This window comes from Eumetopias jubatus, unplaced genomic scaffold (assembly GCF_037043125.1).
Source record: "Eumetopias jubatus isolate StellerSeaLion01/CBP00866 unplaced genomic scaffold, mEumJub1_p1.0 scaffold_10, whole genome shotgun sequence".
Taxonomy (NCBI): Eukaryota; Metazoa; Chordata; class Mammalia; order Carnivora; family Otariidae; genus Eumetopias; species Eumetopias jubatus.
The window spans coordinates 46,644,073-46,716,161 of record NW_028274816.1 but is presented as its reverse complement, the minus strand read 5'-3'; positions in this window follow the sequence as shown (position 1 = coordinate 46,716,161).

Here is a 72,089-nt window from a genome sequence, read left to right as displayed (position 1 = left end):
GTGTGTTAAAATCTACCATGATTGTCAATTTGTCTATTTCCCCTTAGAGTCCCTTCAAATTCTGTGTTATATATTCTGAGTCTATTATTAGTTTCATGCAAATTTAGAATGATTTCCTCTGCCCCATTAATTGAACTGTGTATCATTATGAATTTTTCATATTTATCTATGGTAATGCTTTTGTATCCTTTGTTGATCTATTAATATTAACATAGCCATAGAGCTTTCTTTTTGTTAGTGTTTGCAAGGTATATCTTTTTCCATCCTTTCATTTTCAACTTTCTTGTATCCTTACATTTTAGGTATAGCTCTTGTAAATAATATACAGTTGATTAAAAAAATTCAGTACTTCTTTGTCTTTTAGTCTTTATCTTTTAAATTTTGGAGCATTTAATCTATTTATATTATTTCCATTACTGATATATCAGGGGTTAAGTCTGCCACCTTACTCAATACTTTCTATTTGTCCTGCATGGTCTATATTCTTCTTCTCTCATTTCGGGCTTTCTTTTGGGTTAATCAAGTGTTTTCTTTGATTCCATTTCCTCATCTGTTAGTCTAAATGTTATACACTTTTAAACAATTTTAAGGTGCTTATCCTTTACTGTTTATAACATATGTATACATATTAACTTATAATATGTATACTTATATAATTCTAATTTAATTAGTACCTTTATCTCCTCCCAGAAAAATGCAAGAATCAGAATTCTTTCACTCCTTTTACCTTTTTACTGGCTTACATGGCACTGTTGCCTAATATTTTAATTATTTATAAAAAATGCAATCCCCACAATATATTATTATTATTATGTCTAATACAGCCAATATTCATTTTGATTTAACCACATATTTATTGCTCTTTCTTCCTTTCTGTACCTTCAAACCTTCATTTGGGACTATTTTCCTATTGTCTGAAAAATATTTTTAAATATTTCCTTTAGTGTAACTCTACTGATGTTGAATTCTTTTTGTCTGTATGAAAATGTTCTTATTTCGCCTTTATTTTTGAAGACCAATTTGCCAAATATAGACTTCTAGCCTGATAGTCATTTTCTTTTAGCTTTTTAAAGATATATTTCTCTGTCTTTTGGATTCATTGTTTTTGTTGAGAAGTCATCTATCAGTCTAACTGTTGTTTCATTAAAAGCAATCTCTCTTTTATTCTTTGCCTAGTTTAACATTTTTTCTTTGTCTTTGGATTAGTAGTCTTATTATGATTGGTTTAGGTATAGATTTCCTCATACTTATCCTCATTGGTGTTCTTAAGGCTTCTTGAGTTGATGGGTTGATGTTTTAAAATTTTTTAAAGAGGTCTTAGTCATTGTTATCATTCTGTTTTCTTCTTGGTCTTAAGTTACTGGTATGTTAGATCTCCTTTCTGTGTCTTCTATATTTCTTACCTTCTCTTCAAAACTTTCCAAACAGTTCTCTCTCCATGCTTAAGTTTGAATACTTTCTTCTGCTTTATGTCCCAGTTCATTAATTCTTTCCTTATCTGTTCATAGACTGCTGCATAATACACCTATTGAGTTCTTAATTCATGTCATTTTATTTTTCAATTCTTGAATTTCCTTTTTATTTTTGTTTCTAGATCCCTGCTGAAATTCTCAAATCTTATCTTTAACCTGCTTGCGCATAGGAAGTATAGTTATTTTAACATTTGTGTTTGATAGCTTCAGTGTCTGGAACTTCTGTGTCTGCTTCTATTGACTTTTATTTCTGTTAATTTTCATATTGCTTGTTTTCTTATGGTCTGGTTATTTTTATTGTGTTTTGGACATTGTATTGCAATATTATTTATAGAAAGTTTTGAGGCCTAGGATCATGTTAGTTTACTCTAGAATAGATTTGTTTTTGCTTCTGTGAGACAGATGGGTACACTAGCCATTCAGGATTACTTTAATAAAATTTCAGGGCTTGACAGGATTTATAGCTGAATAGAAGTCCTTGCCAGGGTTCTACCTATGGCTCATACTTATGCCTAGGGTATGGATTTTTGTGGTCTCAAGCCAAATTGGTGGGACCTTACTAGTCTTTTATTTACTTGCCAGGTCGGAACACCAATCCCTCTTATCCTCAAGTCTATCAAATTTATAGCTTCACCTCTTGGCCTCTTAGTTTTCCCACTTCAGAATTGACAAATGTCTCCTGGAGGAAAGTGACCGCAAATGCTGTGCTTTACCCCGAGGGTCTTCATTCTTTCCCAGATCCTATTCTGGCAATTCTTTATGATCATGGTGGAGCTCTTTGGTGCTTTCAAGCAGATTTTATTTTATTTTTCTAGATTCCCTAATTGTCTTTTGTGGTAGGCTTAGTGGGAGCTAGTCCACCATTACTTGAAATGGAAGTGTTTTGCGTAGTTCTTTTCCTTTAAAATTGACTTGTCTTGAAAAAAGAAAAGTGAACCTCTACTTTACTTCATATACAATATTCTACATGAACAAAAAGCCAAAATAAGAAGAGTAAAACTTGAAGATTTTTAGTAGAAAATAGTGGGCCCTATCTTAATATTCTTAAGACAGGAGTACCCAGAAATTGTTATCTAAAGGAAATAACTAATAAATTAAACCGGAAGAAAATATAAAGTTTATAAGAACAAAAGTCACCAAAACTAAGGTTAAAATTCAAGCCCATTTCAGAAATTATTTTTAAACTTTCATAATGGGCCGAAGATTTGTATCCAGAATAAATTTTTAAAAACCCAATAGGAAAAAAATGGCAGAAGATACAATGATCCAAAGAGGGTGGTTTAGTGACCAATGAGCATATGAAAAGATGCTTAACTCACCAGTAATCAGAAAACTCAGAATTAAAGCAATGAAATGTTTCATGTCCATCATAGTATCAAAATAAAAAAAAAAATCTGACAAGTGTTTGAAACCTATTGGAGAGACAGGAAGTCACCCTGAAAGCCAGAGTACAAATGAGACCAGCCTATTGTATTTCAGATAGCAATATCTATTGAAAATTGGTTAATACTCCTTGGGGTGCCTGGGTGGCTCAGCCGGTTAAGCATCAGTTGGTTAAGCCTCAGTCAGTTAAGACTTATCTGGCTCCCTGCTCAGCAGAGAGCCTGCTTCTCCCTCTCCCTCTGCTGCTCCCCCTGCTTGTGTGCTCTCTCTCTCCATCAAATAAATAATAAATAAAATCTTAAAAAAAAAAGAAAATTGAATAATACTCCTTTTTTAAAAAGAAGCTACAGGCTTTTTATTTTTTATTTTATTTTTTTTTAGATTTTATTTATTTGAGAGAGAAAACAGAGCTGGGGAGTCAGGAGGGAAGGCAAGGGTAGGGCAGAGGGAGAGGGAGAAGCAGGCTCCCCTTGAGCAGGGAGCCCAATGTGGGGCTCGATCCCAGGACTCTGGGATCATGACCTGAACTCAAGGCAGATGCTTAACCAACTGAGCCACCCTGGTGCCCTGAATAATACTCCTTTTGACTCAGCTATTCCAAACCTAGTTATAAACCCTTGAGGTATTGAACAGTGCCTAAGGAGATTTCTGTCAGGGTCTTTATTGTGTACCATTAGCAGTGATAAAAAATGGGAAATAAGCTGTGTGTCCATCAATAGGAAAATGGGCTTAAAACTGAGATATTTTATACACTAGATTAATATAAAACAGTTAAAGTTATTGAACTAGCTCTATGTGCATCAACATTGATAAATTTTGAGAATGTATTGATGAAGGGAAGAACATGTTGAATGACAGTGTGTATGATAGGACAAAATGCAAAGTTTAAAAGTAAGTAAAATAGTACTATAAATTCCTCAAAGATATATACCAGAAGTTGTAAAGATATAACAATGTGAACAGAAAAGATACACACCGGGGTGCCTGGGTGGCTCACTTGGTTAAGTGTCTGACTCTTGATTTCAACTCAGTTCATGATCTCAGGGTCCTTGAGTTCAAACCTCACTAGGCATGGAGCCCACTTTAAAAAAAAAAAAAAAGATACACACCAACTTCCAGTTACCTCTGGAGGGAGAAGTAGAGGTTGGGATGGAGGAAGAAAATGTGGACTTGACCTCTAGTGGTAATGTTTTATTTCTTACACAATAAAAACAAAAGATGAAGAAGTTGAAACAAATATGGCATAATGTTAAGATTTTCAAAGTTAAGAATTAATGAAATAAGGCATATAACCATTCCTAGCACATAAAAATGCACTGAAGAAAAACAGGGAGAGGGGATTGAGAGAGGGAGGGAAGGAAGGAATTAGACTGAGTGAATGTCCCTACATACCATATGCAGCTGCAGGGTTCAAGATGGAGTCTTTGACAATACTTCATGTGGACGATGTTTTTAAAAAATTCATTCCAATGAGAGTGGGGGATGTTGTCTTGGCATGTGTAGAAAGATAGCTGAGAAGATCATGAGTATAGAGATGAACAATTTGGAGCCTTACTGATGTCACGAGAGTCACCTTGGCTTAACATCTTTATTCATAATCTGGAGGTCACAGAACACAGGAAACTCTGGGCTAGGAAAGGGCACCAAGCCCTTCCGAGACATGAGATTTCAGGCTAGTTTCACTGAGCTATGGAGTGGACCAAGAAGGGGTATGTAAGATGGGGTCATCTAAACTCTCCAGAGTAGGCACTGGGTCATCCTAACCCATAGAAGGGATGCAGGCCCAGCTGTCATCAGGTGTCCTGGGCCAGGGTGACGTCAAGCTGAGAACATTAGCTGGAGGTGACTTGCATTTGACAGATACCCCAGGAGGAAAGTGTGTATGGCAGGTCCAGAACGGGCAAGACAAGGACAGAGGGGCATTTGATAAGTTTCCTGAAGTTGTGGCACAAATATTCTTGTTCACCAAAACCTAGAATGTAGAATATGAGTATTTAAGAGAGGAAAATCTACAATAAAGGAAAAGAAACTCTACTTTGTACAAGACCTTTCAAGCTTCTGTCTCTAAGTTGGTGGTTCCCACTGAAAGATAAAAATTGATCAAAAAGATTTTGTTTAAATTGAGAAGACTTTTGGATCCAGTCTTGGCCTTGAGCTTGTTTGGACAAGCAATGTCTGGATAAAACCAAGTGTGATGATGACCCCAGTTTGGACCTTCCTTTGGGGTTGAGGCTGATGTTGGTCCCTCCCTTCCTTCTGGGCAGGGCACCCAGCAAGCTCACATCTGGGGCACCTTTTCCCTCCATGTAGCCAGTTGCCCAAAGATATAAAAACTCCAATTTTCCCCAAAGTATTAAAAAACCCAATTCTAAGCAAGATACAGTCATACTCCCCAAACTCATCTTATGTGTGAAATTAAGCAGTATGTCACTAATTGGTGTTGAGATGACTAAAGAAGCTTTGTTTGAATATCGATTTTTAATTTCTTATTTGCGTGGGAAATACCTTATCTTTCAGCCTGTTAAAGAGCTTTCTGATGATTTATAAGGGTATCATCATAATTGAATAATGAGATGCTGCTTAGCATGTTGTTCAAAAACGCTTCCCCTTCCAGTTACATTTTTTAAAAGTAAATAAGCGCAATTATTTCCATTCTTAATGTAAACGGCATGGTCAATTTTCTCCTAAATCTGTCTCTCTTATAGTGAATGAGTTTGTAATTTAAGAGAGTTGAAAAGGGAATTTTTTTTTTTTTATGTATTTAGGCGGGTCTGCTAAAATAAAAGAGTCTGTCTGTGAGACTTATAAAAGTGGTAAAAATATAAATCTTCCTATTGACCAGTTACTGAACTGATAAATTTAAATTTTTGTTGAATATCATCCTAAAAGTCGTTGATAGTTATAGATTGTTTATCTTAACTCTGGCTTAAAGATAATTATTGATTAACAAATGTCCATTAATTGTATTTTCCTGATTCTATATACATGTAAAGAATAAATATGTTGGTTGTCAGGATAATATAGATTTATTTTAGCACACAAAGGTTGGCTGGCATTAAAAGGGGAAATGACATCCCCCATTCCTGCTCTACCACCTTTTCTCTTTTTGGCTCAGTGGAAGCAAATGGTTCATGAGAGGTTTGCATCTGAGAGATGGTAGCAGCAGACAAAAAAATATTCACCCTTTAAGACAGAAGCAAATGAAAATCTCAACTGAATATTCATAAATCTCTGGAGAAGGGAGGCCTTTCTAAGTGAAGAAGTGGTAGAATGAAACATTTTTGTCAGATTTGACTGTGTACTTCCCCCCCCTTTCCTTGTTTATCATTCTTGTGTACCCGGTCTTCTCTATTTCTACCACTGTCATTTCCCATAGGCTACAGTCAGCCCCCCTCCAAAACCTAGCAGGGTACTAAACACAACAACAATATAACAAAACAGATAAATCTAAGACTTCAACATAAACAGATTTTCCTCCAGTGGAGATGGGGAGCCCACTGCAGAGTTTGACCAGCAGAAGGGTTATGATCTGACTTAATCGATCACAAGTCCAATCAAGCTGTGTTGAGAATAACCATGAGGAGTCTGGGCAGAAGTTGACTGGGGTCATTGCAGTCATTCTGGGAGAGGGCGGTGTTTGAGGTGAAGAGAGAGGTGGTTGGACTCTGAATGTATTTTGAAGACTGAGCTGACAAAATGCACTGATGAACCGGATGTGGAGTTTGAGATAAAGAAGAATTAAGAATGATTCCAAGTTTTTCCACTTGTGCACTGGAACTAAGAGCTGCCTGTAACTGAGATGGGGAATGTTGTGGGTAGAGCAGGTTAAGGGGGAGAATTTCAGGAGCTTGGCTTCAGACGTGTTAATTTTGACTTGACTATAGACATACGAGTGGAGATGTTGAATAAACGCATAGCGTTTATATAACAGGAAGAAGGAATATGTGCAAAGTCAGAGAAGCAGTAAATACAGTGAAGGTTTAAAATGTTCACACAGAGGGGCACCTGGTGGCTCAGTCAGTTAAGCCTCTGGCTCTTGGTTTCAGTTCAGGTATTGAGCTCAGGGTTGTGAGATCGAGCCCCACCATGGGCTGTGTGGCTGGGCGCGGAGCCTGCTAAAGAATCTCTCTCTCCCTCTGCTCCTCCCCCCCATCAAAAAAAAAAAAAAAAATGTTCGCACAGAGATAAGGCCCTCCTGACCTGAATCTTGGGTCCCATAGCCATAATGTAGAGCAGAGGCCAGTGCCCCTGGATTTCAGCCACTGTAGTTGACTTTGGCCATTACAGCCCAGTGGAACATACCTTTCATGGTGCAGTTGATGATGGCTAAGGAATTTTGAACGTTTTTTCTAGGTTTTTTTAAAAGATATAATTGACATATAACATTGTATAAGTTTAAGGTGTATAACATAATGATTTCATATCTGTATATATTGCAAAAGTCCCACAATAAATTTAGTTAACATCTATCACCTCACATAGTTATAATTTTAGCAGAACTTTTAAGATCTGCTTTCTTAGCACCTTTCAAATATACAATGCATTATTGTTAATTGTAGTAGCCGTGCTGTGTATTACATCCCCAGAATTTATTTATCTTATGAGGAAGTCTGTACCCTTTGACTACCTTCACCCATTTTCCCACCTTCTACCCCCTGCCTCTGGCAACCACCATCTATTCTCTCTTTTGATGGGTTCAATTTTTTTTTTTAAGATTACGCATATAAGTGAGATCGTACAGTATTCGTTTTCTTTGTCTGATTTATTTCACTTAGCATAATGCCTGCAAGGCCCATTTATGTTGCTGCAAATGGCAGGATTTCCTTCCTTTTTATGGTTGAATAATATTTTATTATATACACCATATCTATCCATTTATCCACTGTTGGACACTTAGGTTGTTTCCATATCTTGACCCCTGGAAATAGTGCCACTATGTACATGGGGTATAGCTCGCTCTTTAGGAGAGATTTCATTTCCTTTGGATATATACCTAGCGGTGCAATTGCTGGATCCTACAGTAGTTCAATTTTTTAATTTTTTGAGGAACCTCCTTATTGTTTTCCACATATGGTTCACCAATTCATATTTGCCACAGCAGGGCACAAGTGCTACTGTTTCTCTACATCCTTGCCGACACTTGTTATCTCTCTTCTTTTTTTTTTTTAAGATTTTATTTATTTGACAGAGAGAGACACAGTGGGAGAGGGAACACAAGCAGGGGGAGTGGGAGAGGGAGAAGCAGGCTTCCCGCGGAGCAGGGAGCCGGATGTGGGGCTCGATCCCAGGACCCTGGGATCATGACCCGAGCCGAAGGCAGACGCCTAATGACTGAGCCACCCAGGAGCCCCTATCTCTCTTATTTTTAACAACCAGTTTAACAGGTGTGAGGTAATACCTCGCTGAGGTTTTGACTTGCACCTCCCTTGTGACCAACTTTTCATGTACCTGTTGGTCATCTACATATCTTCTTTGGAAAAATGTTTGTTCAGATCCTCTTTGCATTTAAAAATTTGATTATTTGGTTGTTTTTGTTTTTGCTTTGCTATTGAGTTGAATGAGTTCCTTATATATTTGGATATTAAACCCATTATCAGATATATGGTCTGCAAAGCATTTTCTTTCATTCTGTAGATTGCTTTCTCATTTTATTGATCATTTATTTTGCTGTGCAGGAGCTTTTTATTTCAACAAAGTCCAGTTGTTTTTTTGTTTTGTTTTGTTTTCCCTTCTTGTGCTTTTGGTGTCATATCCAAAAAATCATGGCCAAGACCAATGTCAAGGAGCTTCCCCCTATGCTTTCTTGTAGGAATTTTATGGTTTCCAGTCTTACATGTAACTCTTTAATTTATTTTGGGTTTATTTTTGTGAAGAGTGCAAGTTAAGGGTACAGTTTCCTTCTTTTGCTTGTGAATGTCTAGTTTTTCCAGTGCCACTTATTGAATAGACTATCTTCCTCTCACTGAGTATTCTTGGCTCCCTTATCTGACATTAGTTGACTAAATATGCACGGGTTTATTTATAGGCTCTCAGTTCTGCTCCATTGGTCTATGGGTTTGTTTTTATGCCAGCACCATACTGTTTTCATTATTAGAGCTGTGTAATATAGTTTGAAATCATGATATGTGATACCACCAGTGTTGTTCTTCTTTCTCAAGATTGCTTTGACTCTTTGGGATCTTTTTTTTTTTTAAGATTTTATTTTTTTATTTTAGAGAGAGAGAGAACATGAGCAGGGGGAGGAGCAGAGGATGAGGGAGAGGGAGGGGTAAAGAATCTCAAGCAGACTCCACACTGAGTATGGAGCCTGACCTGGGGCTCAATCTCACCACCCTGAGATCAGGACCTGAGCTGAAACCAAGAGTTGGATGCCCAAATGACTGAGTCACCTAGGCACCCCTCTTTGGGATCTTTCATAGTTCCAAATAAGTTTTAATATTTTTTTTATTCCTGTAAAAAATGCCATTGGAATCTTAATAGAGATTTCACTGAATCTATAGATGGGTAGTATGGACATTTTAACAATATTCTTTCAGTCTATAAACACAAAATATATTTCCATTTATTTGTGTCTTCCTCAGTTTCTTTCTTCAATGTATTACAGTTTTCAGTATAGAGATCCTTCATTTCCTTGATTAAGTTTATTCCTAAGTGGGGCACCTGGGTGGCCCAGTCGTTAAGCGTCTGCCTTCGGCTCAGGTCATGATTCCAGGGTCCTGGGACCGAGCCCCACATCCGGCTCCCTGCTCAGCGGGAGACCTGCTTCTCCCTCCCCCACTCCCCCTGCCTGTGTTTCCCCTCCCGCTGTCTCTGTCAAATAAATAAATAAATTCTTGGAAAAAAAAAGTTTATTCCTAAGTGTTTTATTGTTTTTAATGCTATTGTAAATGGGATTGTTTTGGGCGCCTGGGTGGCTCAGTTGGTTGAGCGACTGCCTTCGGCTCAGGTCATGATCCTGGAGTCCCGGGATCGAGTCCCACATCGGGCTCCCTGCTCAGTGGGGAGTCTGCTTCTCCCTCTGACCCTCTTCCCTCTCGTGCTCTCTATCCCTCATTCTCTCTCTCTCAAATAAGTAAATGGGACTGTTTTCTTTATTTCTTTTTCAGGTAATTTATTAGTGTGTAGAAATGCTATTGATTTTTGTATGTTGATTTTATATTCTACAACTGTACTAAATTTGTTGATTAGTTCTAACAGTGTGTGTGTGTGTGTGTGTGTGTGTGTGTGTGTGTGTGTGTGTGTGTGTGGAGTGTTTATTATATATAAAATCATGTCATCTGCAAACAGAGACAATTTTACTTTTTCCTTTCTGATTTGAATGCCTTTTCTTTCTTTCTTTCTTTCTTTCTTTCTTTCTCTTTCTTTCTTTCTTTCTTTCTTTCTTTCTTTCTTTCTTTCTTTCTTTCTTTCTTCCTTCCTTCCTTCCTTCCTTCCTTCCTTCCTTCCTTCCTTCCTTCCTTCCTTCCTTCCTTCCTTTCTTTCTTTCTTTCTTTCTTTCTTTCTTTCTTTCTTTCTTTCTTTCTTTCTTTCTTTCTTTCTCCTTCCTTCCTTCCTTTCTTCCTTTCTTCCTTTCTTCCTTTCTTCCTTTCTTCCTTTCTTCCTTCCTTTCTTCCTTCCTTCCTTTCTTCCTTTCTTCCTTTCTTCCTTTCTTCCCTTTCTTCCTTTCTTTCCTTTCTTCCTTTCTTTCCTTTCTTTCCTTTCTTTCCCTGATTGCTATGGCTTTGAATTCCAGTATTGTGCTGAATAAGGGTGGTGAGAGTGGGCACATTGTCTTGTTCCTGATTCTTAGAGCGAAAGTTTTCAGTCTTTCACCATGAGTATGATGTTGGTTGTGGACTTGTCATATATGGCCTTTTTATGTTGCAATACATTCCTTCTATATTCAATTTGTTGAGTTTTTTTTACGAAAGTGTGTTGTATTTTGTCAGATGCTTTTCTACGTCTGTTGAGATGATCCTATGATTTTTATCTTTCATTCTATTAATGTGATGTATCACATTATTGATTTGCCTATGTTGAACCATTATTACAGAGTAAGGATAAGTCTCACTTAATCACAGTGTATGATCCTTTTAATGTGGTATTGAGTTCCAGTTTGCTGGGATTTTGTTGAGAATTTTTTATCTATATTTGTCAGGGATATTGGCCTGTAGTTTTCTTTTCTGTAGTATCCTTCTCTGGCTTTGGTATCAGGGTAATGCTGGCCTCTTAAACTGAGTTTGGGAGTATTCCCTCCTCTCTGATTTTTTTTTGAAGAGTTTGAGAAGGATTGGTGTTAATTCTTCTTTAAATGTTTGGTAACATTCAACAGTGAAACCATCTGGTCCTGGGCTTTTTATTGGGAGGTTTTTGATTACTAGTTCAGTCCTTTGTTATTATTGGTTTGTTCAGATTTTCTATTTCTTCATGATTCAGTCTTGGTAGGTTATATGTTTCTAGGAATTTATCCATTTCTTCTGGGTTGTCCAATATGTTTCCATATAATTATTCATAGTAGTCTCTTATGATCCTTTTTATTTCTATGGTATCAGGTTTAATGTCTCCTCTTTCACTTAAAACTTTATTTATTTGGGCTCTCTATCTTCTTGGTTAGTCTAGCTGAATGTTTGTCAATTTTGTTTATCTTTTTCAAGAAATAACTCTTGGTTTTATCAATCTTTTCTATTGTTTTCCTGTTCTCTATTTCATTTATTTCTGTTCTAATCTTTATTATTTCTTTCCTTCTGTTAATTTTAACCTTAGTTTGTTCTTTCTCTAGTTCCTTGAAGTGTGAAGTTAGGTTGTTTATTTGAGATTTTTTTTCTTGATGTATGCATTTTTTCACAATAAACTTCCCTCTTAGAACTGCTTTTACTGTATCTCACAGGTTGGGTTTGTTTTGTTTCCATTTTCATTCATCTCAAGGTATTTCTTTAATTTCCCTTTTGATTTCTTCTTTGATCCATTGGTTGTTCAGGAGTCTGTGGTTTAATTTCCATGTATATGTGAATTTTCCAGCTTTCCTCCAGTTATTGATTTCTGGTTTCATACCATTGTGGTTAGAAAAGATAGTTGGAGGGATTTCAGTTTTCTTAAATTTGCTGACTCATTTTGTGACCTAACATGTGATCTATCCTAGAAAATGTTCCATGTGTACTTGAGAATTATGTGTATTCTGCTGTTGCTAGAAGGTATGTTTTGTATATGTCTGTTATGTTTGTTTGGTCTATAGTGTTGTTAAAATCTGTTATTTCTTATTTATTATCTGTATGGATGATCTATTCATTTTGAGACTGGGTTTTTAGAGTCCCCAACTATAATTATATTGCTGTTTCTTTCTCTCCTTAGTTCTGTTAATATTTGCTTTATATATTTAGGTGCTCTGATGTTGGGTGCATAGATATTTAAGTTGTTATATCATCTTGATGAATTGACCTCTCATTATATAATAATTTTCTTTGTCTCTCTTGACAATTTTTAGTTTAAAATCTATTTTGTCTGGTATAAGCAAGCTACCCCTGCTTTCTCTTGTTTACTCTTTGCTTGAAATATCTTTTTTTAATCTATTCTGTTTTTGTGTGCCATTAAAGCTAGAATCCCTTATAGGCAGCATATAGTTAGATCTAGTATTTTTATACATTCAGCCATTCTATGTCTTTTGATTGGAGAATTTTATCCATTTACATTTATAGTAATTATTGATAAGTAAGGACTTACTCTTGCCATTTTGTTAATGTTTTTTCTGTGTTGTAGGTTTATTGTTTCTTGCTTATGTTGCTGTCTTATTTTGTGATTTGATGGCTTTTTGTAGCGGTATACTTTGGCTTCTTTATCATAATCTTTTGTGTATCTACTACAGGTTTTTCTTTTGTGAAAAAACCATGAGACTTACATAAAATATATAACAAAGTCCTATTTTAAGCAGATAATAAATTCAATAGCATACATAAACTTTATACATTTACTTCCCCCCTCTCATATTTTAGGTTATTGATATTACAATTCACATATTTTTTGATATTATGTATCCTATAACAAATTATTGTAGTTATGGTTATTTTTAATACATTTGTTTTTTGACTTTTAAAAAATTTCCGTATAATTAACATATAGTGTTATATTAGTTTTAGGTATAAAATATACTGATTCAGCAATTCTATATATTATTCAGTGCTCATTGCGGTAAGTGTACTCCTAATCCCCTTCACCTATTTCCACCTACAGACCGCCCCTCTGGGAACCACTGGTTTGTTCTGTATGTTTAAGAGTCTGCTTTTTAACTTTAAACTGGAGTTGTAAGTGAATTATGCACCACCATTACAATATTCGAAAATCTGCCTTTGGCTGCATATTTACCATTGCCAGTGAGTTATATACATACATTCATATGTTTATGACATTAATCAGCACCCTTTTATTACCACTTGAAGAACATCATTTAGCATTTCTTGTAAAGCAAGTGTTATGGTGATGAACTCCTTCAGCTTTTGTTTGTTCAAGAAAGTCTTTCTGTCCTTCATTTCCAGAGGAAGGTTTGGCTGCAGTTGTATTCTTGGTTGACAGGTTCTTTTTTCTTTCAATATTTTGAATATATCATCCCACTCTCTTCTGGCCTGTGAAGTTTCTGTTGATAAATCTGCCTACCATTTTATTGGCGTTCCCTTGTATGTGATGAGCTGCTTTTCTCTTGCTGCTTTCAAGATTCTTTCTTTGTCTTTGTTGACAATTTATTTGTAATGTATTTTGGTATTATTCTTTTCAAGTTCAACCTATTTGGGGTCATTTGGGCCTCATGAATCCAGATGTCCATTTATTTCTCCAAGTTTGGAGTTTTTCAGCCATTATTGCTTTAAGTATACTTTCTGTCCCTTTCTTCTCTCCTTCTGTGATTCCTATAATATGTATGTTGTTCCTTTTGATGGTGGTATTCCATTAGTCCCATGGGATGTAGGCTTTCCTCACTCTTTTCATTCTTTTTCTTTTTTCTTCTCAGACTGGATGCTTTCAGATGAATCTATCTTCTTGTTTACTGCTTCTTTCTTCTGGTTGGTTAAGTCTGATACTGAATTCTCTGTTAAATTCTTTAGTTCAGTCATTGTATTCTTCAGCTCTGGGATTTCTGTTTGGTATTTTGGGGGGTTTCTATTTCTTTTTTGAAGTTCTCATTTTGTTTATATTTTCTCATTTGATCATTGTTTTCTTAATTTTTAGTTGTTTGTTCTTGTAGTTCACTAAACTTCTTTAAGAGGATCATTCTGGATTCTTCATCAGAAAGTTTATAGATATCCATTTCTTTAGGGTCAGTTACTGGAGCATTATTAGTTTCCTTTGGTGATTTCATATTTTCCTGATTCTTCCTGATTCTTGATTCCTTGAGTTGGTATCTGCACATTTGAGTAAGCTCTCTCCTCTTCCAGACTTTATAGGTTTGCTTTGGCAGAGATAATCCTTCTGCATTCAGCTCAGTTTGGGGTTTTGGATGGGTCAAGTGGTAGCATCCTTGGTCAGATGGGGCTTGCTATCACAGGTCTCTATTTGGGCAAGGCTGCTGCCCAAGCTCTGAGGTCAGGGGGATGCTGCCGGTTGGGAGCAGTCAAATAGGACTACTGGCTTGGTTCCCTGCCAGGTGTAGCTACAGGATGCCCAGATTCTCTGGTCAAGCTTCCTGGTCAGGTGGGATTGAATGCTATACTCAGCAGTTGGGCAGGGTTGCAAATTTGTTTCCTGCTCCAGATGGGCCCATAAAATGGGCTCCATAGCCATTACAGCTTGATGGCTAGGGACCCAACTTGGGAAGAACTGCCCACCAAGCTCCCTAGCCAGATGGGGACACTGGCTTGGCCCCACAGATGGGCAGGGCCACTGGCTAGGCTCGCAGCTTGGGTGACTTTGTAAGTGGGGCTGTAGGATGGACTACACATCATCCCAGGTGTTATGGTTAGTTGGATAGGGTTGAAGGCTATATTCAGGCATAGGAGGGGCTTCCAATTTGATTCCCAGGCCAGCCAGGATTATAGAGCAGGCTCCATGGCTGGCATGGATCATCGGCTGGGTACCCAAATCAGAAAAACTGTCCACTGAGCTCCCTGGCCAGACAGGACCATTGGCTCAGCTCTGTAGATGGGCAGAGCCACTGGCTGAGCTCTCTGCTTGGGTGCCACCGCAAGCTGGGTTGTAAGGTGGGCCACACAGCCTCCTGGGTGTTCTGGTTAGGCTTCCTGGGCAGGTGGGACTGAAGGCTCTACTCAGCAGTAGGTAGGGCCATGAACCTGCTTCCCTGCCTGGGTAAGTGGCAGAACAGGCTCAAAAGCTGGCATGGTTCATTGGCTGGGGGCCTGAATCAGGCAGAACTGCCCAGCAGGTTCTTAGTCAGAGAGGGCCACTGGCTTGACTCTGCATGTGGACAGAATTTCTGGCTGGGCTCTCTGCTGAGTTGCTGATGTAAGTGGACTATAGGAGGGGCTGAGTAGCCACCACCTGGCTGGGCTAGCAGGGGGACTATCTTCAATAGTAGATAGGGCTTCACATCTGCTTCCTTGCTTGGACAGGGCTGCAGAACAAGCTCTGCAGTTGGTAAAACTTATTGGCTGGAGGGGCGCCTGGGTGGCTCAGTTGATTGGGCATCTGAATTCGGCTTGGGTCATGGTCTTGGGGTCTTGGGATTGGGCACTGTGTTGGGCTCTCCCCTCGGTGGAGGGTGTGCTTCTTCTCCCTCTGCCCCTCCCCACCATTACACTCTTTCTCACTCTCTCTGTCTCTCAAATAAATAAGTAAAAATATTACAAAAAAAGAAACCTTGTTGGCTGGGGACTCAATCAGTCAGAACTTTGCCCACTGAGCTCCCTGGGCAGACTGGTTCACCGGCTTGGCTCTGCTGATGGGTAGAGCTATTGGCTGGGCTAAGAATTTAGAGCATTTTACCGTGTGCTAGGCACTGTACCAAGCACTCTGGAGACATTACCTTATTGAATTATTTTAACAACACTGTAATTAGTCCCATTCTGCAGATGAGAAAACTGAAGTTGATAGTAATTAGGGAGCAGGAGTGAGAGGAAAGGAGGGATGCTGGGATTCAAATCCAGGGCTATATGATTCGAAAGCCCCATGTTCTTAGTCTCCATGCCTTTCTGTTTTGTTATTTCAGAGACCTCTGTCAGTCTCTTCACAGGTGAGATCATACAGATTCTTAGTTCTAATGGCTTCTCCTTAGCTTGGCATCCTTTGTCTTGGTCATAGAATTTACCATTTCTATGGGGCAGGTTAAAGGGGACATATCTGCTGTGCAGTTTCTGCTGTTACATACAAACATCACAGAATCACAGACACACTGTTACAAAAAAATCTTTAAATATGCCAGTATCTGGGGGAATCTTCTTTGAAGTATTCCTATTTTAAAAACTAGTGATAATTCTATTTTAATGAATTTTTCACTCTTTTTTTTTTAAATTTTGCCAGAGATTCTATCTACATGTCAAGCCTCCCAAAAGTCTATTAATGTCCCCAAATTGTAAGGGCAAGAAATCTCTCTTCTGCTCAAAGCCCTAGTATCTGGCAAATGTGTCAGACAAGTCAAGTAGGCTGTAGGGAGGTGTCAGAGATATAAATGAGAAATGAGTCTGAACTTAAAAAGCAGGGATCAGGTGCTAATTGTATTTAACAAGGCAGGAAAGATCGAGATGTTCCCTCCTAGACGTGGATGAAAGGGGAGCTAGATTAAAGGGATCACCTCCTATTTAGTAAGAAATTATTTAGTTATTTATTTCCATGATTGCAACTCCTCATTTCAAATGTTGATTTTAATTGGTTTCTAAGTCAGAGCATAATTCATATTGCTAATACTTGTTTGTCCCCAAATAATTATATTTTACTAGGCATATGTTACTGATCTTGGAATACGATTTGTTTTTTTTAAATTGTGTGTCTCGCCTTGTCATTCGGAAAAATCGGTGATTTTTTTTTTAATATCTCAAGTTTCTCTTTATTTTCTCCAGCTTTATTGAAGTATAATTGACATCGGTGATCTATTTGAACCTTTCACATAGCATAAGAGGAATGATCTTGTTGAAGACCTTTTTTTCAGGAGCTGTCAATGTCCCAGTCCAAAAGAGAGAACTCTTACAGTGCTTCCTTAAGTCTTGTCCTATCTGTTTCTCCCCCAACCTCATGTACACTGCACTGAAGACCCGTTCCCAGGGCCGAATGCGTGGGTCTGGTTGACCTTGTCTGGTCGGCTTCTATTTGTGGGGAAGAAAGAACAGACCTTGTCCAGAAGGGGAACTGAATAGGAAACCTCAGTTAGAAGGTTGGGTTTTATCTATTTGTTTGTTTATTTATTTATAATAACTGGTCTTTTGTTTGTTTATTTAAAGTAATCTTTAGGGGTGCCTGGGTGGTGCAGTCGATTAAACATCCGACTCTTAGTTTCGGCCTCAGGTCATGATCTGACAGTTGTGGGATCGAGACCCACATCGGGCTCTGTGCTCAGTGCGGAGTCTGCTTCAGATTCTCTCTACTTCTCCCTCTCACTTGCTCTCTCAAATAAATAAATAAATTCTTAAAAAAAAAAGTAAAAGTAATCTCTATGCCCAACGTGGGGCTCAAACTCATGACCCTGAGATCAAGAGTCAACCAGTCAGGTGCTGTGGGTTTTATTTATTTTTTTTTAAGAGAGAATTAATTAAGGCAAACGTGTTTTGGAAAGGCTGTGGGTGTATCATTGGGGACCATAGTGAAGTACCCCAAGAACTTGGAAATGATGGAGAGAATGACCTCAGGGCTAGGTGGTGAAATCTACAGGAATTGGATTAAAAGCTGAGTTCTTCAGAGGCAGCTTGTCAATAGGGAGGGTTCCTGGGACTAGCTCAAAAAAGACATGTCTCTTAGAAGCATGTCTGGTCCCCTCAAGGTTGTCAGGGATTGACTGTGAGAGACCCCTGGAGGCCCCTCATCCTCTGAGCAGGGCTGCCCCTGCTATGGAGATGGGGACCAAACTGAGTTGTCCTGAAACACGTGAATCCACACTCTCCCCACAGCTGCGTGTCCACCTCGGGGAGGGCAAGGCAATATGCAGGTCATGTAGACCCAAGCATCATTCTCTCATTCTCGCGGTGAGCGGTCTCTATCAATAAATGGGCACGCTGATTGTTTACAGTGGTCCTCAGAGCTTGCCTCACAGAACTGAGCTGCTGAGAGATGGATGTACTCTCCACATGCCAGCCACACCCAGTTTCCAAGCCTGCAGGGCCAACAGGCAGACGGTGGCAGTGGTTGTTCTGCCAGCAGCCTCCCGGGAGGCCTGGCAGCAGGAGTCCAGCCCCACACTTCAGCTCCCTGCCCAACCTCACCCTTGGAGACTTTACTTCAAAACCAGTGACTCTTGACAGTTTGTGTCCCAAAAAAGATGTTGAAGTCTTAACCCCCAGTACCTGTGAATGTTCACCCTATTTGGAAATAAGGTCTTTGCAGATGATCAAGATGAAGTCATCAAGGTGGACCCTAATCCAATTTGGTGTCTTTATAAATACGGGCAATTTGGACTTCACAGATGTCAAGGTACAGAGACAACACCATCAATAAGCCAAGGAATGGCTGAGACCACTGGATCTCGGAGAGAGGTGTGGGATAGGCTCACAGCCCTCCCAAGGAGCCAATCCTGTTGACACCTTGATTTAGAACTTCTAGCCTCAGAACTGGGAGATGATAAATTTCTGTTGTTCGAAGTACCCAGTTGGTGGTACTTTAGGCAGCCCTAGGAAAGTAATATACCCCATGCTAGCCATTTCACCAGGGAATTCAGAATTAAGGCCGTTCATTAGGACTCCCCATTCAACCCCCATCCCTGACATTACCTGTTGCTGGAAAAGCGATGCCCTAAGAATATGAACTAACCATAGGCACGGTTGGTGTGGCCCCAGGAGAATCTCTGGCCATGGGGAATTTATTAGCAGGGATGGGTGTTCTACTGGGCTGGATGAGTGCTTTTTTATTTCTAAGTTCTTTTCAGATCAAATAAGTATTTCAGGCTATGCATCTAGAAGGCTTGAACACCAAAAGACATTCCTAAAGACAAATTGTAATTTACTTAATGCATCTTTACCATTCTGCCCCAAACATAGGTAAACTTACTCTGTTGATTTCATTGCCTTGCAATCCTTAAAAATTTACTTTGGAATTTTTACTTTTTAACTACATACTGACTTTCCAGACAGTTAAAACTATTTGCACAAAAATTATAATTTTTTAAATGAAATGTAAAAATTTGCATGTTTAATGTAAAAACAGCTTTCATGGGTTCCCTCAGGTGGCTTGCTTACCTCCACAGGTTAAAAAGACAAATACATTTGGTATCAAGCGAAAAAGTAACCATCAAATTTTGACCAAGTGAAAAAACATGGCTTATAATGAATGTCATATATATATTTTATCTATAATGGTCACTCCAATTGAATTTTGACCAAGTGAAAACACGACTCATAATGAATGTCATATATATTTTTTATCTGTAATGGTCACTCCAGTTGAAATAATTACCTAAGTTTCTGAAATAGTCCTTGTTTCATATTTTGGCATTACATTTGTGCTTACATTCGGCTAGGCTTTCATTTTTTATGGATTAATTCTGGAAGAAATCCAATGAGGTTGACAGATTTTCTCCCATTTTGTAGGTTGAAAATGCTGGGACCTGGGAAAGGCCTCTTGTCCAAACCCATAAAGAATACAAGCTGTAAAAGGAACACATATCACGCTTTTTGGCTTCTCATTCCTTCCACAAATGTTCATTGACTGAGAGCAACATTCATGTTCAGATTCTTCGTCAGGTTTGGGCTCATGCAGATGAAAGAGACGAAATTCTTGCTTCTGGCTAACGTTTATCGGGTGACCCCTGTGCTGGGAGCCCCAACACCCACTACTTCATTAAACCACACCTGTGAGCCACGTATGGTTAACCCCCTATTATGGAGGAAACCGAGGCTCAGAGGGGCTTGGTGTCCTGCTCAAGGTCACATAGCTAGTTTGTGACTGCTTGGGGTTGGGACCATACATAAGCAAAGCTCAAATACATCATTAAAAAAAAAATTATACTAGGCAGTCCCCAAAATTAAAAGAATTTTTGTTAAATTACTCCCTAGCACCCACAATATGCCAGATACCACATGGAGCCAGTTCATAGCTTTATCTCATTTCCCCCTCTGCAAGGTAGGAGGTTATTTCTACTTTCTCCAGCTGAGAAAACAGACATTGAAGGATGTAAATATAAATAAAGTGGTGTGGCCGGAAGTTGGTAGAGGCAGAATTTGAGCCCAGGTCTGACTCAGCTGGAAGGATCATTTTGTTCTGCTGCATGGATAGCAGTATAGTCTGAAGCCAAATATGACAAGTCTCAAGAAAGTGCCTTCAAGAAAGTGCCATCAGGGACGCCTGGATGGCTCCGTCATTTAAGCGTCAGCCTTCTGCTTGGGTCATGATCCCAGGGTCCTGGGATTGAGTCCCACATCGGGCTCCTTGTTCAGTGGGCAGCCTGCTTCTCCTTCTCCCTCTGCTTGCCATTCCCTCTGCTTGTGCTGTCACTCTCTCTCTGACAAACAAATAAATAAATAAAATCTTTTTTTTTTTTTTTTTTAAAGAAAGTGCCATCAGATCCCCTTGGGATTCAGAGTTGGTGATGAGGGTGATCAGGAAAGCTTTGTGGAAGAGTGGGTCCAGGGAGGTGGGCTATAATGGCCTCTATGGGCAGAGCTGGGGGGGCAGTCTGGGAAGGCAGGGGAGAAAGGTTTGCCTTCCTATCCCCTTGGGCACTGCTGTCCTTGTGGGCCAGTCTGTGCTGGAAACTCCTCAGTGCTGGCTTTGTGCTTAGGATGAGAGACTACATAGATAAACCTGACGGTGAATGAAGAGTTGAAGCAGGAAAAGGGGGCATGTGGAGAGGGGTGTTTGCTTGGATGTGGAGAGAAGCCAGTAGAAAAGTTAAACTGGGAGCCACCATGACACATGGCAGGAAGGGAGCCCCAAACCGCAGTGGAGTGAAGCAGGTGCATCCTCCCAATTGGCCATGGTGTCCCTTTACCTTCTTTTGCCTGGCCCCCTTCTCCTTACTGCTATGCAGATCTTTTTCATATCTGCCCTGAAAGACTCTTTCACGAGGTTCAGTCTTTCAGGGCAAGTGATGGTGTGGAGGAGGAAGGGCTGCCCTTACGAGGGTCCCCACATTGGCAAACCCACCATTCTTATTTCTCTCTAGAGAGGGGCAGAACGATTGTCCATTGCAAAGACCTGGTGGCTTGCTCAGCGGTCTTAGAGTTTACTGTTGTGACTGGCCTTCGTTTGAGAAATGCAGGGAATTTTACAAAGGGACATCTTTTGGCCTGCCAGTCAAGACCCAGGGAACATGAATCTGAGGGAGGAGAGGGAAGAGAAGTGCAGGTTGGGGTATAAACCCAGAGTCCACTGTCTGCTTCTAGAGGCATTTTCTGAAGGACCCATGGCACCTTTTTTCACCCTCCTGATTGCCCTGTTTCTATGACTTTAAAACAATAGTAACCTCAGCACCTGCTCTGGAGGAAATGCCCCCCACGGTCTTTGGCACAGAGCTGGGGTCTGGTAGGTGTGGCATACAAATCAGAGTCAGTCAGTTCTCCACCTGCAAGACAACTTAACCCTGAAGCTAAAGAAAGTACCTTTCAAGCTACACTGTGGATGCTGTTAGAATAGAAAGAACACAAGCTCATTCACCATCCTCAGTGAGGTCAAACCCACCAGGCTGCCAGGTGCCATCGGTTAGGAGGTGAATGTGAATGGTGGTGTCCCCACTGACCCACAGTCACACTGTACCCATGAAGCTTGACTTGAGGCAGCAGGAAGCTCCTCCGGCGGCTGCCCTCCAGACCCCTCCCCAGTTGCTGGGCACCCTCAGAAGGACTAGCTAACAATCGTTGGCCATTAAGTAAAGACAGGTAAAACCAGGGCAAGGGGCTAGGGTGCCACCTGCAGCCGAGGCTCCCCTTGAGGCTTGAGCCAGTAACCAGGTGTGGCCCTGCGTGGGCTCCGCCCCTCTGTGGAGAGCGGGAGTTTCCATGTATTTCTGTCCCTTGGGGGCTCCTTGCTACGGGTCTTGCGGGACTGAGCAGCTCTGCGTACGTCTCCAGAGATGGTTTCCCATCAGCCATCTCCAATTTTGGGAAGAATCAGGAATGAGAAGTGGCAGGTACTACCTACTGGGCTAAAACACACACAAATTGATCATAAATACCAAACAAAGATGTTGATTCTTATTTCAAGCAAAACAAAACAAAACAAAACAAAACAAAAACAAAAAAACCTGCCCGCTTTGCCTGGAAAGGTTGCACAAAGAGCTGAGGGGAACCCTGTCTAACCAAGGAGCTAGTAATCCCTGAGAATGAGCAAGGAGTACACATGAAACATGAGAATGAAAATGAGGTGTTCTTCCCCTCTACCCGCCGCCCCACCATCTTACTTTTAATAGTTATTTAGCAGAAATCTGCATTTTTTTCCCTTGGAATGTGCTGTGCCTTTGTTGACCAGCGATGTGTACCAGTCTGCCTGCCTGTTTCCGCCAGCTTGTCATGCTCACTAATTAGAGAGCTGCCGCCTGATTCACCTTGTTAATTAGAGGGACTTGCACACGGAGCCCTTCGGGCAGTGCGTGCGAGAGCCTCGCACCAGTGCCCCGAGAACGATGCGTCTGTGAAGTCATTCTTCTCATCTACCTTCTATTTTTCATTTGAAATGAATAAATCATCGAGATTTTCCTTGTGGAGCCAGAATACAAGAACTCACATCTTTGTAAGATGTAAATTACATGTGATCAATAGGAAGGCATGACTCATGTATTGTACGTACATGATTTCCTAATTTACTTCTTGTCAGTGTATGAAAAATGGCCTGGGATGTGTGTGTCTCCTCTCCGTGAATCAGTGTCCTTCATCTGGCGAAAGAGGGTGTTGAGTGAGAAATGCAGCTGCTTTATCTGAGCTGTCGGGAGTCTGGTCTGAAGGTTTGTTGTTCGCTCGCACAGAGGGAGGGAGGCCTCTGAAATCCAGGCCTCCGAGGAGGGTGTTTGACCAGAAACTTCTCCCCAGCCTCCCCCAGGGCCCCCCCCTGCTCGGGAAGAAACAGGGCACAGCAGGTAATTATGACCGAGACATTCTTTTGTAAGAGAGAGCCCACTTATTAGGATGGGGGAGTTTAGATGTAGCATGTGTCTTTAAAATTTTTTTTAAACTGTAAATAATATTTTGGCTGGACTAGACCATGGACCCAATGACAGAAGCAGCAGTGTCTTTAAACAGCATGTTGCCTCCTTGTCCTACCTGCATAGGGTACGTCAGAAAGTAGTTTCAGTGGCTTCCTCTCCAGCTACTTGGTGAAAATGAAGTGTTCTAGTTAAAGGAGAGTAGAAAGAGGCAAGAACCCTCGTTGGTTGAAAGGCAGGTGGTAAACGGATAGCTTTCCCCTAGGTAAAGAAAGGGATGGGGCTCAGCCCAACCCAAACCTGAGTGTCTCTGCTGAGGAGCCTGATTAAATAACCCCGTTATCAGTTTTTGTGGTTAATTACTATCTTAAACACAGTTAACCTTTTTACTCATCTACAGCATTTGCATGAATCCTATATGCTCAGTTGCAGAGATTTAGGCAAAAGATTTTCAAATATTTCTTAGGAAAAGAAAAGACTTGTATACTAGCTCCTCCTGGGAAGGGCACGGACCATGGTGGCTGTTTTCTAGAATGTTCTTCCCTCCGTTACGAATACCCAATTTTGTGCCCACAAGCACACATTGAGCACTTGCTGCATGCAAAATGCTGCCCCGGCCCCGAGGGAAACCCCAACACACAGAGACCATCCCTGTCCTCAGGACACCATGTGCAGATGGAGGAAGGAACCAGAGAAGAAGCAAATCATTACCACCCAGAGTTGGGGTGATCTGGAGCCTGCACAGAGGAAGGGAGGGGGGGCTGAGGTCACAGAGGGAGGGACGTGTGGAGGACAAGGCCGTGAGGGCTGCTGGGGAACCAGCAGAGCTTGCCAGGTGGAGAAGGCCTTGCAGGCAGGGAGCACAGCCCGCACAAAGGCATGGAAATGCACAGCCCGTTGCAGGGGTGCGAGTCGCTCCCAGGGCTGGAGAAGGAGTGAGTGAAAGAAGAGACTGCTGCAGGGGCACGGGGGGCACCAGTCAGGTCCCAAAGGCCAACATTCTACTCTGTTACTGGGGGTGTAGTATTACTGTTCACACTGTTCACCCAAAGTGTGGCTGCCCCACACTCACGTTCTGGCTCTGCAGGAGCCCAGGCAGGTCTGTAGGGCTCCAGAGGAGGATGCAGAACTGGGCTTGGCTTCTTGGGCACGTTTGCCCTCCACACAGCTCCAGCCCTCAGTGCAGGAACCAGCAGGTGTAGGGAGTCAGGAGGGAGGCAATGGTGGTTACAAGTCTGCCAGGAACTTCACAGGCAAAACCAGCCACCTCTCTTAAGAGCCTCAACCTGCTTGACCTTGAGAATTCTACTGAAGGTTTAGGTTGCCCGCAGCAAATGCTTAGTTCAGTTCCTCAAACATGATTTGAGCACCCGCCTTTTGCTAGGTCGGTGCAAATAACCAGAGAGGAAAAAGACACCATCTCCTGCCTTTAAGAAGCTTCCAAGAGACAAGCCAAGTGACGCATGTTTGCAGAGACTAAGTTTCAAAGCCGCAGTCAGCAGAGGGTGACATCACAGGGGAGGGGACACTGGCACGGAGATTTCTGGGATGAAGGGACTGAAGTGGCGCGGCGGGGTTTTCTAGACAAGGAGCAGCAAGTGCAGAGCCAGGAGATGCGAATGTGCACCGTGTGTACGGGGGCTGTGAGGATTCGTCCGGGTTCCAACTCAAGGCATGAGCCTGGGGGGTTTGCAGCAGGGCCCAGGGTGAAGAGGATGGAAGGATTTGGGGCAGGTTTGGATTTACAAAGAAGGCTTTTGCCACCCAGTTGTACACCGAGGGGCGCTTCTCACAATGCTTTCCAAGGTTTCGTGCCATGAGATGGCAGGGGCTCCTTTACCATCCAGGCAAGAGCCAGTTAGTGTCCGAACCAGCACAGACTGGGAGGAGGTTCTGAGGTTGAACAGTCGGGGCCTGGGTGATGGGCGGGCGAGGGCTGGCCAGGGGGGAGGCTGCCAACTGGGGGACAAAGCATCAGCGTGAATTGATCCCTGCTATTCAGAGATCTAGGAGTTGCAGCTCGTAACTGTGGGAGACTTCCTGCTTCACAGTTACAGGGTTCCAGCCATGGGACGGTAATTCCAGCCACGTGCGCACCCACCATCCAGGTGGTGTTGGACACGATAAATTCATCACCACCAGAATACACTGCTGCTTCTAAATTGGTTGTAAAATGACAGTTGCAAGCTGTCCCATCCCTAACAACTTCATATGGTGCGCCCCTCTATTTTTTAGATAAAATCCCTCTTCCATATGTTGGGTGGTCAGGCTTGCGCCAGGCAGGAGACAGAACCAGGGGATCCGGACACCTTTCTAACTCAGGAATCCCCAGGCACCACCTCATCTCCATGGATGAAATCACCTTCTTCTCCTCCTCCTGTCTATGAAGTGAGCATTTCAGATCCTTGTACGAGGCTGAGGTTTACGGAGATGTCTAAATATTGACTTAGTGGAGTCCAGCAACCCCCATTGCTCAGTCCTCTCTAGCAAGTCCTCAAGAGGCACGACTCTGCTCCGTCTCCAGGATGCTCACAACTGCCATTAGGCTTTGCCGTTTCCAGGGTTAGAGTGGATGCTTGGATGAATCTGTGATCCATCAAGATTTAATCAGTGCCACTTATGTACGCCAGGAACTGAAATGGTCCTGCACAGAGCCAGGGCACTTGGGAGACAAGGCTTCTCTGGAGGGGCCCTGCGGTTGGGGTCTCTCACAAGCCCTCAGTGCTCCGATGGAAACCTGGGTCTCCCTGCATTTAAAGAACACACTCGTGCCAAATTTTGTTCCTTTAGCAAGTCATTTGCTTCAGTAACATGAGTGATAAGGAAATGAAGATGTGAAACACACACACACAGACACACACACACAGAGTGAAATGAAAGCAGTATTAAAATAGCAGCTGAAGGGGCGCCTGGCTGGCTCAGTTGGTTATGCGTCAGACTCTTGGTTTCGGCTCAGGTCATGATCTCAGGGCCGTGAGATCGAGCCCCATGTCGGGCTCCACACTTGGTGCAGAGTCTGCTTGAGAATTCTCTCTCTCCCTCTGCCCCTCTCCCTGCTGGCCTGCGTGCTCTCTCTCTCTCTAAAATAAGCAAATAAATCTTTAATAAAATAAAATAGCACCTGAAAGTGCCATAAGGTTTTCTCCTGGGACAGGAGACCCTCTCAGCCCACCCCACCCCCACTGGCCTCACCCTGTTGACTGCCCACTCACCATGGCCCCCACCGTGGCCTGAGCCCCACACTTGGTGCTCCTATTTTCCAAGTGTGTGACAAATCCCTGCAGGGTCGTCCTGCCCACCTCCTATTGTCCCCCCACCCTTGCCACCCCCTCCCAACCCGAGTCCGACAGCATTGTGGGCTCTTGGGAAGCCTCTGCTCATTGAGTTAACAGTTCCTCCCCACACTTAAAAATTTCATCCTCTTTGCTGGATTCTAAGGGTAATGTGTGCTGATGGCAGACAATTTGGACCATGCAAAGCTGCTCAATTCTGTTTCAGGAGCGACTGTTCCAGCTTTTTTAGGCCAAATATATGCTGCCACCCCTCCCCAAAACCCACCTAGAACAATGCTCTGATTGATTTCACAATTTAATTTCTGGACTTGGGCTTCATTACTTGGTATTGGTTGTTGTAAAATGAACTCTTTTAATGGGCTTTTTGGGGGGATGAGGGAAACCTCTGCTTTGTGGTGTTCCTTTACAGTAATCATTAATACAAGAGTACCAACTCCCAGCAGCCTGATTTTCCTAAAGTGGTGATACCTACCTCCTTCCTTGTAGGGGTCTGGGATGCTATGATGTTAAGTAAGGTCAAGTTAGTATACACAAAGCAGCAAAGTGATTGCCATTCACACTCATAAGAAGTGGTGCACTTAGGGACGCTTGGGTGGCTCAGTTGTTAAGCGTCTGCCTTCGGCTTGGGTCATGATCCCAGAGTCCTGGGATCGAGCCCCGCATTGGGATCCGTGCTTGGCGGGAAGCCTGCTTCTCCCTCTCCCACTCCCCCTGCTTGTGTTCCCTCTCTTGCTGTGTCTCTCTGTCAAATAAATAAAATATTAAAAAAAAAAGAATTGGTGCACTTGGAAAAAGGGGTGTGCATACCTGTGTGCAGATGGGTGCAGGTGGTGTCCTGCCTGCTGAAGGCAGAATGGCCTGCTGAGTGCCCACAGCAAACCATGTACAAATCAGTGAATAGTGAATCAGCCGAGAAAATGCAGGCAGCATCTTTTTTTTCCCCCCTGTCTGTCCTTTGCTGGAGTAGACCAAACAATCCTTAAGTCTAAATTTAAGAGTTCATTTTGGAATGACTTTAACCCATATTTATACTTCCAAATTTGGTGACTTCGTGGCTATGTTCTGAAAATAAAACAGTGGATATTTTCTTAAGGGCGAAGACATAGTCCTAATACTCAAATATCCGCTGAGCCCCCCGTTGGGCCAGATTTTCTGCCACTAGAGGATTCATCCTCATCTTTGAGGCGCTCATAGTCTGGAGGAAGACAGAGCCCCACAGGCGGGCACCATCCCTGCAGGGGGATGTGAGCTGGGGCAGGAGTTGGTCCACCAGAAGCACAAACTAAGAACAAAAGAGAGCGGGGGTTAGTCAGACTGGGAGCATCCTGGGGCTGGAGCAGGATGGTCAGGGAAGTGTTTCCAGCAAAGGGGTGAGAGCAGGCAAAGGCTTGGGGCCAGAAAGGAGCCACATGACCCAGCTGTGGGGCAGAGGTTGCAAAGGGGCAGCTTGCAGACTGCTTTGGATAGCCTGTGCTGTTACATTTTTCTTTTTAAATTAGCTGCCAACGTTTAAATCTGCAAGGTTTTACATTCAAAACCAAACCAAAAAAACCCTGGATTTTTGGGGTTTTCTTAAAAATCTGACATCTGCATTCCTGCCTATCAGCTGGGCTACTGAGCCTCCCTGGCCCCCAAGGCATCTGGGGCTGGAGCTGGGGAGCAAGGGGCCACGCAGGGGGCCTTGGCCTTGGCTAGGCCATCGGCACCATGTCCACAAGCAGCAGAAAGCCATCCGCGGTCTGTGAGCATGGGGATACCTGAGCAGGTTTGCCTTCCAGAAGGGCATCTCCGGTTACTGCCTGGAGAATGGATTTGATGGATCCAGAAAGGAGGTCATTTGCAATAGTCGTGGGAGGGGTAACGGTAATATTGTGATGGTGGAATAATGCCCCCCTCAAAAGATATCAGATTCTAATCCCTGGAATCTGTGAGTGAATGTGACCTTCTACAGCAAAAAAGGCTTTACGGCTATGATTATTCAGAGATGAGAGGATTATCCGGGATTATCCAGATGGGTCCTAAATACCATCACATCTATCCTTATAAGAGGGAGGCAGGGGGAGATTTGACACACACAGTAGGGGAGGAGGTGATGTGACCAAGGAAACAAAGAGAGGAGTGATGTGGCCACAAGCCAAGGAACGCCAGCAACCACAAAAACTGGAAGAGGCACGGGCCAGATGCTTCCCTGGAGCCTCTGGAAGGAGTGTAGGCCCGCTGACCCCTCGATGTCAGCCCAGGGACCCTGCTTCCTAACCTCTGACCTCCAGGAGTAGAGAGAATACCTTTCTGTTGTTTCAACCCAGCGAGTTACAGTAGCCACAGGAAACCAGTACAGACAGTCAGACAGATCTAGGGGTGGAATCCGCTAGTCTAGGGGCTGAATGGATGTGTCTGTTGGGGGAATTGGCAGCACCTGGGAGGTCTCCAGGTTGGGTCTTGCCGCCAGCAAGCCTGAGACTCAGCTATGGGAGCAGGAGTGAGTCCAGGAAGCAGAGGCTGAGCCCGGCGGCGGCAAAGCAGAGAAGGGAGAGACTCCCAGACAGGTGCATGACTGAGCTGGTGACTTTGGCAGGCTGAGAAACCATGTGGGGTACTCCTCATATTGTCCCTCGGAAGGAACAGGAAGCGGAGGTGTTTATCCGCTGGCTCCCATTTCCCACTGGTTGATGGTTGCCTATATGAGTCAGGTTCTCCCGAGAAACAAAACCAATAGGATGGATATATATAAAATAATGAATTGGCTCGTGTGATTATGAAGATTGACTATGTGAAATTCCAAAAATCTGTGGCCAACAAGCTGGGGACCCAGAAAAAAGCCAATGTTTCAGCTCAATTCTGAAGGCAGGAAAAAACTGAGGTTCCAGCTCAGATGGCCAAGCAGGAGGAATTCCTTCTTACTCACGACAGGATCAGGCTTTTTGTTCTATTCAGACTTTCAACTGATTGGATGAAGCCCACCCAAGTGAGGGAGGGCAATCTTCTTTATTCAGTCAATCAATGCATGTGTTAATTTCATCGGGGAAACACACTTACACAGACGTTCAGAAGTACTTTGACCAAACGTCTGGGTACCCCGTGGCTCAGTCAGGTTGACACATAGAATTAACCATCACATTGGCCCAAGGGCATTATCCCTCCACTTCCCCCTAATGGCCTCCTGGGGCCACTGCAGTGTAACAACGTTGTGCAGTGACAGAAGGTAGCTACACTCGTGAGCACAGCATAACAACAGCAATGTGGAATCACTGTGTTGTACACCTGAAGCTAATGTAACATTATGCGTCAGCTACACTCAAGTAAGACAATGTTTTTAAAAAGGACTTTTTAAAAACAAGATTATTCCATCCGTCAGTCAGCAAACATTACCGAGTGCCTAATGTGTGATAGTCCCTGAGGATATAGCAGAGATCAACACAAACTAAGCTTCTGACCTTGGAGAGTAAACAAGTAATAAAAAATAATTGTAGATATGGATGAGATGCATGAAGAAATACATCAGGACGATGTGATAGAGAGTGACAGGGCTACTTTAGCTGGACTGGTCAGGGAAAGCCTCTCTAAGGAGGTGACAACAGCACTGACTGTGGGTGATGAGAAGGACCCAGCTGGGCAGAGGACTGGGAGAGGATGTGTCAGTGCAAAGGTCCTGGGGCAGGTGCTCAAGGGAGAGGGAATAAGCCAGGTGCCTGTAGCAGTGAGAGAGAGGGCTGGTGGGAGGGATGAGATGAGGACGCTGCTGAGGCACATCCTGCAGGGCATGGGAAACCATGGAAGCTTCGAGGTGAGTCTGACAGTCGCCATGTGAAGCTTTTGGAGCTTTTGAAGCAGGGAATGACCTGATCTGATCTAATTTACATTCTTAAAAGGTCACCCTGGCTTTCATGGGGGAGAATGAACTCAAGGAGGGCGGGGAGGCTAGTGAAGAGGCCCCCTGGTTGTTCAAGCGGGGGGTAGGAGGAGAGATCTAAGCAAAGTCAGGTTCCTGGGGCAGGCCTGTCTGGATTTTCTGTTATAATCATTTAGGATTCAAGTGATGCACAGAAGGACGAAATTGCCACTTGTAAGATGATTGTGCCATGGTAGTGATGTAAGGTGTTGTATTAAATGGAGTAGGAACTTGCTAATTGCCTAGCACCAGTTCACAGGTAATGTATTATATCAGATGTGTGTTGTTAGCGGGTATTATACCTGTTTATGAGGACTCCATCAACTAATGAGCTCTTGTGACTGGGTCATGGAAAACATGCCTTTAACAGAGGTTGACTGTCCACAGATTCACCGGGGATGGAGGTGGAGTGTTTAGAGGGGGAGTGCTTCCCTGGGCAGGGGTCAAAAGCCGGGGCTAGTGGGGGCAGGCCGGCTCCTGGGACAGTGAGTCCTGGCTGTCCTGACCCTCACCCAGTGCCCCTGGAGGACTGATTTGAAGGGAGACTATAAACTGGCTCTTCTGGTGGCCTGGAGGGCAAGGCTGTCTGCTCACCTTATGTCCTCCAGTTGGGGGAGGAAGGTGTCAAGGCCGTGGTGCCAAAGAGCCGTGCCTGGGGAAAGGGCTGGCTGGAGGCCAGCTCCCCAGCAGGGTGGGAGTCTTGTATAAGCCCCTGGCCACCTGAGGCAAGCTTTTGGAATGTGCCATTTCTTCTCTGGATTTGGCGGTGTGTGTGTGCACACTGGGTCAGCTGTAGGTAACTCAGTATGAAGAGGCCAGATCGCTGCTCCTCACCTGACTCTGGACCTCTTAGGGCAGGTCTCCGGCTGCCCTCGGCGAGGGATGGTCTCCGTCAAACCTAAGAAAGGTCCCTGCTCTACCTTCGTGAGCCTCAGTTTCTTCTTCTGCTAAATGGGAACGACCGCTGATGTGCAGTTCAAAGAGGCTTCCATGGAGGGATCTCACGGTCCTAGGATTGAGACCAGACAGGGTCGGTGCTCAGCAGGGAGTCTGCCTCAGGACCCTCCCTCTACCCCTCCCCTGTGCTTGCATGCACGCATGCGCTCTCAAATAAATAAATCTTAGAAAAAAAAAAGTAAAATAAAAAGACAGAATAGCACCTTCTGATGAAACTGAAGTGGGGTCCCTGGGGCTGCTGTGGGCGTGGGGAGGAGGTAAACTCAGTGCAGACAATTTTGAAAAAAAACTGACGGAGATGAAAGCAGAACCATATTCCCCGTAATCCTAAATTATCTAAACATTTTTTAAAAGATTATTTATTTATTTATTTATTTGACAGAGCACAAGCAGGGGGAGCAGCAGAGGGAGAGGGAGAAGCAGGCTTCCCGCCAAGCAGGGAGCCCGATGCGGGGCTCGATCCCAGGAGCCTGGGATCATGAATGGAGTTGAAGGGAGATGCTTAACTGACTGAGCCACCCAGGTGTCCCTCAGCCACATTTCTGAACCTCAGTGTGCCTGTTTCCCCATCAGTAATGGGGGCTAATAACGCTGATTTCCAGGGGTTGTGGTGAGGATTGAGCTCATGGATGTCAAGGCTCCAGGCCTAGCCCCGCATGACTGAGCAGCACCGAATAATGGGCCAGCCTCGCGCTCTCCCTCTGCCACTCACAGGACAAGCAGACCTTCCTCCTCCAGCAGGGGTGGGGAGGACCCTTGTCCCCAGTCCTCAGCACGGTGGACATAGGATGGTGTTTGCAGTGCCCACAGCAGGGAGGGCCTCTTGGAAATGAGAGCTGATGCTCTGGGGAACTCTGCCTCCACCCTCTTCCCTGTCCCTCAGCAACAGGCTCTTCCTTTGTGCTTGTGGCCTGTGGAGCGCACCCAGCCCCCACATGTCAGCTCTGCAGAGTTCCCCACTGCGTTGGAGGCCTTTGCTTTCTTGGTGAGCCTTTTTAGCAAGTTAGACCCTCACCTTAATATATTCAGCAGACATCTGATAATTGTGATAACCCTGATGGGTGGTGAGCAGGGCAAATTAGCTAAAAGATGATTGATTTTTTTTATGCGCAATTTTATCTTCAACCTTTCCTAGCAACGTGCAATACCAGAGTAATAATTTCTTCTCCCAGGTATTTGCCAGTATCGAGACTGCACATCTATTTACAGTTGCCTGGAAGCCTCATAATTACAATACAGTCCAAGTGCCCATTTTCTTTCCTTGACTACAAATAGGGATCAATCGAATTTTAAATGACTGCTCCGGGGCTCGCTCCGATCGTGACCTTTGTAAATGATTAGAGCTCACCACTGTTGCTGTCTGCCCAGAAAGAGCATGTGGGTAGAGCTTTCTAACTGGCATTTAATCTGGATGTGGGCCAAAGATATTCCAGGTGAAAACCAGCCTGTAGAGAAAGGTCGTGGGGACTTTCTCTCTGCCCCCCCACCCCGGGGACACTTCCTGTGTGTCCCCCACACCCCTCTCCTTTGTCTGAGTCCCTGGTTTCTGCGGCTGGCTCTTTGCTACAGAGCCTCTGGACAGAGCTGCCCTCATCACCCCCCAGGGACTGGATTCAGCATAACCCTGTAAGTTTTTGACCTGCAGATAGAAATTGTTATTTGTCGGAAAGAAGTTTCTTTTCCTTCTTTCTTTTAGTCACTGAATTTGGTCACAAATGCTAAGCTTTGGATTGTGAAGCCCAAGGAAGCTGCAGGGTGAAACATTCTTCCAGAGGAGGCTGGGCCAGGCCTTGCCTGGAGCTCCCATGTAAGGCCCAGATCAGCCTCAGAGCCCGGGTTGCTCAATCAGAAGTCAGCTGCAGTGGTTTTAGTGCCACCGCCCCCAGGCCCCTGGCGCCGCTTGAGGGCGGACAGCCAAAGGCCAGCCACAGAGCCCCCCAGGACCTCAGGCCTCCCGCATTTCGGGGGTGAGCGGTCAGGAAGGCTGTTCCCACCCCCCCACCCCCACCCCCCGATGGCCGTGAAGGGCTGCAGGGATGGTGAGAAGGTATTGTCCTATTTGGGCGCCAACCCAACTCAGTTTCTTGAACCACTGCTGTTAGGAATGACCTTTGTCTGTGGTTAGGGTGCTGATGGTGCCACTGAAATGACTCTTGTTGGTCTTTCCAGTGTCTTATTCTAGGCAATAGCAGCATGTTTCCTTCAGCTGTCTGCCACTGCCACTGTCTTGGGTTTCTTTGTCACCCAGGCTTGACACCCACTGGTTCTCTCTTGCACCTGCCTTTCCCTCCCCAGCCAGGCCAGTCTTACTGGGGGCGCCCCTCCTGGGCACGGGGGCATCAGCTGCTACCTATGCAACGCCCCAGAACACTCCATCACCACCCACTCTCCTCCTTCGTCCACCTCCGTCCAGCCAACCTCTGGGCTGGCCTCCCTGAGCCCTCCGGAGAGCAGGGATGGCCCTTGCTCAGGACTCAGCACTTGGCCTGCCCCTGTCCTGAGCACCCGAGTGTCTCTTTACAGACACTGCAGCTCCTCATCATCCGCTCCGCTACCAACCCACGAGAATTCTCCTTGGCTCCTAGACACCTGAGGTCCCAGGAAGAGCAGTCGAAACCCGGGGAGGGGATAAGTCAATATGTGCTGGCAAGTCAGGCTTGATCCCATGGTTGGCCTGCTAGCGTGTCTCTGTGGCACCGTTAACAATTCCCAGAAGTGTGAAGTCCTTATCAAGAGCTTGAGATTTAAATCCGGGAAAAGTCTGAAGCAAACCACAGTGTTGGCCTGCTGTGGAAGTCTCTGGAAGGTGCGTGCTGAGGTGATGTCCCCGCCACGGGTCACGAGTACTCGTGTATTGGGAGTTGTACGGTACTTAGGAAGGGAATCTGGAGGACCCCTTTCTCTCTGCCCCAGACACAAAAATAGGAGCAAGCACTACTGAAGCCAAGACAGAGAACTGAACCACACCGTCAGCCTCTAGCCCTTGAAAACCCACGAGCTGAACTTACCCGAGCTCTCTCTCCGGGAGGAGAGGTCTGCACTGGCCTGTGTGAATGCATGATTTCTTCCATGGCCCACGCCTAAGCATTCTGTTTGGCCTTTGAAATGCAGTGAAAACAAAACACCACGTGTTTCTTTTGTCATCTCCTTTTATTTGTAGAACAAGAGAGTGTAATCTCAGAGGTTAGGCCTTTCCAGTTGCCCATAATTGGGTTTCAAGTATAAATCCTAGCAGGGCCCCAGGAATGCAAGCGTGGCATATTGCAAGATATTTCTGTTATGGTACATTCAAGGATTACAGTTCGAAGCAATTGATTTAATTCCCAAACACCATGTCAGTCTGGAAGCATGACGCGCGCTTTGCGTGCTGTCTGGGTGGGCTCTAAAATGCGTCCCTGGCCCCCCGCGGCAGATCTGAACCCAGAGCCGGAATCCAGGAGCCCAGACCTCATCCGGCATCAGTCAATACACAATTTGAGCTGGTGAGCCATCTCGACTGTGAAGATAGCTCTGCATCTTGATTTGTTAGGTACCTTTTGTTCACTCCCCGAAGAGCAGCAACTTTGCTGATTTCAGTTTAGTTTATTTTCCCACTGTTAACATGTGTACATGTAAGTGTTTTTGAAGATGCTTACATTAGTGTCATGTTTTGCGGATGATGTATAACAGTAGGATTTAGGTGAGAATCTTTAGTGCAAAATCTCTTGCTCCCGGTAATGAAGGAAGTGCGTGGTCGTCACAGGGAGGCATGGTAATTGATCCCACCACAGGCAAATTGTATCTCTTGCATTTCACTTTTGTCTTGGCACAGAGAGTATTAGTAATTATTCTGATTAGAATAATGGTCTGCATTTTTAAAGTGGGTAATTTGCACTTTTTTTAAAGTCACCGTTCAACCTCCACGGTAATGTCATTTTTGTAGCATTCTGCTGATCCTACAGACACCCAAAAACAGCAAGTGAAGAAACAGGAGTCTCTGCTCATGGGCAGAAAGTGTTATCCCCACTTCTGGCATCTTCTGGGACAGTTAAGAATCTGTGTCTATAAATGATGAATACTTGATTGGGAATGGGTTAGTTTTCTAAATTCTTTTCTTGATTCCTTATGGTTAAGAAAGGGAAAAGCAGTGCCTAAGCACCCAAAGATTCTGGAACAATTGATTTTTGTAGTCAGGTAAATCTAATCTCGTGTCCAGACCACCCGGCATGGGCAAAACCAGCAAAGCAGATGGCTTTCATAAATGAGAATTGAGCCACAACGGGAGAAGCAGGCAGCCTGATTTCCCGCTGAGTGTTCTGTGAAACACAGGAGTAGTTGAAAGGGAGCTCCAGCATAAAAGGGTTTCATCATCAAGGATGTTTGAGAAGTGCTGGGCCGAACCGTGTAAATCAGGGTTCTTTACTAACTGACATTGTGTGTCTACAAGAGAGGGATGTGCTCTGCTCTATCCCCTCTCACCTGGACAAATGCAACGGGCTCCAGTGGGCACCCTGTCCTTCTTTCGTCGTTCTGCATACACGGCCAGAGGGGGCTTTTTAGATGATTTGGCATGTCATGCCCCAACTTAAAATCCTCCAGTGGCTTCCATCTTGCATTCAGTGTAGACCCCAGCCGGCCTGCCCTTACCCTGCCTCTCTTGTTCTGTTCTCCTCCTTCCCAAAGGCTTCAGCCGCCCTGGCTTCTTCCAGTCCTTGGAATTCCTTGAGCCCTTTCCTGCCTCAGGGCCTTTGCGCTTGCTGGTCTTGGTGTTCTTCTGCCTGGAAATTTCTTCTCTTTAACTTCATGCCTGCTTCTCCTTGTCATTCGGATCACAGCTTAAAACCGCTCTATGAGAAGTGCTTCTCCCAAGCACCAGCTCTGTCCTGGCCCCTAGCCCCTGTCACTTTGTATTCATATTTGTAATGTACGTGTAAATGTAATGGCCATTAACATTTATTATTTTCTTTATAACATCCATTGCTTTATTGTCTCTCCCTGCCTGGACGTGAATCTCACAAGGACAAATCCATGGCCTGGTCTCTCATTCACACGGATCCTTTATGTTTAGAACCATGCCTGTGACTTGGAGGACTAGAAATACTTGAGTAATAGCATGAATGGTGGGCATATGTTAGAACCACGAGGTGCGGGCCACAGGCACTCACTGAGATGTGCTGTGTACTTAAACCACGTGCAGGCACTGGCCCAGGTGAAACCCCACCACGTGAATGTGTTCAGTGTTTGAAGAATGGATTAGAATCCAAGGGTTCAGAGCCACAGCCGTTCTGAAAGTCGCAAGCCCAAATCGGGGAGCTCAGGGGTGGGTATGTGTGTCAGGTGCCCCTTCAGTCACCTGGTCCTGATTGCAGATGTCCCATACTGCTGTTTGTGCTGCAGGCAGAGTCCTTTCTGGGTGACAGGGTCTCATGTGGTTCCTGTCTCTGGGATGTTGCCCCCTCCCTTTTGCTGCTCCCATGCCTGTAGGCGTGAGCTCTCATTTCACCCACATGGCCTAAGGGGTTTGGGAACTTGGGGCCTTGAGAGAGAGTACTGGTCAAGCAGAGCAGGCACAGGGACTCTGCCCGACCATGAGTCACCAGTTTTCCCAAACTGCTGTATCACCAGGCCTGGAAATTCTTCCAGTCCAGGGCCTCCCATGTGGCCACGGGACTGTGTCAGCAGGGTTGATGCGGATGGCCACAGTGGGGTAGGAGTCCTAGGATTCTTCACCAGAGAGGGGGCGTCAAATGATGGCAACCTCCCAGCCAAAGCCAGGACCCCAGCCCTGTCAGATAATGGGGCCTCAGAGGGTTGGCCTCCCCCGTCACTCGGAGGATGCCAGCCTGCCTCCCAAGCTCCCATTCCAACCCCTGCACATCTGTCTGGAACCTCTGCCCATTGTCCCCTGTCCCATCCTCTGTGCTGCCCCTTTGGCCTCCTGGGTCCTTCCTCTTCTAGACTTCCAGAGTCATCATTCACTAGTCACTAGTCAGGGATGGCTGGTCTTGTTCTTCCTCCTCGCTTCTTACCTCCCATGCCAAGTTCCCCAGCTTCTGGGGGCCATGCCCTCATCCATCTCTCTGTCACTTGTCTTGCTTCGCTGAGCCCCTACATGGCAACCAGAGAAGGCATGGTGTGTTACGGCTAAAGTCAGACTGTAGTGTTCATCTGCAGAAGGGAAGTTTCTAGTCACACTCTCTAGATGCATGGTTTTTTAAATGTTTACAACCACCAGGCTGCAAAACAGGAACGCGGGAGTGCCAGCAAATCCATGAGGGAGACCCAATGTGTCTCTATGGTGTGAGAGCTGTTTCTTTAGCTTGTATGGAATATCAGTGGGGCAAGTGTTTGTCGGCCAAAAGCTGTGGCAGGAGGAAGCAAGAGATGTGAAATGTGAATGTCCTTATTCATGGACGGAAGCATCTTTCAGGACAGTCGCCGGGGCCAAGTGAAGGGGGAAGGACTTCAGAAACACTTGTGCTCACCTTTGGTATTTGCTCTTTCTCTGTGGACACGGGGGTCTCTCAGACACGGAGCTCTGACACAGGTGGCCATAAATGGCATCTTTGACAGGGGGTTCTGGTCGGCACTGAGAGGTGGCCTGCAGCATCCTGGACGGGGGGTGTCACACCACTAGCAGAGGCTCCCGTCAGGCACAGGAGACTCCCTGACAGAGGAACCCCCCACCGAAGTTGAATTCACAATCATAAATTGCAAACCACCATGAGAGAGAGTCTGTGCAACAAATGGGAGAATTGGCCTTCCAAGAACCAGAAGTCCTAGGACAACAGGAAAAAGATTTTTGAATGTGTTTAAAATATTTAGAGATGGTTGAGTCTGGATCACTACTTTTTTTTGTATGTTTGAAACCCATGAGGACATTTATTGTTTATTTTTTTAAAGATTTTATTTGAGAGAGAGAGAGAGAGAGACAGGGAGAGAGAACAAATGAGCAGAGGAGGGGGAGGGGCAGAGGGAGAAGCAGACTCCCCGCTGAGCAGGGAGCCCCACGTGGGACTCGATCCCAGGACCCCGAGATCACGACCTGAGCCAAAGGCAGATGCTAAACCGACTGAGCCCCCCATGCACCCCGCAATTAGGACATTAAAAAGGAGACTCGAAGAAGGAAGGCAGTCAACAGAGTACATGAAAAAGTGACAAGAATTTTAATTAGAAATTAGAGCCTGCACCTGCCGACACCAACCCCTTTCATTCTGTCCCCTCTTCTTCTTGGTAATCCATGCTGGAGAAAGCCAGTTTGTAATGCAGGTCAGCGCTCAGAGCACTATGTGATTGTCTTTATTCAAAACTCCTGAAATAACATGGCATCTGTCTCATCAGACAAAACTATGAGGACTTATTTCTCTGGGATAGATAGAACAGGTATGAATTTCCATTTGCTCAACCAGAGGAAAGTAAATGGTTATGTGTGATTTCATATTCATTTCTTCTACTCTGTAGCAGCCAGATACTTAATTTCCCTGGAATGCTATCCATAAACAGAAGTTGCTTGTTGCCATGGATTTCTGCTCTCAAGTTGGTTTTTTTTTTTTTTCTCGTTGCCTTTTCCAAGACTTGAGTAAAGCCAGTCTAGCTGAGAAAATAAGTGAGTTATTTTTAGTTTTTTGAATGGTTTTTCATGAACTCTTTCCTTCCTTCGGTCCAAGGCCCCCTGGCCCATCAAAGACATTTTAAGGTTGGAAAAGGAAAAAGGTCTTTGCTGGGCCACTTCCCTGCATGCCTGCTCCTTCACTCTGGGCTCTCCCAGGAGACAGAAGCCCTTGCTGTCATTTACTGTGTCCTTGCAAGGAACACATTGTTTTCCAGACATCCCCAAGGTACTTCAGACATTTAAACAGAGACTTCTGGGTTCTCCTCTTCATTGGAGAGGGAGGCCCACCAGAGCCAGGTGCCCTGGGGTCATCCCCCAAGCATCCTTCCCCAGCCACTCTTCATGCCATTTCGGTTCTAGTTCTCACTATACGCCAGATGGAAGGAGTCGTGAAAAGACATGGAGGCACCTTTAAATGCGTATTTCTAAGGGAAAGAAGACAAGCTAAAAAGGTCACGTACTGTGTGATTCCAACTAGATCACCTTTTGGAAAGGGCAGAAGTGCAGAGAAAGTGAGAAGATCAGTGATTTGGGGGGGCTCGGGGGGACCAGGGTGAAGGGAGAGATGAGTAGGTAGAGCACAGGGGTTTTTAGGGCCCTGAAACTAATTCTGTGTGATATTGTCATGGTGGATAAGTGTGAAAACCCATGGAATAACGTGCAGCACAAAGAATGAAGCCTAATGCATACTATGTAGCTTTTAATTAACAATAATGGATCAGTATTGGCTCATTGGTTGTACAAATGTATCACAGTAATGCAAAATGTGAGTAATAGGGGAAATTGTGTGGGAGTAAGGGAGTTGATGAGAATGCTCAGTACTTTCTCCTTAATTTTTCTGTAAAGCAAAAATTGCTCTAAAAATGAAAATTATTAATTAAAAAAAAAAAAACGACTCTTAAGGACCAAGGATCTCCCAGAGTTCGCCTTGTAGCTGAAGTCCAATGCAATTTTGGAACATTTCAAATGGACTGCTAGCATCAACCAAAGACAAGAACGTAATAAGTATTGTGGCATGTGCACCAAACCAACTTTAAAGTCCAGTGATAAAGAATATATATTTTCTATCAGTCCATCTGTCTGGCAGTACACTTGACCAGTCTAAAATCCTGAATAGAAAACAGTGTCACCTGTCCTAAATGCTGTCTGTAGTGTTTAACCTGATGCCTGGGGTGGAAGCAGCTCTCACCCTGTCCCTGAGCTCAGACGGTCACGATCCTGAGGCGTGCATGTCTTTGGAAGCCTTGCTGGGCATCCCCGCATCTCCCATGTTGATGGGCCTGGGCCTGTCCTAGAGATGGCCAATGGAGAGCTCCTGTGGTTGGATAGTGGGCTAGTCACCTGCCCTCCTGAAATCAGGTGTTCCTCTGTAAAAACAGGGTGACATCAGCTGCGTGGCCAACTCTCAGGAGTATTGAGAGAAAGGTGAGTAAAGTGAGAGTCAAGGGACTCCTCTGAGTGAACTTGAAACCACTGCAAACTTCCTACTGGAGATAAGAGGTGACCTTCTACCGCTCTGGTTGGGTGCACCTTGGAAGATTTGGTTTGCTTCATCTCCATCAGACGGCCAACCTTTTGAAGAAGATCCAAGGACAGGAGCCTTTTCTTTTTCTCTTGTGATTTTGACCTGGTGCTTTCACCAGTGACAGTCCATAGTACCCAAGCCAGGCTGGGACCAGACAGGAGCTCAGGTCCAAGACAGGAATGGGTGTTGTAGTCTGCCTTGCTCTGCATTTCCTCAAGGAAAACATAGGTTGGCCACTTACTCTATTTTATTTATTTATTTATTTAAAATATTTATTTATTCATTTTAGAGAGAGAGAGAGAGGAGGGGGAGGGGTAGAGGGAGCGAATCTCAAGCAGACTCCGTTCTGAGCATAGAGCCCCAGATGGGGCTCAATCTCACCACCCTGAGACCACGGCCTGAGCGGAAACCAAGAGTTGGATGCTTAACAGACTGAGCCACCCAGATGCCCCTATTTATTTTTTAATTAAGAGATTATTTTATTACTTTAAAGGCAATGCCGTTGATCCATTGCTGCATGTCTGCGTCTAAGGTTTCAAGGACATTTTCAGAGATGATTGTGTAAAGCAGCAAGCATGTGCAAAAGGTTTAGGAGAAAATATGCAAGCAAGGGATGCGTTCTGAAAGTCTACTTCTGAAGTATCAGAAGCATGGTTTGAGGTATTGCACAAAGCCTGCAGGACGCCTTCAGAGAAACCGCACCTTAGCAACGACTGATCTCTGCATCCAGGGACGGAGGAACAGATTAAACCTGAACATTAGTTAAGCATTATTAAGGAAGAAGGATACCTTAGTGATGGGAGGGCAGCAGCAACTTCCCAAACGTATCCCACACTTGCATGCACCCTCTGTCTAGCAAGAGCATCTCCTGGTCTTGCAAAAGGACAGCAGAGTGACCATAGGAACCAACGGGCCTGACTAATGATTGTTTCTCTATCATAATATCAAGCTTTAAAAAAAATCCTAAAAATAGATTTTATTTATTTATTTATTTATTTATTTATTTATTTATTTATTTGAAGGGGGGAGGGGTGGGGGGTGGAAATCTCAAGCAGACTCCTTGCTGAGCATGGAAACTGATGAGGGGCTCAATCCTGCAACCCGGAGATCATGAGCTGAAGAACCAAAACCGAGAGTCAGATGCTCAACTGACGGAGCCACTCAGGTGCCCCTAAGAGTAATTGGTAATAAAGATTTTATTTTTTATTAGTTTTAGACTTACAGAAAAGTTGGGAAGGTAGGACAGAAAGTTCCCATACCTGAACCCAGTTACTGACATCTTGCATCATCATGGGACATTTGTCACAATTAATGAGCCAATATTAAGTCAAGTCCACACTTGATTCACATTTCCTTATTTTTTCATCGACCATCCTTTTTTTTTGTTCCAGGACCCCCATCAGGATACCACGTTCTATTTAGCTGTCATGTCTCCCTAGGCTCCCCCTGCCTATGACAATTTCTCTGACTTTCCTTGTTTTTGATGACTTTGACAGATTCAAGGTCAGGTATTGTGTAGAATCTCCCTTAATTGGAATTTGTCTGATGTTTTTCTCATGGTTAGACTTGTGGGTTTTGGAGAAGGACACCACCGAGGTCAAGTACCTCCTCATCACATCCTAGCCTTGATCACCTGATAGAAGTAGTGTTTGTCCGGTTTCCCCACATAAAGTTACTCCCCCGCCCTGTCCATACTGTACTTTTTGGCAGGAAGTCCTGATGCTCAAGGGGTGAGCAGCTATGCCCCACCTCATCAGGGCAGGGTACATACATAAATTGTTTGGAATTCCTCTGCTGGAGATTTGTCAATTCTACCCCATTTGTCTAATCAATAATTTCTTTATATTATATGGACTCATGAATATTTTTATTATACTTTGAGTTATAATCCAATACTACGTTACTTATTTTGTTGATCAGATTGTTCCAGCTTTGCCACTGGGAGCTTTTTCAATTGGTTCCTGTGTCTCTTTGACAATTTCACAATTGTGCCTTTATGGAGCACTTTCTTACTCTCTAGCACTGTAAGATGCTCCAGGCTCATTTTGTATATCCCAGTCCTAGGCTCAGCCATTTCTCCAAAGAGCCCTAGTTCCTTTTTATTGGAGAATGATCGTACAAACTAAGATCTGGGCAATAGGTGCATTCATTGCTACTGGGGTCCTATCGTTTCTAGGACCTCTCAAATGGCAGAGCAAGAAAATGTATCTGTGTATTCAACTTGCGTATATACATATATCTGTAAATACTTTGATATGTAGCCAGATGTGTCTATATGAAGCTGAACATGGATCATATTGATGTCTCCAACTCCAATGTATTACACTTGGATCATTCTAGCTCCCTTCCCTTGCTTATCTGTAAACTCCCACTTCAGAGTTATGTAGGTCAGCACGCCCTTCAGTTGTTTCATACATTTGTAATACAATTAAATTCTTTTGTCATCATCTGTGTTCCATCCTGAGATTCTCCAAATTCCTAAGGGATTTTAAAAAAACGTATACAAATTAAGGTGCATTCTGCGTGCCATGACATTCTATGGGTTTGATACGTGCATCGTGTCATCTATCCACCATCACAGCATCATAAAGAAGAGTTTCACTTCCTTAAAAAAGAATCACCTGTGTTTCACCTGTTTGAGCTTTTGTCCTCCTCAAACCCCTGGCAATCATGGATCTCTTTACTGTTTCTGTGGTTTTGCCTTTTCCAACATGTCCTATGAATGGAATCATACAGTATGTGGCCTTTTCAGACTGGCTTCTTTCATTCAGCCATATGCATTTAATATTCATTCACATTGTTACATGTCTAGTTTCTTTTTATCACGAAATAATATTACATGGAACAGATCTACTACTGTTAGTCCTTTCACTTATTGGAGAACATCTTGGTTGCTTCCAGTTTGGAGTGACTATGAATAAATCTACTATAAATATTCATGTACAGACTTGTCTTGTGGACTTAAGTTTTCAATTTAATTGGATAAATACCTAGGAGCATGACTGCTGGGTGCGATGGTAAGTCTATGTTTAGCTTTGTAAGAAACTGCCAAACTGTCTTCCCAAGTGGCAGCCCCAGTTTGCATCCCCACCTACAGTGTGAGTTCCTGTTGCTCTGTATCTTCTCGCCAGCAACTGGTATTATCAGTTTTATGGATTTTAGCCGTTCTATTATGTGTGTAGTGGTATTGCTTTGTTATTTTAATTTGCACTTCCTTAATGCCTAATGATTTTCTTTTCATAGCCTTATTTGCCATCTGTATGACTTCTAGAGATATATTTTTTTATTTTTAAATAACTTCAAATCAATAGAAAAGTGGCAAGGACAGTGCAAAGAACTTCATTATTCTTTAACAGTATGAAGATAAATTTCTTACTCGATGCCCTGTCACTCCCTAAAACTTAAATATGTATTTCCTACAAACAAAGACATTCTCCTACAGAACCTCAGTAGATAGCTAAAATTGGGAAATTAGCATGGATCTATTACTAACAGTTACTCCTCAGACCTCATTCAAGTTTCACCAGTTGATTTGATAGCATCCTTTATGGAGGAAGGCTTGAGTCCAGAAATGTGTGGTGTACGGACCAGGTAAAATGAAAGGCCTGGCATTTATCCAAGATCCCAATGGCTCCTGGATTGAAATTTTGAATCCTAACAAAATGACAACTATTATTTAGTTCTGTGAGAATACTGCTTTGCGATTTCAGTGAAGACCTTGTGGGAGGTAAAAAAGGAAATGGTGTGATTCAGGACATTCAGATAACAGAAACATCTAGGACTGAAGAATCATTGTCCCAATTTAAGATTATTCTGAAGTCCACTCCCCTTTCCTATTTCAGCTATGTTTTTCACCTAACTGTTCAGTCATTGTGATTTTAAAGTAGTGCTTTGTCTTATGTCCTTGAATTTAGTTTAAAAACTTTATTTTTTAAGGTAATAATTAGAAGAGTTCCCTTCAGAGGCTGCATTTGCCTTCTTTCTCCTAAATATGATTTCTCTACAAGTCTGCCTTTGAATCATCATTCTCAAAAAAAAAAAAAAAATTAGAAAAAAAAAGCAATGTGTGGTGCGTTGAATTGTCAAGTCTCTCGGTTATTTAATCTGGAGCTGTTCCTCAGCCTTTCCTTCCCTTTCATGACCTTGGTTCTTCCGAAGGTCACGGGCCAGTAGACTCTCCCTCAAGTTGGTTTGACTGATGTCTGCTCACATTTAGATTCAGGTTTTGTGGTTTTGGCCAGAATGTCAGAGGTGACACTGTGCTCTCCTAATCGCATCTTATCAGGGGGCATCTGACCTCCATTTGTCCCGTTACTGATGATGGTAACTTGACTAAAGTGTATCTGTATCTGCCATCCTTTTTTTTTTACTACACAATTACTCTTTTTACTTTTGTCATTAATGAACATTTTGTGGGGAGGTGCTTTGAGACTCAGTGAATATCTTGCTTCTCATCACACGTCTATGCACTGGTCCTAGCATCCACCAGTGACTCTTGGATGAATTTGTTACCATGATGGCTGCGAGGTGATGATTTTCTCACTCTGTCGTTCCTTATACACTTGGCTCCCCTATCCTACTGCAGGGAAGCATTCTGTGGTTCTCCATTTATTGATTTGTATCACCATGGGCTTTATAGATTTCTGTTGCAGTCAGTGGATTCTAATTTCCAGTGGGAGCTCCTCCCGTGTCCTTTGGCATCTCCCCATCATTCTTTGAACACATCCTTATTTTCTGGTGCAACAAGATGTCCAGGCTCATCTTGGGCTCTCCCTGACCTGTTCACTTTATGGAGAATGATTTTTAGAAAGTAAGACGTGGATGCTAGGGGAGCTCATGACTTTTGGGGTGTCTCTGCTCCCGGGGACTCTCAGTCAACACAGATAGGAAGTACATGAATGCATAAACATACAGGCAGACATACACACACATATTTATATACATATACCTATATTAACATTTATGTTTAGTTTTATATCTATCTTTATGTATCTTGAAGACCATGAATTGGTGCTGAGAACTCACATTTTCATCTCATCCTAAAGCATTCTATATGAGTTTGCTAGGGCTGCCACAGATTGGGCGTCTTGAACAACAGAAGTTTAATTTCTCACCGTTCTGGAGGCTGGAAGGCCAAGATCAAGGCACCAACAGGGTTGGTTTCCTCTGAGGCCTCTCTCCTTGGCTTGCAGATGGCAACCCCACCCCTGCCGTCTCTTCACATGAGCATCCCTCTGAGCACCTGAGCCCCTGACGTCTCTTTGTGTGTCCTAATCTCCTCTGTATAAGGACACCTGTCAGATGGGATTAGGGCCTACCCTAATTTTAACTTAATTACCCCTTTAAATTACCCTGTCTTCAAATATAGTCATTCTTAGGTACTGGCAGTTTAGGGCTTTCACATATGAATTTGGGGGGAGGACATGACTCAGCCCATAACAGGCTGATGATTTTAGTTTTTTCTTCCTTTCCATATTTAAAACTCCCTTTTCTAACAGTGAGGAATGTGGCTCCCATTTTATCCATATATTTACATATTAGATCAGTGCCCTCTGTACATACCAATCTCTTGCCGCCGCTGCTTCTGCACACACACAGAAGCCCTCCTCGTCCCCCTTGGGGTCAGAAAACCCACACTGTGCATCCCCTACCCCCCACTCCACACAGTCGCCTGCCTCATCCCATGAAGCCTGCAGTTCCTCACTCTGGGCACCCTCCTTGTTCGGCTTTTGTCCGCTCTCCCCATGACACACCACTGCTACTGCTACCCTCCCCCCCCAACCCCCCACATACCTCCTCATCACATTGGGGCTCCAAAACCCCACACCAGACTTCACCAATGCCCCTTTGCCCTGCTGGGCTCTGGTGTTCGGCTGCTGGTGCTCCCCACCCCCACACTGCAGCAGATGCTGAGTTTTGCCCCACCCCACCTGGTAGCTCTTAGATGGAGGGAAGGAAGACTGATTCCCGAGGGGTGTTGGGTCCTCCCAGATCCCAGGCGAAGGGCATGGCTGGATCAACGGGGGCTCTTTATTGCAAATGACAGAAGCCTACTCTGGCTAATGTAAGCAAAAGAAACGATGATTATGAAAAAGACATGAGACAACACAAAGAATCATATAACCCCTAGGCAGCTGCAGGTAGGCTGGGAAGCCAGGTGGCCAGAGGATGTGGGGGCTTAGGAAGGATTTGGGGGTTACTGCCATCCGAATGGCTGAGCACAAACCGTTTTCCTCCATTTAAAACTCAGATTCCTGGCAAGGGGTACGTGTCAGACCAAACTCTGGGCCAGGGAGCAGGTACTGGAGTTGACTTCCCACCAGAAGCACATGAAATAGGAAAGTCAGTTTCCCAAAGAAAAAGTGGGGCCTTGTGGCCCACGGCAGGGCAGGCCATGAGCACCTGAGAACGAAAGGTTTAGAGTGACTTAAACAACAGAAATGTATTTTCTCACGGTTCTGGGGGGTGGAAGTCTGAGATCAAAGAGTTACCTCCTTCTGACAGCTGGGAGGGAAGGATGTGTTTCAGGCCCTCTGCTAGCTGCTTGTAGTCTGGGGCGTTCCTTGGCTGTAGATGGTGTTCTCCCGAGGGCCTCATATCATCTTTCCCCTATGCGTGTCTGACTGTGCAGCCAAATTTCTCCTTTTTATAAAGACACGGTCATATTAGATTAGGGCCCACCATACTCTAGTTAATTACCTCCTCTTAGCTCATTGCATCTGCAGTGGCCCCATTTCTGAATAAGGTCCCATTCTGAGGTGCTAGGGGTTAGGAGGGGAACAAATTCCACCCATAACAGTCCTTTGGGGACATCCAATCCAGTGTCTCCGGAAAGACTATGTTCCAGATAGTACCTTTTCCCACCCTGGTGTGTCTTGCTCTGTCCTGGAAGAAGCCTCTATCTGGACAAATTGGAAAACTGAAACTATCTTCCTGGTAAAAAAGAAATCCACTCTTATGGGAACTTCACCTGAATTCACGGCTAGAAGTCATCCCAGTAGCAGAAAAATGCATCAGGGGCTGATGCCTCCTTCTTCTGCTGGAGGATGCATGGCCATCTGTGCACAGCTGACTGATTTTCAGATATCTGCAGTTGGCATTCTGATTAATAAGATCCAAGGTAATTTTAAGGTGTTCACAAATGCTTTTAATATTTTGTCTTTGCTAAACTGACACACACTAGACAGCAGCTATTTTGCAGGTCAGCAATGTTTTGGATATTAGAAAGGGATCTTCTTACTCAGAAAAGAACGGGAACTTTAAGATTCACTATGAAATTGTAGTAATCAAGACAGTGTGGTACTGGTGACAAGATTGAAAAATAGATTAATGAAGAGGACAGAGGACCCAGAAGCAGATACTTGTGTGGAGCCCCGAGCTGTCAGTGAGAAGTTCAAGGATTGGTCCCTTGATTTCGACAAAAATGCCAGAGCAATCCAACAGGGAAAGAAGAGTCTCTCACAAATGGTGCTGGGACGACTGGATATCCATATAGAAAAAAAAATGAACCTCAACTCTGGTAGCAGTTAGGGTTTGATGAGAGAAGCGGAGTCACTGTGAACAAGGGTTTTATTATAGGAACTCGACCCTACCAGTTGTGAGAGCTGGTTAAACAGTCTATGTAAAACTGTTGCTTTTGCTTCTATGTTTGGCCTGAAATCAATGGGACTGGCAGACAGGAAGGAAAGACGTGTGTGAGAAACGGGAGGACAAGGGTAAACCGGACCCATGAGGACAAATTGACACCTGCATCTGTCTGTCAGCAATACTAACCTCAGTGATGAGGATGCCCTATGGAAGAAGCTGGTGCCCTTGACCATGGAGCAGAAGGCTCCTGGTCCAGGACTCAAGAGAGCAGGACGAGTGTATGCCTGGCTGGCTGCACAAAGTCAGAGGGACCCGACAGACTAGCGACCATGTGCCTGGCTCCGTGTGGATCACTGGAGCTTAGAGCTGGCACTTCCTTCACTTCCACTTTCCAAATATGACACACATTTCTCTTGTGCTCATCCCAAACCCAGAACCATACAGGGAAGGGAAATGTAGTTCATGCTGAGCTTCCTCAGGAAAAAGCTCCCAGAGCCCTTACCTCACACCACATTAAAAGATTAATTCCACACGGCTCACCCACCTAAGTATAAATGCCAAAACTTAAAGCTTCCAAAGGAAAACATGGGAGAATATCTTCACAACATTGAGGAGACAGATCGCTAATCTATCACTAAAGGAGCATACCATAGAAGAAAAAACAGACAAAGCAGACCTCCTCAAAATTAAAATCCTCTGGGGGCACCTGGATGGCTCAGTCGGTTGAGTGTCTGACTCTTGATTTCGGCTCAGATCATGATCTCAGGGTCGAGAAATCGAGCCCCGTGTCGGGTTCCCCGTGTCAGGCAGCCTGCCTGAGACTCTCTCTCTCCCTTTCCTTCTTCCCCTCCCCCACCTCTCTCTCAAATAAATAAATCTTTAAAAAAAATTAAAACCTTCTGCTCATCAAAATATGCCATCACAGGGTACCTGGGTGGCACAGTTGGTTGAACATCCAATTCTTGACTTCCACTCGGCTCATGATCTCAGGATTGTGAGATCGAGCCCCACATTGGGGTCTGCGCTCAGTGCAGAGTCTGCTTGAGATTCTCTCTCTCCCTCTCTCTCTGCTTCTCCCACTCATGCGCTTTCTCTCTCTCTCTCTCTCTCTCAAAATAAATAAATAAATAAATCTTTTTAAAATGCCATCACAAAATGAAAAGATAAGCCACAGACTGGGAGAAAATATTCATAAAACATATCATCCTTACTAACTCAATAATTAAAAAGTCCAAAAAATGGGCAAAAGATTTGAAAAGACACTTCACAAAGGAAGCTATGGTCAATAAGCCCATGGAAAAGTATTCGATATCATTAGTTAGAAATGCAAATGAACACCACACTGAGATACCACTACATGCCAACCCCAACAATGAAAATGTAAGACAGTTCCAAGTGTTGGAGAGAATGTGCAGCAATCACATTTTCGGTGAGGAACCGTAAGGATATCAGTAACTTACTTTGAAAGGCATCAAAATTTGGATAGTGAGGCAGAATTTATTTTCCAGAAGTGACCACAGCAACATCTTCCTTCCCACCTGCTCTCGTACAGCCGTGGCCATCAGGGGAAACTGGGCCACACCCCTTGGTGGACAGGGAGTCTAATTGCCCTCCCCTGGAATCCAGTGTGCATGTGACTGTAGAACAATCGAGTCCAGTGGGAATGATGTGGTAGAAGTTCCAAGGCCGGGTCAGGAACATTCGAGAAACTTCCACTTTGTCCAACAGGAACACCTGTGCTTGGAGTCCCGAGCCGTCAGTGAGAAGTTCAACTATGGTGAGGGCGCCGTGCTGCCATGAGGCCAACTCAACTGAGTCTTAGTCACTCCATTCTGTTGTCTCAGTCTGCAAGTCATCCTAGCCCAGGTTCGAGACATGTGAGTGAAAGACCCTCCCGCTATTTCCAGCTCTGACCCATTTCAGGAGATTTCCAAGCAGGACAATGGAAGTACCCCCTGGTTTCTTTCAGCTGTGCATCCTAAGGAATGGCTAGAGAAGAGAGAGAACTAAAGAAAGAAAGAACTGGTTTCAAGAATTAAATTTAGAAGAGTGTAGAAGTCAGGAGTAGCTGGATTCAAAAACAACTTCTCATTCCAAGTTTCTCCCATGGAAGATTCTCAAAGAAAGAGCTTCAGAGAGAAGAATGAATGCAAGGTGCTGCCAGGAAGACATCTCAGGGTAAAGATGAAGACACCGGGAAGTTTTTAGGTGGTGCCTTGCAGCCCCTTCCCACCAGACAGAAGTTCTCTCTCTTTTTTCTAAGATTTTTATTTATTTATTTGACAGAGAGAGACACAGAGAGAGAGGGAACACAAGCAAGGGGAGTGGGAGAGGGAGAAGCAGGCTTCCTGCTGAGCAGGGAGCCCAGTGCGGGGCTCGATCCCAGGACGCTGAGATCATGACCTGAGCCAAAGACAGATGCTTAAAGACTGAGCCACCCAGGCGCCGCCAGACAGAAGTTCTCTTAAAGATATTAACAGCATGCCTTGCAAACCCTCTGTGTTAAACAATACAATGCCTAGCGATCCTGAGGAAACTGTCCCACAGCAACCTCATGGAGAGCCCAAAGTAGAAAAGGGCTTAGTTTGAAGAGATTTGGAACTATGGCTTTTGTTTAATGGATTGGATTTACGGATTGATACAGAAGAAATCCACAAAGGTTTTAAAGGAAGTGAATTAGATTGGAATGAAAGGGAAAGAGACAATTCAAAATGAAAGGAGGCCTTTGAACTCCCATGCTTTTATGGGCAGGGAGCAGTTTCAGAAGGCTTACTTAACAATGCAGCTCATTTCTTATGGAAGAGGAAGCATGACTCAGAGGGCAGAGCCAAGAACCATGGAAAGCAACTCCCAAGGAATTGGCAACTGGTACCCAGCCAGATTTCAGAATTGTTTTGGTCCAGTGTCACCTGTGCCTCCCATTTTCTCCCTCTTTGAATAGGAGTATCTCTGGTGATTATCCTATTTCTGTTCTCATCTATGTAAAGGGGTGAGGAGGGTGGCGGGGGTTGGGGGGCAGGTAACATGTCCATTTATTCCACAGGTCTTCAAATAGAGTACCCAAGGGATCATACTTGAGGGGCCTTATGCATGCCTGGACCTGATTTATTAAAGGAAATCTTGGACTTTGAGCCCAAGCCTGACAGCTTTAATGGAAAGAGACTTTGGGGAGCTCTTAGGGTGGGCATTTTGAATAGGAGTTGTTATGACCAAGGGACAAATGTGGCATCTCCAACGATGGCTGCAACAAGAGCTCTGGTCCATGGGATCTTCTACAAAGTGACCTTGCCACGTCACCATCAAGAGGGGGACTCTAATTCTCCTCTTCTTGGATCTGTGACTACTTCAGCCAATAGGAAATAATGTAACTTCCAGCTATGTAACTTCCACAGCTGGGTTACATAGGCAAAGCAACTTCTGCCTTGTTTGCAGAACTCACACTTAGAGCCCTGTGCTGCCATGTAAAAAGTCTGGCTATCTTGAGCCTACCATCCTGGCAGGAAGTCCAGGCTCCATGAGAGACCACACACAGGCTCTCTGTTGGCGCCACCCAGATATGGGAGTGAGGGTGCTTCCAGATGATTCTAGCCGCCAGGCATCAAGTCTTCCCAGCTGAGGCCCTAGACATCATAGAGCAAGAACAAGTCAACCCTTCTATGCCCTGTCTGAATTCCTAACTCATGGAATCCATGAGCATAGCAAAATAGCCGTTGCTTTAAGTCACTACGTTTTGGGAAGTTTGTTCCACAATAGTAACCAGAACAGATGGATTGCTGAATGGACAGAGGGCTGGATTGATAAACAGACATGCGATAAAGCAAATTGAATAAAATATTAATTGTAGAGTCCAAGTGAAGCATGCATGGGTGTTCCCTCTACAATTACTTCCATTCTTTTTTTTTTTTTTGTATATTTGAAAATTTTTACAGTAGAATGTTGGTAAGGGAGGAGGAAAGAATAGAAAGCACTGAATGACAGCAAAAGCACTAGTTAGCATTTATCTTGTATTGCCATGTGCCAGGCCCTGTGCCAAGGACGTTTATATTCATTTTCTCATTTAATCTTCTCAACAGCCCCCATAGCCTGGTGGTGTAATTTTTTCCATTTTACAGATGAGAAAACTGAGTCTCAGAGACATGAAGTCACTCACCTATGGTAACAATGCTCGTAAATAATAGAAGCAGGACTTCAGGTATGTGTGACTCTGTAATTGAGGCTAACTCCCTCAGATCCAGAGCACCCCGCATTCCTGTCCCCTCCACCCATTTCTTTGATAGAAGGTTAAAACCCAGCAAATGGCTTCTAAGGACTCCTTAATTTTCACACGTCTCCAGTACTGGATTGTACTTTTATAGAAGGGAAATAAAGTGCTTATTTCAGTTTTCTTCCTTCAGGGATGGGATTGTCTTCTTGCCAGCAATCTCGGCTGCTGCACATTCTTCTCCCCGTGCTGAGAAAACTTGCCCCACCTTTGGGGCTCCAAAGGTGGCAATGAGTTGTCATGTTTATCGTCCCCTCCCATTCCGACTGTACTCGGAAGGTAGGGCGGGCTCTTTTTATGAATGAGAACACTGTGAGGCTCAGAGATTTTAAGGTGACCAAGGTCACATAGGATTACAGGCTGGACAGACTTGCCCGGTCAGGAAAGGGCCCCTATTCTGCGGAGAGGGGGTGGTGCCTCGTCAGTCCGCGGGGTCGGCGGGGCGGCTGCCTGGGCAGGGGCTGGTCTCCCCGGTGCCTTGACACCCACCGGGGCAGAGCTGGGGACCCTGCGTGCGCCGGCTGACAGATGGCTCGTGCGCCCCCAGAGCCGCGCGGACGCGGCCCCCACCCGGCGAGGCCTGGGTCCTGCCGCCCTACAGCTCCGCACCAGCACCCCGTTTGGAGGCTGCGGCCTCCTGAGGAGGGGTGGCTGGGCCGAGGCCGTCCAGCTGGCGATGGCAGGGCCGCCACCCGATCTCCGGGGCCCGGAGGCGCGGCGGAGCTGGGGAGTGGCCGTCCCGCTTGCCCGCGGGCCTTTCATCCGCAGAGCCGCCGTCCAAGGTTCTTGTCTCCGCCTGGGGTCGCCTGAGCGCCGCAGCTCCAGAAAGCCCTTCTTGGACGATAAGGGGGCGGGGTACGGGGGCTGCAGGAGAGGCAGCTGCGCCAGGCTGCTGTCAGAGCCCGAGGCGGGGGTCCGGTTTCTTGGCAACGGGTCCCCTGTTCGGGTCGGGCCCTCCCCGCCCGGGGCCGGCCTCTCTCTCCCCTCCCCTGCCGAGGCTCCGCGGAGTCCCGGGCCCGGGGACCCGAGGCCGAGCCCAGGTGTGGCCTGGGGGGCGCGGCCTGGGGGCGGGGCCGGCGTGGGAAGGGGTGACCCTGGGCGGCCACAGCTGCCGGCCGCCGTTTCTCCGACCCCGGCGGGGGTGCGCGGGGTGGGGGGGGAGGGCAGGGACCCGGAGGGCCCGCGGGGGGACGACAAGTCTGTTTCCGCCCGGCCTCCGCCGGCTCGGGCTGAAACGAGTCTTTCCGGTGGGGCTGCCCAACCCGGGCCGCCGCGCCCAGCCTCCCGGAACCCGCCCGGAGTCGTGCCTGACCCCGCCCAGGCCGAGGGCGAGACCAGGGTGAGAGGGAGAGGCGGGAGAGCCCATGGGTCCCAGGCGAGCTTTGGGCCTTTCACCCCCTCCCCCGTACCGTCCCCCATCCGATCCCGTGGGTCCCCAGGGGCACCCTAATAGAGGGTTTTGGAAAAGCTTCCTGAGTGAGTCTGCAAATCAAAGCTCCCGTCCAACCTTATTACTTTACCTGCGGAAACCGAGGCACAAATAGATTGTACCAAGGCCACATGGTGAGTTAGCAAACCACAAGGGAGCCTGGTGAAAGCCTATGAGGAGCGACCGGACAGAGGCTGGGATTTTCCCAGGGCCTAAGTCCTGGGGTTCTGGATGCCGGCTGCTGGGACAGCTCCACCGGGTGGACAGAGCCAAACCTCAGCGGGGGTCCCGGCCTCACGAAATTTATGAGGGTGATGCCTTTCTTCCCTCAACCAAGGAGTAGACATGCGTTTAGCCTCTGCAGACAGCAAGACAGGGACCACTCTCCCTCCCAGCCTGGCGCCAGCAGGGACCCGAGGGCATGTTAACAGGAGCCAGGAGTTGGAGGCGAAGCATCCTTCATTTCCTCGGCGGTGGAAGGAGAGAGGTCTCTGATTGCCAGGGTCTGGTTTTTCAAAATCACAGCATGCTAAGACCCAGGAGGTGGGGATACCCTGGAGGATTCTTTTATCTGTTCAACCTTGAGTCAGACTTGCAATGAACATTTGATCAAGAAACTTGGTCAGTTTCTGAAAATGCAAAATCAATCGCCGATTTTACTTTTTTACTTGGCATTTCCTTGGGATATTCCCAGTTCTGGGAATGAAAGATTATCAACTATTGTCTTAAATTCCGTCCTGATTAGGATCCTTCCTCAATTCAGGATTTCCCTGGAGCTAGATCTCGGCAGCTTCAGGATTATGACTTTTTAAAAATATAATTTTGATGAATTTGTATCTGTTCCCCAAATTAGAAACTCTCTTAATTATAGGAGAAAACACTTTCAAAGAGAAAGGGTAGATCTTTAGAGCAAGCCCTGGAGCAATGCTTCTAAAGAAAATCTCAGGGCAGGCAGGTCCTCAGCCGACTGGTGAGGGAAGAACCAAGCCAGACTTTCTTTTTTGCAGCTGTCAGGCCCACGGTCTTCCAGTTAATTCTTGGCCAGAAACTAAAGAATAAATGAAGGTTTCCTTAAAGTTGTTCATGCTCCTACTTAGGATTCTAACTTGAGAGAAAACTTGGGTTTCGTTAAGTAGTTTTAAAATTGGGTTTGGGTGGTGAAATGATAGATGAGGGGAAATTTCTCTCTCTCTCTCTCTCTTTTTAAGATTTTATTTATTTTTGACAGACAGCGAGAGAGTGTACAAGCAGGGGAAGCAGCAGGCCAAGGCAGAGGGAGAAGCAGGCTCCCTGCTCAGCAGGTAGCCCAATGCGGGGCTCGATCTCTGGACCCTGGGATCATGACCTGAGTCGAGGGCAGATGCTTAACTGCCTGAGCCACCCAGGTGCCCCAAAATTTCTTTTTATAAGCACTTCCAGCTCAGGGGCACCTAGCTGGCTCAGTCAGTTGGGCATCTGACTCTTGATTTCAACTCAGGTCATGATCTCAGGGTTGTGAGATCAAGTCCCACAGCAGCTCTGTGCTCCATGTGAAGTCGGCTTGAGGTTCTCTCTCTCCCTCTGCCTCTGCCCCTCCCCCTGCTCACTTCTCTCTCTCTCTCTCTCAAAATAAATAAATAAAATCTTAAAAATAAAAGTATTTCCAGCTCCTAAATGAAGAGAAAGAATGATAGACATTACCATTTTGCATCCCTAATGAATTAATGGATCTAGGCAGATAAGCTAGCCTACTAACATCATGAAGAGAGAACCTGGTAGGGGCGCCTGGGTGGCTCAGTCACTTAAGCGTCTGCCTTCGGCTCAGGTCATGATCCTGGGGTGCTGGGATCGAGCCCACATCGGGCCCCCTGCTCTGTGGGGAGTCTGCTTCTCCCTCTCCCCCTCCTCCCACCACTCATACTCTCTCTGTCAATAAATAAATGAAATCTTAAAAAAAGAGAGAGAGAGTGAAAACCTGACATGATGTGCCTTCTAGTGGAAAAACTCAGCACCAACTGTGAAGTGGTCTTGACATTCCTCATGCTCCTGCCCCCACACACAAAATCAAACCTGAATCTGATCCAGCCTCATCAAGGTCAACTATCATCTTACAGGAAATACAAAGTGTAGGGATCGTGTTAAACAACACTATGGGAACATAATCAAAGCTATCCAGATCTTGTGACACTACAGGACAAGTGACCCACTTCTTCAGTAATTAATTGTAAGGAAAAGAATCACACTTAGATTCCAAATCAAACAAATGGCAAAAAGAAAAACAGGTGACACCCATAGAACACTTGTAAATCTGAACACCAATGGAATATTTGATATTTAAAAAGTATTGTTACATTATTTCAGAGTGATGGTCTTACATTTTTAGATATTTAAAAAGTATCTTAATGTATTTTTCGTGTATTTTAGAAATACATCCTAAAATATTTATAGATGAAATGATATAATATCTGGAATTTATTCCTAAATAGTTTTAGGTAGCAATGAGGAAAGCAGATGAAGGTATAGTTGGAAACAAGATGACATCAATCATGGGTATATGGGGGTTCATTATATTATTCTGTTTTATATTTAATATATTTGAAGTTTTTTAATCTTTTACTTTTTGCACTGTATTCTCAAACTTGGGAACTGGCATTGAAACCTGACCAGATTACCTGGGCTGGAGCTCAGGATGATTGGCCCATGTCTTCCTCTGTGACTTTGTGCACATTGATTCTCACTTGTCCATTTAAGAAACATTGAGGACCCTCTATTTGCTTGAGCTTCTGAAATTATGGAGCTCACACTCTAGATTAGAAAATGATAAGGAGGGAAGCCACCAAATGGAGGTGTGGAAGGCTTTGCAGAAGAATTGATTGACAGATGAAAAGGAGTTCCCTGGATGGTGTCAGTTCATCTTCTAGAAGATAAGATGGTGAGACTAGATCTGCAAGGAGGACCCATTTAGTCCTAATAGATCCTGCAGTTATAACCTGCCTGCAACCATTTTTTTTCCTTGTGTGTGTGTGTGTGTCTCTAGGGAGTCAAGAGACCCCTATGGACTTCCTGTCATCATCCTTTATCTTGTTAGCTGAAGCAGTCCAGCTTGAGCTTTTGTTCTTGAATCTCTCAGTTGTTTTGGAGACTAAAGCATTATCGAATTAGCCAGTCTATAACCTTCTGAGGTAGTGGTCTCTTGGGCTCACAGATTTATTTCCATCCATCTAGTTCCCAAGGCATTTTATTTAAGTAACCTTAGCTTTACATTTGCTGGTAGTTATGCCCAGCGTTGGTAATAAAGACCATTTACTCATCAAAATGTGAGGGCTTGTGGTTGATACCCTTATCTTTCCTGACTGCTCTTGTCTCCCCTCTCTCCCTGTAGGACTCGGAGTTCAAGATATAGCAGCCTGGCCTTCACGTTCACTAGTTCATCCTGATCCTCTGCCATAACAGATTGTGCTTTGATGGCCATTTTGCCCACGTGACATGAGCCATCTGCTAGGGCAATGCTTGAAACAGCAGTCATTTGACAAGTAGTTCACTGTATCATGTCTATTATAGAAAATTATGTTTGTTTGTTTTTTTCCTATTCTTTTCATCATCTCAGTTTTTATGGGTACTTGCACTTTAAAAGAACAATTTCTGAAACTTTTAGAGAAGAAAAGAATCTTTTTTTTTTTTTTAAGATTTTATTTATTTATTTGACAGAGAGACCCAGTGAGAGAGGGAACACAAGCAGGGGGAGTGTGAGAGGGGAAGCAGGCTTCCCGCTGAGCAGGGAGCCTGATGTGGGGCTCGATCCCAGGACCCTGGGATCATGAACTGAGCTGAAGGCAGATGCTTAATGACTGAGCCACCCAGGTGCCCCAGAAAAGAATCTTTAAATTTGGTTGCTAATATGTTGGCTGAATGAGTTTTCCTGAGTTATGCTGCAGAGTCAAACATATTATCTTCTTAGGGATCTAACAGACATCTTTTGGTGTGATTCAGAGCCTGGTGGAAGGCTGGCAGTGTTGGGAGCTTCTCTAATTTTTGCCGCTATAAACCAAAGGTACACTTCTCTGTAGGAAAAAATATTGGGAAGTTAGCTGTGATATATTGTATGTTTTCAATGACTGCTCAAAAGCTTCTTATACTAATTTAATTAAAATAATTTACCTTAATAGAAAACTATAATTTTCCACTTTTTCCAATCAGCTGAACTAATTTGTACTTTATAAATACCCATCCAGATGGAATTTATTACTCCAAAGCCAATACTCAAACCTTAGTTTTTGTGCTAAACGTCATTATAGCTGGGGCATTATGGCAAAGGAATAGTTGAGACTTCTGCTTCTAGCTCTGGAACACAAGCCTGGTTCAAACCAACCCTCCTACCTCAAACAACTAGAGCAGCTGGAAAATTTTTAAAATCTGTCTTAAAACATCAGAGATCTACCTAGGTAGTAAGAACTTTAGAGGACAAGATCCTGGAGAGAAGGGAAGTATAGATAGTTGAGCCTGACATTTGACAGTTGTCTCAGTCAGTTTGGGCTGCTAAAACAAAATACCATAGGTTAGATAGTTAAACAACAGACACTTATTTCTCACAGTAATGAAGACTGGTAGTCCAAGATCAAGGTGTTGGAAGATTTGGTGACAGCTCTCTTCCTGGCTAGCAAATGTGTCTTTACATGGTAGAGAGAGGAAGCTCTGATGTCTCTTCCTTTTCTTACAAGAGCACTAATCCTATCATGGAGGCTTCACCCTCATGATCCCATCTAAACCTAATTACCTTCCAAAGCCTTCACTTCCTTATACTATCATTTTGGGGGTTAGGCATTCAATATATGAATTGGGGGGGAGGCACAAACATTCAGTCCATAACAGCACTATTATTCCCCTCAAGGCATTTACATCTAAGAGCAGTGACTTAAAGGCTAAGAAGATGAACAAAGCTTTGGCAATCTCAGAGAGAGCCTGGTAATATCCTAGGCTTTTGGTTAGGACCTCTGAAGATTATATCAATAGTAAGCGTACACCAAAAAAGGACCAATTCTCATAAAGATACAACTTTCACCAGATTAAGATGATCTGCCTCCATATTAACTGTTTTATGAAAACAAAAGAAAATCTCTGGAGAAAGAGAGCATTACCCAAAATATGACATTGGTTCTATACTTTTCATATACCACATGTAGCATTTGATCAGAATTTACTAGGCACACCAGGAGACAAGACCAAATGATGCAAAACTGAGAGAAAAAAAATAGATAATAGAAACTGACCCTAGGAAATCCAATTATTAGAGTTATCAGATAGACTTCAGGATAACTCCTGATTGATACGTTCAAGGAGATAAAAAACAAAATGGAAAATTCCAGCAAAGAATAGAAATTTATTTTGAAAATCAATGGAAAATTTATGACTGAAAAAATAATTAAAATTAAGAACATATTAGATGAATTCAAAGCAGATCAGACACAGATGAAGAGAGGATTAGTGAATTGGAAGGTAAAGCAGAAGAAAATATGTGTCTTTTTTTTTTAAAGTAGGCTCCATGCTAGTCCACCACAGGACTTGAACTCATGGCTCTGAGATTAAGACTTGAGTTGAGATCAAGAGTCAGATGCTCAATCAACTGAGCCACCCAGGCGCCCCAGTGCTATCTTCAGATATAGTCACATTCGGGCATTAGGGCTTCAACATATGAATTTGTCGGGAAGACACAATTCAATCCATTACATACTTTCTAGGGTATAGCTACTAAAGGAATGGTAAAAATATATAACTAACAAGCTAATAATAGAAAGTAAAATGAAATGAAAATAATGACTCCAAAAGAAGACAAAGAAGGTGAGGCAAATAGAAAAAGAAATAGAAACATTGTAGATTGAAACCCAAATATATAAGTAATTAAATTAAACATAAATGAACTAAATACTGCCATCAAACTATAAAACCTGTTAGGATAAATAACCAAAACCCAATTACATGTTGAGACATACCTTAGGCATAAGGATAAGAAAGGTAGAAAGTACAAAGGTGAAAAAAGATATGCCATGCAAACAATGACTAAAGACAGTAGGAGGCAGAAAAGTAAATATTTCAGATATGACCACACAAATTTGCCACTATCAATAGCAGTTAACGGAGAATGTACTTTTTTGACTTTCACTGAATCAAATCGGCTATTCCAGAATGCTTTTGAGGCCATTTTCTTTTTTTTTCAATAAATTTTTATTGTTATGTTAATCATCATACATTACATCATTAGCATGTGATATAGTGTTCCATGATTCATTGTTTGTGCATAACACCCAGTGCTCTACACAGAACGTGCCCTCTTTAATACCCATCACTAGGCTAACCCATTCCCCCACACCCCTCCGCTCTAGAACCCTCAGTTTGTTTTTCAGAGTCCATAGTTTCTCATGGTTCGTCTCCCCCTCCGATTTACCCTGCCTAATTCTTCCCCTCCTGCTATCTTCTTCTTTTTTTTTTCTTAACATATATTGAATTATTTGTTTCAGAGGTACAGACCTGTGATTCAACAGTCTTGCACAATTCACAGCACTCACCATAGCACATACCCTCCCCAATGTCTATCACCCAGCCACCCCATCCCTCCCATCCCCCACCACTCCAGCAACCCTCAGTTTGTTTCCTGAGATTAAGAATTCCTCATATCAGTGAGGTCATATGATACATGTCTTTCTCTGATTGACTTATTTCACTCAGCATAACACCCTCCAGTTCCATCCACGTCGTTGCAAATGGCAAGATCTCATTCCTTTTGATGGCTGCATAATATTCCATTGTGTATATATACCACTTCTTCTTTATCCATTCATCTGTCGATGGACATCTTGGCTCTTTCCACAGTTTGGCTATTGTGGACATTGCTTCTATAAACATCAGGGTGCACGTACCCCTTCGGATCCCTACATTTGTATCTTTGGGGTAAATACCCAGTAGTGCAATTGCTGGGTCATAGGGTAGCTCTATTTTCAACTTTTTGAGGAACCTCCATACTGTTTTCCAGAGTGGTTGCACCAGCTTGCATTCCCACCAACAGTGTAGGAGGGTTCCTCTTTCTCCGCATCCCCGCCAACATCTGTTATTTCCTGAGTTGTTAATTTTAGCCTTTCTGAGTGGTGTGAGGTGGTTCTCATTGAGGTTCTGATTTGGATTTCCCTGATGTCGAGCGATGTTGAGCACTTTTTCATGTGTTTGTTGGCCATTTGGATGTCTTCTTTGGAAAAATGTCTGTTCTTGTCTTCTGCCCATTTCTTGATTGGATTATTTGTTCTTTGGGTGTTGAGTTTGATAAGTTACTTATAGATTTTGGATACTAGCCCTTTATCTGATATGTCATTTACAAATATTTTTTCCCATTCTGTCGGTTGTCTTTTGGTTTTGTGGACTGTTTCTTTTGCTGTGTAAAAGCTTTTTATCTTGATGAAATCCCAATAGTTTATTTTTGCCTTTGCTTCCCTTGCCTTTGGCGATATTTCTAGGAAGAAGTTGCTGCTGCTGAGGTCGAAGAGGTTGCTACCTGTGTTCTCCTTTAGGATTTTGATGGACTCCTGTCTCACATTTAGGTCTTTCAACCATGTGGCGTCTCTTTTTGTGTGTGGTGTAAGGAAATTGTCCAGTTTCATTCTTCTGCATGTGGCTGTCCAATTTTCCCAACACCATTTGTTGAAGAGACTGTCTTTTTTCCATTGGACATTCTTTCCTGCTTTGTCAAAATGAGTTGACCATAGAGTTGAGGGTCCATTTCTGGGCTCTCGATTCTGTTCCATTGATCTATGTGTCTGTTTTTGTGCCAGTACCATACTGTCTTGATGATGACAGCTTTGTGATAGAGCTGGAAGTCCAGAATTGTGATGCCGCCAGCTTTGCTTTTCTTTGTCAACATTCTTCTGGCTATTCGGGGTCTTTGCTGGTTCCATACAAATTTTAGGATTATTTGTTCCATTTCTTTGAAAAAAGTGGATGGTATTTTGATGGGGATTGCACTGAATGTGTACATTGCTCTAGGTAGCATTGACATCTTCACAATATTTGTTCTTCCAATCCATGAGCATGGAATGTTTTTCCATTTCTTTGTGTCTTCCTCAATTTCTTTCATGAGTATTTTATAGTTTTCTGAGTACAGATCCTTTGCCTCTTTGGTTAAATTTATTCCTAGGCATCTTATGGTTTTGAGTGCAATTGTAAATGGGATCGACTCCTTAATTTCTCTCTCTCTTCTGTCTTGTTGTTGGTGTATAGGAATGCCACTGATTTCTGTGCATTGATTTTATTTCCTGCCACTTTACTGAATTCCTGTATGAGTTCTAGTAGTTTTGGGGTGGAGTCTTTTGGGTTTTCCACATAAAGTATCATATCATCTGCAAAGAGTGAGAGTTTGACTTCCTCTTTGCCGATTTGGATGCCTTTGATTTCTTTTTGTTGTCTGATTGCTGTGGCTAGGACTTCTAATACCATGTTGAATAGCAGTGATCACCACTGTGATCCCTGCCGTGTTCCTGACCTTAGAGGGAAAGCTCTCAGCTTTTCCCCATTGAGAATGATATTCGCTGTAGGTTTTTCATAGATGGCTTTTATGATATTGAGGTATGTACCCTCTATCCCTATACTCTGAAGAGTTTTGATCAATAAAGGATGCTGTACTTTGTCAAATGCTTTTTCTGCATCTATTGAGAGGATCATATGATTCTTGTTCTTTCTTCTGTTAATGTATTGTATCACGTTGATTGATTTGCGGATGTTGAACCAGGCTTGCAGCCCAGGGATAAATCCCACTTGGTCATGGTGAATAATCCTTTTAATGTACTGTTGGATCCTATTGGCTAGTATTTTGGTGAGAATTTTTGCATCCATGTTCATCAAGGATATTGGTCTGTAATTCTTTTTGATGGGGTCTTTGTCTGGTTTTGGGATCAAGGTAATGGTGGCCTCAAAAAATGAGTTTGGAAGTTTTCCTTGATTTCTATTTTTTGGAACAGTTTCAGGAGAATAGGTATTAATTCTTCTTTAAATGTTTGGTAGAATTCCCCTGGGAAGCCATCTGGCCCCGGGCTTTTGTTTCTTGGGAGATTTTGATGACACAATTTCCTTAGTGGTTATAGGTCTGTTCAGGTTTTCTATTTCTTCCTGGTTCAATTTTGGTAGTTGATACATCTCTAGGAATACATCCATTTCTTCCAAGTTATCTAATATGCTGGCATAGAGTTGCTCATAATATGTTCTTATAATTGTTTGTATTTCTTTGGTGTTTGTTGTGATGTCTCCTCTTTCATTCATGATTTTGTTGATTTGGGTCATTTCTCTTTTCTTTTTGATCAGTCTGGCCAGGGGTTTATCAATCTTGTTAATTCTTTCAAAGAACCAGCTCCTAGTTTTGTTGATCTGTTCTACTGTTCTTTTGGTTTCTAGTTCATTGATTTCTGCTCTGATCTTTATTATTTCTCTTCTCCTGCTGGGTTTAGGATTTATTTGCTCTTTTTTCTCCAGCTCCTTTAGGTGTAGGGTTAGGTTGTGTATTTGAGACCTTTCTTGTTTCTTGAGAAAGGCTTGTATTGCTATATACTTTCCTCTCAGGACTGCCTTTGCTGTATCCCAAAGATTTTGGACAGTTGTGTTTTCATTTTCATTGGTTTCCATGAATTTTTTTAATTCTTCTTTAATTTCCTGGTTGACCCATTCATTCTTTAGTAGGATGCTCTTTAGCCTCCATGTATTTGAGTTCTTTCCGACTTTCCTCCTGTGATTGAGTTCTAGTTTCAAAGCATTGTGGTCTGAAAATATGCAGGGAATGATCCCAATCTTTTGGTACCGGTTGACACCTGATTTGTGACCTAGGATGTGATCAATTCTGGAGAATGTTCCATGGGCACTAGAGAAGAATGTGTATTCTGTTGCTTTGGGGTGGAATGTTCTGAATATGTCCGTGAAGTCCATTTGGTCCAGTGTGTCATTTAAAGTCTTTATTTCCTTGTTGATCTTTTGCTTAGATGATCTGTCCATTTCAGTCAGGGGGGTGTTAAAGTCCCCCACTATTATTGTATTGTTGTCAATGTGTTTCTTTGCTTTTGTTATTAATTGCCTTATATAATTGGCTGCTCCCATGTTAGGGGCATAGATATTTACAATTGTTAGATCTTCTTGTTGGATAGACCCTTTAAGTAGGATATAGTGCCCTTCCTCATCTCTTATTACAGTCTTTGTTTTAAAATCTAATTTGTCTGATATAAGCATTGCCACCCCAGCTTTCTTTTGGTGTCCATTAGCATGGTAAATGGTTTTCCACCCCCTCACTTTCAATCTGGGGGTGTCTTTGGGTCTAAAATGAGTCTCTTGCAGACAGCATATTGATGGGTCTTGTTTTTTAATCCAATCTGATAGCCTGTGTCTTTTGATTGGGGCATTTAGCCCATTTACATTCAGGGTAACTATTGAAAGATATGAATTTAGTGCCATTGTATTGCCTGTAAGGTGACTGTGACTATATATTGTCTGGTTTCCTTTCTGGTCTTTGCTGCTTTTAGGCTCTCTCTTTGCTTAGAGGACCCCTTTCAATATTTCTTGTAGGGCTGGTTTTGTTTTTGCAAATTCCTTTAGTTTTTGTTTGTCCTGGAAGCTTTTTTCTCTCCTTCTATTTTCAATGACAGCCTAGCTGGATATAGTATTCTTGGCTGCATATTTTTCTCATTTAGTGCTCTGAATATATCATGCCAGTCCTTTCTGGCCTGCCAGGTCTCTGTGGATAGGTCTGTTGCCAATCTAATGTTTCTACCATTATATGTTACCATATCTCTTCTCCTGAGCTGCTTTCAAGATTTTCTCTTTGTCTCTGAGACTCGTAAGTTTTACTATTAGATGTCGGGGTGTTGACCTATTTTTATTGATTTTGAGAGGGGTTCTCTGTGCCTCCTGGATTTTGATGCCTATTTCCTTCCCCACATTAGGGAAGTTCTCTGCTATAATTTGCTCCAATATACCTTCTGCCCCTCTCTCTCTTTCTTCTTCTTCTGGGATCCCAATTATTCTAATGTTGTTTCATCTTATCGTATCGCTTATCTCTCGAATTCTGCCCTCATGATCCGGTAGTTGTTTATCTCTCTTTTTCTCAGCCTCTTTATTTTCCATCATTTGGTCTTCTATATTGCTGATTCTCTCTTCTGCCTCATTTATCCTAGCAGTTAGTGCCCCCATTTTTGATTGCACCTCATTAATAGCCTTTTTGATTTTGACTTGGTTAGATTTTAGTTCTTTTATTTCTCTCAAAGGGTTTCTCTAATAACTTCCATGCTTTTTTCAAGCCCAGCTAGTATCTTTAAAATCATAATTCTGAACTCTAGGTCCGACATCATACTAATGACCGTATTGAGTAGGTCCCTGGCAGACGGTACTACCTCTTGTTCTTTTTGTTGAGATGATTTTTCTCATCTTGTCATTTTGTCCAGAGGAGAATAGATGAATGAGAGAACAAAATGCTAACAGGGTAACAACGTCCCCAGAAAATATACTCTAAACAAACCAGAAAAGACCTGAAGGCAGGGGAAAAGAAAGGGAAAGAAAGAAAAAAGAAAGAGAGAAAAAAAGAAAGAAGAAGAAAAAGATAAAAACAAACAAACAAACAAAAAACAGAACAAAACAAAAAAAAAAACAGAATATGATCAAATATGATCAGGCTGGTGCATAGATCAGTGCCACACACTAGATTTTGGGTGTATTTTGGTCTGTTAGAAGAAAGTGCCTCCTAAAATTTTAAAGAAAGAAAGACTTAAATATGTACAAAATAAGGGTAGATATGAAGGGATGGAATATGACTGTAAAGATGAAAATTATAAAAAATTTTAAAAAAGGAATTGATAAGAAGGTGTTTGAAAAAAGAAAGAAGAGGATTAAAAAAAAAAGAAAGAAAAAAAAAGGGGGAGAGAATGTGATCAGGCAGGAGACTAGAACAAAGCCATATACTAGTGATTTAGGGTATATTTTGATCTGTTAGAAGAATCTGTATCTCAAAATTTTAAAGAGAGAACAACTTATATATATATATATGCCAAAAATAAGGGTAACTACTATGAAGGGATAGAATATGACTTTAAAAATGAAAACCAAAAAAAATTTTTTTTAAAAAAAGGGATTGATAAGATGTTGGTTGAAAAAGGGAAAAAGAAAAATTACAAAAAAAAAGTTAAAAAAATTAACTTTGAAAGACTAATGAATCATGGTAAAAAAAGTCATGAATTCTATGTGCAGTATTCCCCTAGCGCTGGAGTTCTGCTGTTCTCATTCATCGGTAAACTTGGTCTTGGCTGGCCATTCTTGCTGATCTTCTGGGGGAGGGGCCTGTTGCCGTGGTTCCCAAATGTCTTTGCCGGAGGCGGAACTGCCCTGCCCTTGCCGGTCCGGGCTAAGCTAGCTGCTCGGGTTTGCTCTCGGGAGTTTCTGTTCCCTGCAAAATTTCCCTTCGGCTTTGGAGGACAAGAGTCAGAATGGCAGCCTCCCAATCTCTGCCCTGGAGGAGCCAAGAACTTGGGGCCCCCCTCCTCAGTGCGCCCCCAGAGAAAAGCAGTCAGTCACTCCCGTGTCCCCAGTCTCTGGCGGCACTCCATGCTCACCTGGCCTGTGACCGAGCGTTTCTATCTCTGGCACCCGACTCGGTGTGGAGTCTGCAAACCCAGCAGATCCCTGCGGTGCGCTCCCACACCGCTCCTCCTGGGGGAGGAAGGGGAGTCTCCCCGGATCTGCCGCTTGTTGGGTCCCTGCTGGAGGAGCCGTGGCCCGACTGTCACCGATCACAGTTTATGGCAACCCCTGAGCTGAGAGCCCGCCCCTCGGCTCCATCCCTGCAGCCGGCTTCCCTGCTCCGATACCTGGGAGCTCTGCCACACTCAGGCACCCCCGGTCTTTCTGTGACCCCAAGGGTCCTGAGACCACACTGTCCCACGAGAGTTCCACCCCCTGCTTAGCCACTGGAGCGACGTCCCTCAGCGGAGCCAACTTCTAAAAGTTACGATTTTGTGCTCCGCGGCTCTAGCACTTGCCAGAAGCAGCCGACAGAGGCCCCCTCCCCTGCCATCTATCCTCCTGAATATCGCCTCGGATTCACTTCTTCGCACGTCCTACCTTCCATGAGAGTGGTCGCTTTTCTGTTCAGAAAGTTGTTGCTATTCTTTTCTTCGATCTCCTGTTGAGTTCGTAGGTGTTCAGAATGGTTTGATCCCTATTCAGCTGAATTCCTGAGACCAGACGAAATCCAGGTCTCCTACTCCTCCGCCATCTTGCTCCCTTCCCGCTGAGGCCATTTTCTTAAGGCAGAGTCATACTTACCCACTCTCTTACCCCCACTATGGCATCCATACTCACATGGTCAGATGCACAGAGCCTGGAAAACTATGCTATTGACTCTGGCAATCTATGTGTAGGGAGGAAACTCTAGGAACTAGAACAGCTTCCTTTCTGTCCCCCCATGTTGTAGAGCTTTGCCAGAGCTCAGGCTCAGTGTTGGGCTGTGCCTATCCTAGTGGAGCTCACAACCCGCGAGTGAGACAGACACGCATAGAGAGGGCCCCCAAATCGAGTATATACCATAGTAAAGGTACAGGAGCCTGACAAGAGAGTCATCCACTCTCCTTGGAGAGTTCCTTTGTTCCTTCCTTTCTCCCTTCTTCAAGTGTTTATTGAATACCCACTATGTGCCAGCCTAGTCAACATTTTTTTCTAAGACCCATATTCTTTCTAAAATACTATGGTATCTTATGAGAGACGATGGACCCTGAAAAACAAACTGAGGGTTCTAGAGGGGAGGGGTGTGGGGGGATGGGTTAGCCCGGTGATGGGTATTCAAGAGGGCACGTTCTGCGTGGAGCACTGGGTGTTATGCACAAACAATGAATCACGGAACACTACATCAGAAACAAATTATGTAATATATGGTGATTAACATAACAATAAAAATTTAAAGAAAAAAATACTATGGTATCTTAAAAAAAAAAAAAAGTAGGTCAGGTTTTTCTCCCTGCTCAGTGAACTTTGTGAAATACTGGTAAAAATAAGAGCAAATGGGCAAATACAGAGGCCAAGTAGGAGAAGGGGGGAAAAGGAGACCAACCTTTACAGAGCTCCCATTATTTGTGATCTCACTGATCCCATAATAACCTAATGGGAGGGGTGTGGTTATACTTTATAGAAAGGAAATCAAGGCACAGAGAGGTTAAGGAACTTGCCCTGAGACCCCAGCTTATGGCCATATTGATGGGTTGAAATGCCCAGATGTCCTAGGTGGGTCGGAGCCTAGTGCTTCCTCTATCCCTGTCTTTGGGATTTTGTAGCAGCCTGTCCTCTGCAGACAAGTGATGAGACAGAGCGTGGGAAGACAGGTGAAGAAGACCTTGGTTCCTGCGGCTGATCCTCTCGTCATCAGGGTTCTAGCATTTCCTTGACAGTTTCCGGGAGATTCCATAGCCATTAAGAACTCTGTGCCAGGCGCTCGCCTAGTCCTTTTGGCTTACTGTGTGGCTTTAGAGAAGAAAAGAGAAGAGAAAACCATTCATGAGTATTTTTTTCAGCTCATGCTGCTGTAACAAAATACCGTAGACTGGATGTCTTGAACAATAGACATTTATTTTTCCAAAGTTCTGGAGGCTGGAAGTCTGAGATCAAGGTTCTGGTATGGTTGGGTTCTGGTGAGAGCTCTCTCTGGCTTGTAGACCACTGGCTTCTTAGCAACACCACCGGGCAGGGAGAGGGAATGAGCTCTCTGATATCTCAGGAAGCCACTAATCCCATCATGAAAACCCCACCCTCATCTCCTGCTTAACCCTAATTACCTCCCAAAGGCCCCACCTCCAAATACCATCACACTGGGGACTAAGGCTTCAACATACGGATTTTGGGGAACACAATCCAGTCCATAACTATTGGTTTTTTGTCTCTGGGCAAATCTCTTAGTCTCTTACCAGTGTAATGGGCATATTGTGATTCCGAAGGCTTAGCAAGTTAACCCTGCTGCCCTGCGGTCTATTCTGCCTGCCGCCCCCCACCCCGCCCCCATCTTTTCAGAGGTCCTTCGGTAGGTTCGCACCCAGAAACAGGAGGGACCACTCTCCCTTGCTGAGAAAAATGGCCTCAAGCAGGCTGCACACTTTCTCCAAGTGCTTTGGGGTGGAGATCACACGTCCCAGGTCGTAGAGAGCATGTGTCCAGACACCTGGAGGGCTAAGGAAGATGGCTTCTGCTCCTGCCTGAAGGTCAAGTCACCGATGAAGTGGCCTTTGTATCTTTTATAGCTTTCCAAGTTAACTTCTCCACCAACCTCCCACGTTTGAACCTTGTAGGTTCAGCAGCTGAAAACAGCTTATGGAGGTTGGTGTCCTGTTTTTCCCTCCAATGGACTTAGCTCAGTCCCAGCCCCCTTCCCTCTGTCTTCAGCGGACTCCAGCTACTAGATCTTTCTTTCTGGATCTCTGGTGGGACCTCACCCTGTGTGCTCAGACATGGTCTGAGTGGGGGTGCCCACGCCTCAGCACTTCTGACCACTTGAGGATTCCTGGCGCTTGGCTTGTGACTGCTCCTGACCAGGCTGGACCTAAACTGCTCCCTTGACTGAACTCCAGGCCTGGCTTCTGGTGGGTGATGCTCCTGCCTCGTCTCCTTGTGCCCCTGCACCATGCTGACTCCTCATGGCTTCCCTAGCTGTCCCTCGGCACACACCCGCCTCTCCCCAGGACGTGAGCAACGGCCCTCCCTTCCCACTCTGCGGGGGTGCCCCTGTGACCACACCTGCCGGGTGGCCTGTGGGGAGGTCAGCAAAGCCTCAAGGGAGGGCAGCCGGGGTGGGCTGGGGTTGGCCCTGGGATTGCTCTGGTGTGGCCTCAAAGCAAGGTTTTATAAAACTGCCCTGTACTGCATGTTCTCCCAGGCCCCGAAGCTTCCCCGTGGGATGGTGGCTTCACACACAGCTTAGCAAGGAAAAGCAGCCCTTTGTGTTTTCACTGCGTGGCTTTGACAAAGTGGCACCCAAAACAGCTGGATCGAGCTGGCCTATGTCCGGAGGTAGTCTGGGGCAAATACAAGGGTTTCATGTATGCTTCCTTTTATAACTCTCGCAACCACCCCATGGGGCACATAGAGATGTCTCTCTGAAACCAAGGCTCAGAGAGGGTAGGTGACTTGGCCACGGTCACACAGCACATCCATAGTAGGGTAGGATTCAACATCAGACCTGCTGAGGACGAGGCTCACGGGGCACTCAGGCTGGCATCTGCCCCTTCTGTTCTCCACACTCAAAGCCTCAGGGTAGGAGTGGGGAACTGACATTTACAAAGCTATCTAATCTTTTCTTCAGTGAAAAAAATACATCACTCTGCAACTCCCCAAATATGACTGTGTTTCACAACTTTGTAGACCCTGACAAGTGCCGAACACATAGGACAAAGTGCCACAGTGGGAGGTAAACAGCCTGACAGGTAAACAGCCCAGCAAAGTTGGGAGGTGGTGGTTCTCCCCCGGCCTTGGTGCCTGGAGCTGCCCAACCCCCACCCCAGATGTCAAGGCTCCGCTTTGATGCCCACCAGAGCTGTGCCCACCCTCAAGTCTGGGTAGCTGGCAAGTTAACCTTCACCTTTACCAACGTGGCCGTGTATCCCAAGGGATACTTCTGCTCTAACCAGCACTTTCTGAGTCCCTGTGCCCCATCCTGAAGGGATGATGCTGAGTTTCAGAGAATCCAGGGGAAGCTTCCTGGTCAGGCCCCTCCTGGGACAGAGCAGAAATCTTTGCTCTGTAGCCTCTGGACCAACTCAGCTCTCCCTCCCTTCACTGCTCAAATGCCCTTTCTTTTCCTTTTTCTTTCTTTCTTTCTTTTTTTCTTTTCTTTTCTTTTTTCTTTTCTTTTCTTTTTGTGCGGGAAGGGCCCTGAATCCCAGGCCCTCTGACTGCTGGCAGCCCTGTCTAGCCAGCCACCACTCCTAGCTTCCTGGCTGCCCCCGCATTGGGCGAGGGGCCAGGCTCTCTGACAGTGGCCTGCCTGATGAGGCAGCGGCCTGGGGTTGGTGGCTGTGGCTGATTGAAGTCCTCGTTTCCCTTGTACAAAGGCAGTATAATTAATCAGGCAGTAATGAATTCAGGTACCACTGGCTTGTCACCTCAAGAGATAGCCTATCTGAGAGGGCTGGAATTCAAAAGAGGGAATCACCATTAGTACTTTTCAGTATTAAATGTTAATACTGAGTGGAAGATTTATTAGAATTTGACCAAAATTTGGTCTGTTGGCCTTCGGAACCCATGGCCCCCCCACCCCTCTCTCTGTCTTGGGCTTTCGGGGCAGGGGCACCCAGGGTGGCTGGGTCTCTGGCTGACTGTGGGCCTCCACTGAAGGCCTTCTCAGCTCAGGGATGAGCTCCCCATGTGCACCTGTTACTCAGCATCCTCTGAGGTGGGGCCACAGGGAGGGGGAAGGCGAGGGATTCCCTTACTGAGAACTTGGACTCCCCAGGGCTCTGCCTACAGCAGCTCCAGTAATGGACCAGGGGTGTTGCACCGTGGAGAGGGTATGGGTGCTGAGTGAGGGTGCCAGACGCTGTGGCTGGGCCCTGATCACACTGGTTGCACCTCAGCTTCTAGGGGCAACACTCCCAGGAGTGCAGATGGGGCTGTCAGCAAAGCATGGATACGGCAGGCGGGCTGATCCAAGTTCGGATTCCATTCTTCCCAGGGCCCCACTGGGAAGTTTGGAGCAACTGGTGGAATTCAGTGTTGGCATCTGTCAATGTACTGGGGTCAAACAAAGGGGTGATTGTGGGCCACCTTGCTTAGGGCTTGTACACAGTAGGCACAGTTGGGGAAGGCCCCTGCAGGCCCCCTAGGGCCCCAGACATTGGGCTGAGGCTAGGGCTGGGGCTAGCCCACTTGGCTGCACAGATCCTGGTGGAAGCCCCAGCTGGTTGTGAAAAACCCACGGGGGCAGGGTGGTGGGGCCGGAGGTGTGGCATATTCTGGAGTCCCCCTGCCTTTAGGGGGCTCCTTGTCAGTGCTGTTACCTCCAGCTTCAGGATCAGTGATCCTCAAATGCCATGGAAATATGAGAAGTCCTCCCAGAAGAGGTGGCCTTAGATCCCCTTCAAAGGAATATGTCAGAGCCACAGGGTGGCCCAGAGCTGCTATGCCCACATACAAAGTGAATGGAGTGGCTTGAGATCCCACATGTCCTGAGTACCTTCTGTGTGCTCAAGCAGGGAAGCAAGTGTGAATTGGGGGAAAAGACAAAATACTCATTTTTTAATTTTAATTTTTTTAAGATTTTATTTATTTGAGAGAGAGAGTGTGAGCACAAGTGGGGGGAGGGGCAGAGGGAGAGGGAGAAGAAGACTCCCCGCTGAGCAGAGAGCCCAATGCGGGGCTTGATCCCAGGACCCCTGGGATCATGATCTGAGCTGAAGGCAGATGCTTAACCAACTGAGCCATGCAGTCACCCCAACTCATTTTTTTTAAATGGGCAAAGAATATGAACAGGCAACTCACAGAAGAGGCATGGAAA